The sequence below is a fragment of the Oncorhynchus kisutch genome, linkage group LG16 (assembly GCF_002021735.2).
Source record: "Oncorhynchus kisutch isolate 150728-3 linkage group LG16, Okis_V2, whole genome shotgun sequence".
Classification (NCBI taxonomy): Eukaryota; Metazoa; Chordata; class Actinopteri; order Salmoniformes; family Salmonidae; genus Oncorhynchus; species Oncorhynchus kisutch.
In genome coordinates this window covers 45324637-45396558 of record NC_034189.2, presented here as the reverse complement: position 1 = coordinate 45396558, position 71922 = coordinate 45324637, and the positions used below count along the sequence as shown (strand labels likewise).

At 44.4% G+C, this 71922-nt stretch overlaps 3 protein-coding genes and 2 pseudogenes across 5 annotated transcripts; 4 read left to right on the top strand and 1 right to left on the bottom strand.

Moving 5' to 3' along the window:
- Positions 1-688: 688 nt before the first annotated feature.
- On the top strand, positions 689-7160 carry LOC109879412 (probable ribonuclease ZC3H12C; annotated as a pseudogene).
- Positions 7161-13767: 6607 nt separating this feature from the next.
- LOC109879436 (radixin) lies at positions 13768-47874 on the bottom strand. 3 transcript variants are annotated; one of them, XM_031792539.1, is made up of 15 exons: positions 47595-47823; positions 41428-41517; positions 23785-23868; positions 22522-22617; positions 21764-21886; positions 20649-20800; positions 20438-20521; positions 20136-20282; positions 19473-19569; positions 19098-19261; positions 18574-18704; positions 18154-18171; positions 17535-17788; positions 17168-17404; positions 13768-17031 (listed from the first exon to the last, which is right to left on the bottom strand). In XM_031792539.1, the coding sequence occupies exons 2-15, from the start codon at positions 41437-41439 to the stop codon at positions 16867-16869; spliced, it is 1764 nt and encodes a 587-aa protein (XP_031648399.1). In that variant the 5' UTR covers positions 41440-41517; positions 47595-47823; the 3' UTR covers positions 13768-16866. The 3 variants fall into 3 exon arrangements, with proteins under 3 accessions (XP_031648399.1, XP_031648400.1, XP_031648401.1); XM_031792540.1 differs by lacking the exon at positions 18154-18171 and having other exon boundaries at positions 47595-47874; XM_031792541.1 differs by lacking the exons at positions 18154-18171; positions 20649-20800; positions 21764-21886; ... (1 more) ...; positions 41428-41517; positions 47595-47823 and having other exon boundaries at positions 23785-23843.
- Positions 47875-50642: 2768 nt separating this feature from the next.
- Positions 50643-51858, top strand: LOC116354003 (insulin-like growth factor-binding protein complex acid labile subunit). Its single transcript, XM_031792538.1, has one exon. The coding sequence runs from the start codon at positions 50735-50737 to the stop codon at positions 51698-51700; it is 966 nt and encodes a 321-aa protein (XP_031648398.1). The 5' UTR covers positions 50643-50734; the 3' UTR covers positions 51701-51858.
- Positions 51859-51993: 135 nt separating this feature from the next.
- Positions 51994-54213, top strand: LOC116354002 (toll-like receptor 13; annotated as a pseudogene).
- A 10060-nt stretch (positions 54214-64273) lies between these two features.
- Positions 64274-68234, top strand: LOC116354001 (toll-like receptor 13). The gene is made up of 2 exons (XM_031792537.1): positions 64274-64567; positions 64952-68234. Exon 2 carries the CDS (start codon positions 64980-64982, stop codon positions 67887-67889), a length of 2910 nt encoding a protein of 969 aa, XP_031648397.1. The 5' UTR covers positions 64274-64567; positions 64952-64979; the 3' UTR covers positions 67890-68234.
- Positions 68235-71922: the final 3688 nt, after the last annotated feature.

The window sequence follows — 71922 nt, the reverse complement described above, 5'->3', positions numbered from 1 at the left end:
CAGCTATTGTTGGAAGCCAGCCAATATGAAACAAACTATATTAAAATTACAGAAGGTTGCAGCATATGTTGTGTAAATTGTGAACTAATCCAACTCCTTGTCACTGCAATCCGTGTCACATTTGCTAGCTGACTAGCTAGCTACCTTTAAGATCGAAGTCCATCTAGAATGATAGATGCCCATCTCCTACTGTAAATAACCTGCACACTGTGTGTGTGTCTGTAGCCAGCCAGGTAGAAAAAAGGCGGACATCAGAGTATTTTTCAGGACACCAAAACGCAAAGTAAGAACCCTAGTAGCCTAATATCTCAAAGATAAGTTGATAAAATGTTCATTAGAAAGAAGTGAAAATGGAAATGTTTCACAATGCTGGTCATTAGGCAGAGCAGGCAACAGATGTCATACAGACAGCAGAGCTGGGGACAGATTGGCAGAGTAGGCAACAGAGGGCACACAGACAGCAGAGCTGGGTACAGATTGTCAGGGACAGACTGGCAGAGCAGACAACAGATGTCATACAGACAGCAGAGCTGGGGACAGATTGGCAGAGCAGGCAACAGAGGGCACACAGACAGCAGAGCTGGGTACAGATTGTCAGGGACAGACTGGCAGAGCAGGCAACAGATGTCATACAGACAGCAGAGCTGGGTACAGATTGGCAGGGACAGACTGGCAGAGCAGGCAACAGATGTCATACAGACAGCAGAGCTGGGTACAGATTGGCAGGGAGACTCTGGCAGAGCAGGCAACAGAGGGCACACAGACAGCAGAGCTGGGGACAGATTGGCAGAGCAGGCAACAGATGTCATACAGACAGCAGAGCTGGGTACAGATTGGCAGGGACAGACTGGCAGAGCAGGCAACAGATGTCATACAGACAGCAGAGCTGGGTACAGATTGGCAGGGACAGGGAGTCTCAGGTAAGTTTGTTTGGCAACATTATGAAAGGTTCTCTCATTTTTAGACTTAAATAGGGACATAATTTGAAAATGCCATGGATACCCCTACTCTCAACTTAAACTGGTGACTGAACTAAGATTTTCTTAAGGCAATGGTATTGCTGTTGTGATTAATTGTGTAGTTTTGGGTACCGGTAGGTATGGCAAACACATTATTTATTTTCTGTGAGTCAGTGAGGGTGGTGAAAGGGAAAGAGCCAATGAGAGAGACTTCAGAGGACTGTCACAGCCACGGCAGGACCAGGTGTCACCCTTGTTGCCAGCTGCACCAGTATAGAGGACAGTGGCACAGCATTGTCCAGTTACTTCAGTGATGGGACAAAACCATATCAGAACCACAAACTCTTGCCAACAGAGTGTTGACGTTTCAAGAGAGATGGTTTGGCGATTTCCCCTGGCTACATTATAATCCATCAGTAAAAGGAGTGTTGTGTTTTCACTGTAGCCAAGGGTTTTCAAGCCAGCCATCTTTTGGCCAAAGAGCAGATGCTGCCTTCATTAGTGCAGGATTTAGGAACTGGAGAAAAGCCGTTGAAAAATTCACAGCACATCAAAACTGCCAAACCCACCACCACTTTGTAACTGTCGCAGCACACCAGCTAAATCCAATCAGTGTCCAGTTATCCAGCACATGGGGTAAACAGTAGAAATGACAAAAGCTACTTTGTTTTGCTGGCAAAGCAGTGGATCACTATAGGGCATAATCTTTTAAAGTGTTGGATGGTGTGGAGGTTCAGTTTGGCGACAGACTTTCCTGGTAAAAACGAACGTCCTGCAAAAGTTGGAAAGAGCGCTTCTCACAGGGGAGTTGGATGAGTCTCTAGATCAGTACCCTGAGCTGAACATAGATTCTCTTTCAGTAGAGATCCCTCTCTTTTGCAACAAATACACCTGTAGCAGCAGTGGAGAGGCAGCAGAGGTACTCAGGAGGCTTCCAGTGGAGGTGCGGGGGTTGTTTGACCAAATGGAGGTGCTGATCAGAATTTTGTTTGTGGAGCCAATGTCTTCATGTGAGGCTGAGAGGAGTTTCAGTGCACTCCGCAGGTTAAAGACTTGGCTACGGGCTAGCATGGGCCAAGAGCGACGGAACGCCGTAGTTATCTGTAAAGTACATCAAGACAGGCTGGATAGTCTTGAGGGAAAATATCTGCCAGCAATTTGTTGGATCCATTGAAACCTGCAAACATATGTTCAGTTCTTTTGTTCAGTAGTGTGTATAGCAGTGGTTCCCAACCTTTTGAATCCTTGTGCTGAATACGTTCATTACACTTTTTTATTTCACGGACCCCTTGCGATTACACCAGGGGCAACACTAGGGAACACACACCTTGTTTATAGTATGATATTTGTTCTTTTGTTTGGTAGTTTTTAGTACAGTACAGTACACTTAATAATGATTTATTGATGTTATTTTATTTAAAATTGCATACTTTGTGTGACATACTTGTTTTTGAAGAGTTGAGACACTGACTGAACAATAAATAAGTCTTTTTGAAGGATATTTTGGTTGATTTATTTGGGTTATTCAGTGAAGTAGTTCATTCACTTTTAGAACTGTACTTATTGAGGTTTTTGTTCTTGTAAAGCTATTGTAGTACACTCAAGCCAGTGGCACAGGCCAGTGGCACATATTTAATGACTATATTAATGCATCAGAAAAAGTCAAATAAAAAGGTGAATTCAATACGGAGACCAACTTTGTGATGGCTCTCAATGGAGAGTCTTAGATGAGATCACATCATGTTTATTGTATTTATGAAAACTGCACCCATTCAGTGTACAGTACCATTGCCACCTACTGGCCTTTATTGGTTTTGCTGGTTGCAAATACAAATACCTGCATACATACTGGACTGATAAGGAACACTGCTATAACTATTATTATTAGTAGTAGTATTATAATGATTTAAACATTTTAACAAGTTGGGACAACCCTTCAGTTAACTACTGTACCTATCAATTATCCAGTAGTAGTAATTATGGTTCCTCAATATACATTTAACATATTACTGTGTTACAGCACTACTTTTGGTATCCCCCTCAGGAATTGCTCTTGAGAGAATTTAATGTAATTGTCCCCTCCAAAGTTGATATCAGATTTTCGTCCCTGCTCTGCAGACAGCCCCCTTCCCCACCAACACCAGAACCAAGGAGGGAACACCCAGACCCCCACACACCGCTGTCTTCCCAGCCCAAAGCCCTGTGTTACATATTCATTAGCCTACTGCTTCGGTGCTTTAATCAATGAATGGGACCGCCAATACTAGGAGGAGGGACTCTGGGCTGATGTTTGAAAGATGCTATCGAATTAAACGGCAGTTGAGCCTGGCGGCTGTCCAACAAGGCATAACATCATAGTCCACACAGCTTGATAGTTATGCGATCACTGATAATGAGCTACGTTATTCCAAGGTAAAGGTTGTCGGCTACACGACATACGATTTCTGTAAACAGCGTTTTGGTTTTTCTTGTCGACATTGGATTATCTGCATGTTTGAAGCAGCTCCTGGGAGCCTCTGGGGTGATGATGAGAGAGAGAGACACTGAAACCCTTTCTCCCTGCTCTCTTTGTGGCCCAAGTCTTTTTCAAATCTCTGCCGTCCGTCTCTCTCCTTATTAACAGGTAACTAGGTCATCTGGAGAACACACGTTGAAAGATGCTGAGCTAAGGCCTCGGAGCAGGGCGGACAACCTCCACCGAATGTTCTGCATCCCATCAGGAGGACTGTTGCTTCGAGAGGCTCGTCACCTACAGAACACAACCCAGTCCCCCTTCTGTGTGTGTGGCTGTGGATAGGCGGCGGGCGCTCAGAGCACCAACCCGACAATGGCTGCAGTGGAGGTGACCCAGAGTGCAACTGGCTTATGTATTGTTGGGGAACGTCAGTCAGACACACACTTCCCCAGATCTTCCTTTTGTGCACAAAATACTCAATTATTCCAGCTCTGGGTCTGTCTTGGAATATTTTTTAGGGGACATTCTTTCAACCGCTGCAGCCTAGCAACCCTGGGCCATGTTGCTAAGCAGCCCTCTTTCATATAATGCGCACACTCCCATCCTCCCACCCCACCATGACACCTTTAAAGGGATGTTACATTTTAGCAGACATGAAAACATTTAGATGAGGTTTTAGGCCTAACCTTTAAAAGGCTAGAGGCTGCAGACTCAACAGATGTATCTGCCAACGCGATGATGCCTTGTAACCACATTGTTGCACAGTTGTGACTAAATGATGATGCCGTGGGCTATACACTGACTGTTATTTCTTGTGATATTATAATATGCAGTTGTTTATAGTGCCCATCCGGGTTGGGTTCTTAAAATCCATTTCACAATACAAGAGATCTATTGAAACCCCTGTTTGAAAATGGCAGTTTATTTACCATTGTTAGCATTGAGTGTTTCTATTGATTTACTTCCTGTTCCTTTACTGTTCAAACGAGTGACTCAGGGGAGGAACCATATGCTCCTGAAGCACGGGGGGAGTCGGGCCTTAGCCCTTCACATAACAGCTATTTGTATTTAAACAGAGCAGCCTCTGTTTCCCCTGAGATTGATGTGTTGTGATGTGGGCTGGGTGGGAGGTGGCACGCTGTGGCTGGCCCCTCTTAATTAGGACGGGGCACCCCCAGGAACGCACCCCTCTTTGTCTTAGCCAATCTGTGCCCTGCTGGGGAGCTCGGCTCAGGTCAGCTAGTCACATCCAACACAACCAAATTAGGTTCAGCGTTTGAAAACATACAATACTTCCCATATGTTTCCTAAGACATTAGTCTGCCGCAGAGCATATGTCAAGTTCTGTATTTATTGCAGTACAATTTGTCCAAAAGTGTAAAATATTGGTTTATGGAGGATCATTAGTTTAGTATATTCAATTATTCTGTCTCTCTCTGCTCTCACTCTCTCTGCTCTCTCTCTGCTCTCTCGGGAGAAGCTCACAAATCCGTCTACCTGTTCTCACTAAAGCCAAGAAATGAATCTCCCAGGTGTCGATAGTCAAGCCTGTTGAAGTTTCTCATCAGTTTACGGACCCCAGAGGTGTGTATGAGATGTATGTCTCGTGAGATTCAAACTTTAACGAGACATTTTATGAGCATGGATTCCCTCCTATTGTTTTTGAACTGAAGTCAAGCCTTGTGTAATGGAACTCAACTGGTCTTTTGGCTTTACTCACTGAAATACTCTTCCAATCGTTTTGAACCTCTCTCTCACTCACTCATGACGTGGACACGGTAAGACGGGGGTAGAAGTGGTGGGAGTGGTCCTCCGGGTCAGGCCTCAGCCTGCGAGGGCAGTGGAAATTGCAGCTTGCCCACGCCTGGGGGGAAGGAGAGGGAGGAGAACGCTGGCTTCGACAGTGACCCAGAGTCAGCCTGAAACAGCACCTGTTCTAACCCGGCTGGAGGAGTGCCTGTTCCGAACACCCACCAACACAGGACTCCCTGTGTGAACCTGGGGTCCTAGGGACCTCCTGACACTCCGTCGGGGCAGCCTTCACCCGGGGAAGCCCTGAGGGAGCACCAGTTCAAGCTGGAGTTTGCCCTGAAGCTGGGCTACGCAGAGGAGCTGGTGCGGCTGGTGCTGGCCAAGCTGGGACCGTACACACTCATCAACAACATACTGGGAGAGCTGGTCAAATTGGGCCGTAAAGGCAGAGACAAACCAACAGCTGACTGGGTCCACGGCTTCACTGCCCGCCCCCTCATCCTCCTGCTCTTCCTCCTCTTCTACCTGTGGGTATGTGGAGGCGCAGCAGGGGAGGTCAGACTCCCCCTATCAGACAGACCTCCTCCTTGGGGACAAGGACAACCTGCAGCCTGTCGTCCTGGACGGTAGCAACGTGGCAATGAGGTGAGGGTCTATGAACCATAGGACGATCGTCTTGATTACAGAAAATACACAATGCCTATTTCCTCCATTGTAGCCCGTTGCTTGGTCTATGTCAAGGTAGTTGTGTAACTGTTGTCAAAGTCACCTACATATTGTTGATCTGATGCAAGAGCCTGTAAGGTAGTTAACGTCTGTCTCTGGTAGCCACGGCAATAAGGCGGTGTTCTCCTGCTACGGCATCCAGCTGGCTGTTGATTGGTTCCTGGAGCGAGGTCACCGTGACATCACTGTGTTTGTGCCGTCCTGGAAGAAAGAGCAGTCCCGCCCTGATGCCCTCATCACAGGTAAACACACACACACACGTAGGTGAACTCTCAGATGGGCCTCTGCTCACTGGATTACACAGTTCTCCAATTGTCTGTCTGTGTCTCTCTGTCTGTGTCTCTAGACCAGGATATCTTGTGTCGTCTGGAGAAGGACAAGATCTTGGTGTTCACTCCGTCTTGTCAGGTCCACCGTTTCATCGTCAAGCTGGCCTACAAATCCGACGGCATCATAGTCTCCAACGACAACTACCGCGACCTGGCCTGTGAGAAGCCAGAGTCGAAGAAGTTAATTGACGAGCGGCTGCTCATGTACTCAGTTTGTCAACGACAAGTAGGGAAGGAGTGATACGACTCCGGCGTAGCGTCCGTCTGCTTTAGTCTAGAAGTGGTATGATGTTCATTATGCTAATGCTTGGCTGTATAGGATTAAGTATGTTAATAATCTCTCTCCCTCTCCTTCCTCCTCTCCCGCTCCAAACTCCTCTCCTCTCTCACTTCCTCCCCCTCTCTCCCCTCCCAGGTTCATGCCTCCTGATGACACTCTAGGTCGTCATGGTCCCAGTCTGGAGAACTTCCTGAGGAAACGTCCCATCATGCCAGAGAACAAGAAGCAGCCCTGTCCTTACGGTGGGCCCCACCATTATTATTAACTCTTTAGTATGTTTATCACTTCACCTTGACCATGTTCATGATGAAGACTTCTCCCAGTGTTATAATGTGAATGAATCATTTCTTCATCAGCTGGATGGCTTCCAGCTACTGGTGCTGACGATGCATTGGGTTGCTACTTTCTAAGTGAACCACTGCCACATCATCACTAGCCTGTGTGCTAACCAGTACCCTATCCTTTCTCCCCCTTTCTTTAGGCAAGAGGTGCACTTACGGCCACAAGTGTAAGTACTACCACCCGGAGAAGAGTGCCCAGTGCCAAGACCTCTGCTACCTCCACTAGCGAAAGAGCTGAGCTAAACTACTGAAAGAGCTGCTTCCTGTGCTTGGCCCTCCTATGTTGAACATAATAAACGGCTCTCTATCCACCGGATGTGTACCAAACTCACTAAAAGTGGCAGTAATAAAGCCTCTCTTGAAAAAGCCAAACCTTGATCCAGAAAATATAAAAAACTATCGGCCTATATCGAATCTTCCATTCCTCTCCAAAAATTTTGAAAAGGCTGTTGCGCAGCAACTTACTGCCTTCCTGAAGACAAACAATGCATATGGAATGCTTCAGTCTGGTTTTAGACCCCATCATAGCACTGAGACGGCACTTGTAAAGGTGGTAAATGACATTTTAATGGCATCGGACCGAGGCTCTGCATCTGTCCTCGTGCTCCTAGACCTTAGTGCTGCTTTTGATACCATCGATCACCACATTCTTTTGGAGAGATTGGAAACCCAAATTGGTCTACACGGACAAGTTCTGGCCTGGTTTAGATATTATCTGTCGGAAAGATATCAGTTTGTCTCTGTGAATGGTTTGTCCTCTGACAAATCAACTGTAAATTTCGGTGTTCCTCAAGGTTCCGTTTTAGGACCACTATTGTTTTCACTATATATTTTACCTCTTGGGTATGTTATTCGAAAACATAATGTTAACTTTCACTGCTATGCGGATGACACACAGCTGTACATTTCAATGAAACATGGTGAAGCCCCAAAATTGCCCTTGCTAGAAGCATGTGTTTCAGACATAAGGAAGTGGATGGCTGCAAACTTTCTACTTTTAAACTCGGACAAAACAGAGATGCTTATTCTAGGTCCCAAGAAACAAAGAGATCTTCTGTTGAATCTGACAATTAATCTTAATGGTTGTACAGTCGTCTCAAATAAAACTGTGAAGGACCTCGGCGTTACTCTGGACCCTGATCTCTCTTTTGAAGAACATATCAAGACCATTTCAAGGACAGCTTTTTTCCATCTACGTAACATTGCAAAAATCAGAAACTTTCTGTCCAAAAATGATGCAGAAAAATGTATCCATGCTTTTGTCACTTCTAGGTTAGACTACTGCAATGCTCTACTTTCCGGCTACCCAGATAAAGCACTAAATAAACTTCAGTTGGTGCTAAATACGGGCTGCTAGAATCCTGACTAGAACCAAAAAATGTGATCATATTACTCCAGTGCTAGCCTCTCTACACTGGCTTCCTGTCAAAGCAAGGGCTGATTTCAAGGTTTTACTGCTAGCCTACAAAGCATTACATGGGCTTGCTCCTACCTATCTCTCTGATTTGGTCCTGCCGTACATACCCACACGTACGCTACGGTCACAAGACGCAGGCCTCCTAATTGTCCCTAGAATTTCTAAGCAAACAGCTGGAGGCAGGGCTTTCTCCTATAGAGCTCCATTTTTATGGAACGGTCTGCCTACCCATGTCAGAGACGCAAACTCGGTCTCAACCTTTAAGTCTTTACTGAAGACTCATCTCTTCAGTGGGTCATATGATTGAGTGTAGTCTGACCCAGGAGTGGGAAGGTGAACGGAAAGGCTCTGGAGCAACGAACCGCCCTTGCTGTCTCTGCCTGGCCGGTTCCCCTCTTTCCACTGGGATTCTCTGCCTCTAACCCTATTACAGGGGCTGAGTCACTGGCTTACTAGGGCTCTCTCATGCCGTCCCTGGAAGGGGTGCGTCACCTGAGTGGGTTGATTCACTGATGTGGTCATCCTGTCTGGGTTGGCGCCCCCTCTTGGGTTGTGCCATGGCGGAGATCTTTGTGGGCTATACTCGGCCCTGTCTCAGGATGGTAAGTTGGTGGTTGAAGATATCCCTCTAGTGGTGTGGGGGCAGTGCTTTGGCAAAGTGGGTGGGGTTATATCCTTCCTGTTTGGCCCTGTCCTGGGGTGTCCTCGGATGGGTCCACAGTGTCTCCTGACCCCTCCTGTCTCAGCCTCCAGTATTTATGCTGCAGTAGTTTATGTGTCGGGGGGCTAGGGTCAGTTTGTTATATCTGGAGTACTTCTCCTGTCCTATTCGGTGTCCTGTGTGAATCTAAGTGTGCGTTCTCTAATTCTCTCCTTCTCTCTCTCTCGGAGGACCTGAGCCCTAGGACCATGCCCCAGGATTACCTGACATGATGACTCCTTGCTGTCCCCAGTCCACCTGGCCGTGCTGCTGCTCCAGTTTCAACTGTTCTGCCTTCTTATTATTCGAACATGCTGATCATTTATGAACATTTGAACATCTCGGCCATGTTCTGTTATAATCTCCACCCGGCACAGCCAGAAGAGGACTGGCCACCCCACATATGCTCTCTCTAATTCTCTCTTTTTTTCTCTCTCTCGGAGGACCTGAGCCCTAGGACCATGCCCCAGGACTACCTGACATGATGACTCCTTGCTGTCCCCAGTCCATCTGACCGTGCTGCTGCTCCAGTTTCAACTGTTCTGCCTTATTATTATACGACCATGCTGGTCATTTATGAACATTTGAACATCTTGGCCATGTTCTGTTATAATCTCCACCCAGCACAGCCAGAAGAGGACTGGCCACCCCACATAGCCTGGTTCCTCTCTAGGTTTCTTCCTAGGTTTTGGCCTTTCTAGGGAGTTTTTCCTAGCCACCGTGCTTCTACACCTGCATTGCTTGCTGTTTGGGGTTTTAGGCTGGGTTTCTGTACAGCACTTTGAGATATCAGCTGATGTACGAAGGGCTATATAAATAAATTTGATTTGATTTGACTAGCGCCAGCCTGGCGAAGAGCCACAGCGTGCCCAACAATGTAGCGATGGGCACCAAGAGAGGTTCTGCCCCCAAAAGACAGTGTGACCCCAGCATCCGGGCACTGTCCTATGGTGAGGCAGAGGACAAGCTGAGACACGCTGAGAAATGCAACAGCCTCAGTAGTGGGAGTAGTTGTTGTAGTGGGAGTGTTACTCTTTCCCCTGTCCCTGGAGGACCCCCCCTCTGCCCTCAGCGACCCCCAGGAACAGCCACCGAGCCTGGGTAGGGACACACCCTACATGACCCCCATGCCGCCCCCCACCCCGACCCCTACTCCTCCAGCTGTGACCCTCCAGATCTGAGCTACTACTCAGTGACGCCGGCCCACTCTGGCCTAGCAGCACGGAGGAATCCCGCTTCCCACTGGACACCGACCTGCGTCTGCTGGGCTCGTCAGACTGTGGTGGCTGTGACCCGTACGGAGAGAAAGCCCCCTGTCTGTGCTGCCCAGGCCCTCTGCTGGACAAATACATCCACCATCAACAGCATCAGCACCATCAACACAACCGCCTGTACTCTCAACACCCCCCCACACACACACCTCTGCCCTCTATGGCTATCACCAGAACCTGGCACGGGGCAAAAGCTTCCCCCTCGACGAGCCCCCTGACCCCCACCTGAAGCACCTTCTGTACCCCCTCCCCTCCAGCACCAGGCTGTAGGCGCCCGCTCCAGCTGCCCTGGAGACTACCCCTCTGCGTCCCAGTCCGGCCCTTACCCTGCTGGCTCCCCTCTGGGCCGCTGCCTGGCCAACACGCGGCTGGAGATGCTGTCAGACTCGCGGCCTTATGAACGCTCCGCTCTCCTGGGATCCCTACTGCAGCCAACCCCCTCAGTCCTACTGTGAGACCTACCAGAGTCTACCAGAGACCCACGATGTAGGCTGGGGACACACATCTCCATGGGGACAGACCACACACTCTTACCACCCCTCTCACCAACCCTACTGCTCTCAGCCCCCTCACCCATCCCATGCCCCTTAGCCATCCTGCCCGTCCATGCCCCCCCGCCACATGCACCAGGAGCCCCCCGCCTTGAGCCGGTGCGGGGGAAGGTCTACCTCAACCTGTGTAACATCTTCCCCTCTGAGCTGGTGGGCCGGCTACTGAGAAGTCCCAGTCCGGCTACTGAGTCCAGCTAGACTACTGCTCTCTCTTCCTATTCATAACAACAGTTAGTTGTAGTTTTGAAAATATAAGGGTTTGAATTTGTTTGACTGTACATTTGTTTGTGGATAACTTAGATCATGTGCAGGTGAGGATGTGCATTGATTCACAAATCACTTTTCCTCCACTGTTTATCAAATCTGAAACATTTTTAAAATCACTTTGGAAATCTAATCTGAGGGATCTGATTATGCCTAATCTTACTTCTATGCTATTTCTTTTTTTACTCCATTTGTAAATATTCACCCCCAAATTGATGACCATTTATCAACAGAATATTGGTTGTTGGGGATATGCACAATGTGTATATTTGTATGTCTAATTGATTTGTTTTCTGTTTTTCAGTGCTGTGTGTTCTGTTTGTGCCTGTTGTGATAGTAGGTGGCTGAGTTAGTCTTCTCAGTTGAGAGAATGTCTGGAAGTACCTTGCAGTAGTTGTAGAGACGGGCACGTTCGTCGACCTTGTCTTGTCTTAGTTTTAGTAAGGGATGTCTCTGGCCACTCGTTTTGGCTCCAAGCCTGCAGCTGCTGCAGACACAGTAGACTCGAGCTCCAATCCCAAGTCAATTCTCTTTGGTTGTTTTCCCTGAAGACCTATTCAAAGGGCTCAGAGCCCCTAGCTTGATGTTGACAATCTGTTACAGTTACCGGTGCAATCCCTGGTAGACAGAGAAAGCCTTTCTTTGTTGATACAATTTGTATCGTTAATTTAGGATTATATACACCTGTACATATGTCTGTAGGTGTTTAAACAATTGATGAAAAGCTGCTTATATATAGCTGGTGCATTTAGAATAATACTGTATGAGATATTCCTGGCAACATTTGATTATTTTTAGACATGTTTAGGAATATTGGCTACATCTGAGGTATTCTGACTTTTTGGGGATGGAGAATAGTTTAGGCTGGGTTGAACCCAAGTGGCCAGCTAGGTGAAATGAAATGGGTAAACTGCTGCCTGAAATATGTAGTGGGTTGGTTAAAAAAACAATACAACCTTTTTATTTTGTAACGAAGAACCTTCTCTCTGGCACTGTGTCAGTGAGGGCAAAAAGTCATGCCGTTACACATGAAATACTCTGAACCATGTTCAGCAAACTGTTATGCATGTTTTGGTAACACTTTCTTTTAATAGTCTGTAATAAACTTTAAGGCATTTAAAAAGTGTGTTCATTTACTAAACATTAGTGATTTTTGCCCTAATCTAAAGTGAGCGCTATTTATACTTATTGAGTGATGTAATTTCTCCCAAAAAGATGGGCTTGACATTGGTAGACATTTCAGCAGTACTTGGTAAAAGAATAAACTGACAACAGGATATTTAAGGAAATATAGACTATGATTAATAAATGGTGTGTGTTGGAAATGCATAGTCTTGCAGTCAGACGTGATGAGTTGTCTTACACTATGACGCAAATAGTCAGTCATTGTAACTCTGTCTGGTGTTCTGGAAATTACAGAGAATTTCATGATGTACTAGAATAACATTTACTCTACTACAGACTGGAGTTTTCCTGTCATCTAATTCTGAGGGCAGAGACAAATGTGATTAGGTTTTGGGTTATAAAAAAAAATCTACCTTAATCCAACACACACCAGGCTTCAAACCTCCGGCCTCATCAAGATTAGAACCTGTGACCACCTGATCCCTGTCCCAGTGCACTGCACCACTTGTTTTTTCACATATTTCACATATTTGCACTTATAACTAATCACATTTCAAGTATGTTGGAAAAAAAGTCTAATTTGGATTTGAACTGGCAACCCTGAGTGACACACCCTTTATCCAGCCCCAAAGCCTGTTTTATTTGACCCCCTGTATTCACTGCCCACGGACTGACATGGTTTCATCCAGAGATGGACTGTAGTGCCCCAAAGCCTTTTTTATTTGACCCCCCTGTATTCACTGCCCAGGACTGACATGGTTTCATCCAGAGATGGACTGTAGTGCACAAATGTCTGTTTTAGCAGCGCCATTGAGACCTTTCACCATTTTGAAGTAGTCAGCTGGGTGGGACTTCCTATGGGTTAAGGATCACATAATTCCATCCAGGTCATCGGGAGGGGTCAACCAATGAATTATACGTGAGGAAACACTCCATAACTGCAGGTTGCAGTAAATCACCAACCTTCACTGTATGCCTGTTCAAACACACTCTAGGTGACTGTATGCCTGTTCAAACACACCCTAGGTGACTGTATGCCTGTTCAAACACACTCTAGGTGACTGTATGCACCCTTTCCATTTGTTTGCCAACTCAAGGAAAATTGACTACTTGAAAATGGAGACGGCCGCAATGGCGCTACCCGTGATCTCAGACTCTATAATGGGAAAGATACAATGTCTATGGTTTAATCCAACCATTAACTCTTCCCTCGAGATTGAGCTGTCAGAACAAGTTCGAAAAACATCAATGAGCAAAATATTTGATGTGCGACAAATCAAAGTCAATTACTGTAGTTAACTAAATGGTTCATTTGGCTTGACCTTTCCTGTTGTAATCAGATGTTTGTGGCAGTTAACCAGATATGACACTGCTTTTTGTGAGAAAATCTTTAGATCTGAAAATGTACATTTAACTGCTCATTGCATGTTCTTATCACTAAGCATCGAGATGGAATTGTCTGCCCTGCACGAATTAAACCATGAATGAACAGTGTTGTTCGAGGTTAATGTCTAAAGAAGGACTGACACATTCAAAATATATTTTACTGATGTCAGAGATAAAATATATAGTTTGTTTAAATGATTGGTAAACAAAAAACAATTTTTAACTTTTATTGTGAAACCAATGGACTGAGGTCCATCTCTGTCTATCTTACAGAAACACTAGTTTTAAATGTAAGGAAAAACTGAACTGCAAACATGACAGCTGTTTCCAAAAGAGGCATCACTGACACGGTTCTCATTGGAGGTCAAACAAGCAGGCTAACAGGCTCAGCCAATGGGAAAAGCACAACTCAACAATATGGGGGATGCTGGCATGTAGAGTAGTTCTCTTTTCACCTCCAGTGAGCTACTGATGCATGCTGGTAGATAGTTTGATCTTGGAACACATTACAAAAATAACAGTTGGAAGCACAGTATTTTTTTCACCTGCTATGGCAAATACAACCCCTATATTTGGACACTCACTGGGTTAACTAAAAAGGCAGGTTTGGGTCAAGCCCCTTCAGTGTCCTCCGGATCCAAACAAGTGCTTTATTTTATTAAAACTCTGGCTTTAAAGATCTCAACTTAAACCAGCTATCTAGTGTAGCATAACAAATAATCACGTCATCTGATTGCAAATAAAAACTGAACACTCCGGTTCATTCAAAACGCATCAGTAACATTTATCCACAAAACGAGTTAATTTGAGTTGGAACGAGTAAAAAGGTTGGGTGAGAAAAGATCAAGATCTGAAAAAAAGTAAATTGGCCTGTTCTCCATTCCCACTGAACATAACATTTAAATATGCAGAATTCTAAGATCGAGGGGGGGGGGACCCAAGAGGTTGGGTCCCTCTAATGACAGCGAAAAGATAGGGGGGCACATTCACCTCTGACATCTGCACCCGTCTGTCTCTTTACAGTCCTAAATTGGTGGCACTCTGCCATTGGGTTTCCATCCATCCTGCTGACAGCTGTGGCAGAGAGAACGGTGAGCAGATCTGTCCAGCAGCTGAGGAGAAACATGACTGTCCTATTCTGGCCCCAGTTGGTTGTCAGCAGACAGATGCAGGTCCCGAGTCCAAACAGCTCTTAACAATAACCAGTCAAACCAGCTCCACTACCAACATGTCTACACAGCCTGGGTCACTGGTGTCCTCAACCTCACTACTGCACAGTATCAGAACAGTCCACTACAGAAAATACAGACTCACATCCGCGTCCTCGGTTCTGGATTGGCTTGGATTGCTTGACCTTTGATCTTCTGGATAATTTAGGTGTAGTTCAGAGAAACTTTAGTAACACAAAACAAAAAGGTAGATGTATCAAAGAGGCCACCGTGTAAAACATTTTTTGATCAATTGTCTTCACTAGTGACATTTGAATGAGTCACTGCTTGAAAGTACATCTGGCATAAAAAATAGCATTCTTATTTTGGTTGAAATGTTAACCAATAAAGCAACATCGCCACCTAGTCTGAACTAGCCAAGCCACAGTCAAAAGTCAGAATCTGTGGGAGGGGATTGAGACCGAGTGTTTGATTGGGTCAGTCACTGTGGTTACAGTATTGAGGTAGAGATCTCTTCTCCGACAAGGACTGACGTTTTCATGTGCTCTCCAGCCAGAAAGACCATGATATACCTCTTCAAAAGTTACTACGATGCAGAGACAGAGATATACTGGCACTCTCACGGCACTTAAGCATCTCTGTCCATCTTTCCTGGGCCTTTGTGACCTGGTAGACAGTAAAAAACATCTATGGTGACTGGACATGAAACACTAGGAGTCAGCTCACAGGAGCTAAACTAACAGCTTTCACTCTCTTCCTACCCACACGCCTAACCAATTAGCTTATCTTCATCATACTATCAGTTTATCTCCGACCAAATGTGCTTTACTACATTATGTATCCTTGAGCACCAAATCAAATCTCGCTATATTCTACAGTTTATTCATCAAGACTCGCACCTCTCCTCAAGGTGTAGTGGCTTTGCACTGATGCTCAGTCTAGATAGTAGGGCCGTTCCACAAAGCGACTTCCTTTTTGCATCCCTTTGATATTTTAAGACGAAACGGTGCATCGATATAGAATTTTAAAAGCCTGTCCTTTTCAATGAAGTGCCCTTTAATATAGACTCCACGGTAAATTCAATGAATCAGATTTTTTATATGAATAAAGACTTAGTGGCAAAATTCAGCATTCCTCTCCGTGCCTCCGACTTCCAGGAAGACTTTAACCCACTTAACATCAACATTTCCCCAGGCTTTCACCATCATTGTTCAGCAATAGTTATTTTGTTGCTTTGACAAAGACATTTCTGAAGACTTTATTTCATGTGATTAGTGATTCATTTTAAGGTTACAAAAAAAAAACTGCTCTCTCATTTTAAAGGTCAACCCTGTTACAACAACTGAACTCTCACTTTAATATGTTGAAAATATTCCTTTTTAAATATATTTTTCTCCAAAAGAAAAATTGAACATCTAATAGTCAAATCATAGTGTAAAAGCAGGAGCTGGTTCTACTCTTTTTGGCCATTTTGTGGTAGGAGACGGAGTGGGTGGAGCATAACACGTCAACCCTGTTACCCATAGGCTCATTTGTTTTGAATGGATCGATCCCATAACTAACACAAAGCCTCGGACCGATCCACCTTCAAAGATTACAATGAGCACAGAGAACTTAAGAAACAGGGCTTCAATAAAACGTGTCAGAATCATAGATCAGAACAAAAACGGGTTTGAAAGTACCAGAGAACATCAATACGTTCAACTGAAGACAGAGTCAGTAACACTAAAGCATTGCATACTAGCTTACTGGCAAAAACAACAAAAAAAGCTTCCGATGGCCTTGTTCGCTTAAAAATCCAATCTTCCCCATTTTGGTTTTTGTTGTGTCTCCGTATTAGATATTTGAAAGCAAAGCACAGACGTATTCTTTGCAATATAAGGAGAATAGCATGTTCAGAGCGTTGCTTGCGCCCGATTGGGCGATTTCTGATGGAGATGCGGGCAGAGCTTTGGCAAAGTTTGAGGCGGTGGCGGCCGTGCCCTCTGGAACCTTTGTGGGTATGGGTACGGGGAAAAGGGGGGAGTGTAGGAGGGACAGCTCCTGTTGCTCTGGTGAAAAGGGGAGTGTAGGAGGGACAGCGCTTGTTGCTCTGGTGAAAAGCGAGTCGCCAATGGACAGATGGGGGAACCCAGAACAGATCACATGGACTCAAACTCGTCGATGCGCTGCTTGGTGTTGCCCAGGCGGATCTGACGTAGGGTCTTGTACTTGTCTCTCCCGGCCTTCACGTTCTCCGCGTGAAGCATGTCATTCTGGGTCTTCATGGTATCGTCTATGGCTTCAGCCAGCTCCGAGCTCAACACCTGGGGGAAGAGAGAGTAGAGAGAGATGATTGAAACCTCAATGCCAGTTAAAGCCATCCAGCAACTAAACAAAGCCCTTTAAGGGGAGGTCATCGGGTCTTGTGGTGTTAAAGGTTAGAGATCAGAGGGGGCTGACCTGCAGCTGTTTCTTGAGGCGCTCGTTCTTCTGGGCCTCAGTGACGCGCTCCTCCTCGCTGCGCAGGTCCAGGGCGCTCACGCCCTCCAGGGAGAGCTCGGCGGCGTCCTCTGCGTGGTTCTCGTCCTGCTCCTCGTGCTCGCTCTCAGTGGAGCCGCCCGCTGGCGTCGACGAGATCGTCATCACCGTCTTCAGCTCCTCCTTGGTCTTCTCCAGGTCGTCCTGGGCTGAGATGGCCTGGGGAGAAGGTGAGACAGGGAGGAGAAGAGGGGAGTCATGGGACTTATTCAGGAAGGTGCAATGATTTCAGTACAACATATTGTGTACAACAGACTGATTCTATATTGTAACCAGGACACAGAATTACCTTCTGCTGCCATTCAGTGGCCTCCTCATCCTTTTTTCTCTTGGCTTCCTCCAGCAGGGCTATTTTGGCAGTGAACTCGCCCAGCTCAGCGGCCAGTTGTTCCTGGTTCTTCATCTGGTCAGCGGCCTGCCTGGCCAGCTCCGCCTTGGCCTCCTCCGCTGCCTGTCTCTCCCTCTCCAGTCTCTCCGCCTCCTCCCTGGCTCTCTTCCTCTCCTGCTCCAGCTCCAGGGCCCTGCGTGTCTGCTCCTCCAACTCTGTGACCATGAACAAAATACACAAAGTCCGTTAGACCTCAAAAAAAAAAAAACTATTTTCTTCTTCCTCAAACCATGTCCAGGAGCACCCACAATTTTTACAATGTGACCAATGAGAGGCTCAGTCCGCCATGATCTCAGAAATGTGATCGACTTTAAGAACAACAAAGGAAAAATTATATAATAAGACAGGAAATGCCTATAAAAAGTGAGAGAGGACCCACACAACAGTAAAAACAGTACGGAACAAAAAGAACACAACATGGATGTCTCTTTCAGCACACCACCCAAGTCTATAAGGTCATGTGGAAGGGTCGGGAGGGAGAGGGTTTAAAGAAGTGTTTCTGAGTGGACTTAATGTTTACCTGGTGCTGAGAACAGTCCTATAAGAAGTAAGAGATGAGAGTTTAGTACCGTGGTGCAGTGAGGACCAGTCTAGAAGGTTAGGGTCAGGTCCCATTGGCATACTGACTGACATTGACCAACCAACAGCCCCATGTAGAGCCCACATCATATCAACACCACAAAAACACTTTAGGTGAAGACAGGTTTACGTAGCATTTGCAACAGTGCAACATTTGCACCTGATATTGCCCTGGGACAATAAAGATTTGAAACAAAGTAAATATCTAATTCCCCTATGGCAAATAAGAGGAGCAGAAGGCTCTTATTTGCATGAAGGCTGAATTAATCTGGCCTTATAACGTGTCTTCACTGGTACAGAGATAGGAGGAACTTTAGTGGGTTGAAGATCAGGGGCACTGTTGGAAGAGGCAGACTGATACCTTTCTGGGCCCTCATCGTCTGGTCCTCGATCAGCCTCAGTCTCTCCATTAGCTCGTCCTTCTCTCGCTCTATTCTCTCCTTCTCTTTCTCTGCGTGCTCTCGTTTCTTCTTCTCGTTCTCCAGCTGGGCTCTGTCAGGAATTGATGAAGGGATATATCATCTAACTGCTAGGAAATTAACTCTTGCAACAAAGCACTATATAGGTGTGTTTTTCATCGGCACATCAATGGTGATTTTGTATCTTATTAAAGTGTACTGTAATATCCAAAGTATCAAACTGACATGGCAATGTATCGTACATGATGTCCTGCTAACGTCTGCATGTAATATCAACATTCTGGATGATTCATATTGACTTTATAAAATATTCTGAAAAGGTGATATGGTTGTTTGTTGGAAAGGTACAACTATACAACGCAAATGTATCTTTACATAGGCTTTCATCTCTGTCAACATATAGCCATGACTATGAAAGTAAAGTGTGTGTGCTTGTGTAAGATGTGTGTGTGTGCTCCTCCTGTACCTCTCCTGCTGTTTGTGGTGTTTCTCCTCTCTGGCCTGGGCCTTCATCTGTTGCACCTCGATGGTGTCAGGCTTCCTCCTTCTCATGTACAGCTCGTGGTTCCCCATACACAGAGCCAGGATCCGCTTGTTGATCCGCAACCGTGGCGCGTAGAACACAAAGTCCTACAGGGACACAGGAGACCGGGTTCAGGGGAAAACCATTACGATGACTAGATAGACCATGAGATTACTATGTTTGACAACAGAGAATATGATGAACTCTTTAGAGTATAATTCACTATTACTTATTATGGTGTTCTGGAAAAAGGATCTGTGCCTCCACATCTTGTTGTTTTGGGATCGTAAAGGAAAAATCAGACAAAGGGAGACTTACTGGAGCTTTCTTGTCGATGGGTTTGATGACAAACTTCTTGTCGTTGAAGGAGATGTTTCGGATCTCGCTCCAAGGGAAGCCAATCTTAGGTGTCAGTCTGGGGGAGGGGGATGTTGATATTTGGTCATTGATGCACACAGACAGTTTTCAATACTCAAAATTAAGTTTTATTTTGGGGTGTAAAATATTGTGCTATAAAAGATGCCAGCAGATGGCGATGATATGCTAGAGACGTCCAAATCCATGTCGATTGCTGTATATTATAATGATTTGTGATCAAATTCCAGTCCTGCCAATGCAAGTCTCTACTCAAGAGATGGGCACTGAATTATTGTCTACCAGCTGATCTGCGGTCAGTGTTGGGAAAGAAAGGGAATGGGTCTGAGTGGCAGGACAGGAAACCATTTCAAAGCTGTGTCAGTCATGTCCCACCCACGAATGAGAGGAAGACAGGAAGAGTAACAGACCCCACTTACTCTCTCCATCCCCCACCCCTCTCCTCTACTGCTAAAAATAACATTTACTCATCCTTCCCTTTCTTTCCTTCTTGGACATCTTTCAGTCACCCCGATTAAACATCTGCTTATCATTACAGTACGTAGTTTAACAGTAGATTTCCAATAGGCCAGCCATGGTTGTAAGAGCTGTAGGAGTGAGACTGACTTGTCTTCGTGTTCGTAGATGTTGAGTCCCAGGGCGTCCACTCCCAGCCACAGCTCTGTCCCCTTCTTGTTCTTGATCTCAAAGTAGTTGACTCCGTACATCTCCAGGTCCTGAGCTATCTTCAGGTACTCCATCATTGTGTCCTCTCTGGGGGAAACACACGTCAGCGTTACGTTTCTCACATTGAACTGTCTCGTTGTGGGGGAACCATTGAGAAAAATGCATCCTCTACGAGACAAAAACACCTCTCCCAATAACTCTCATAAACTAACACAGAGAAAGAGAAGGAAATCCACACAGACCTGAGCATGCCTCGGTGCTCCTCATGCCAGGTCTGTATCCGGTCCTCCCACTGCTCCTTGGTGAGCTTGTGCTGCTCCAGGACTCTACACAACATAGAACATTCCAGAGGAAATTTTAATAAAAATTTAAAAAACATTCCAGGATTCCTTGTTAGTATGTGGATGGTGCATGACTCCGGGACATCCCTGCTTCTGGCCAGTGGCCACTCACCGCTGTGGCAGCAGTCTGTCATTGGTGAGGTAGCCAGGCTTGTGGCTGTCTTTGTTGTAGTCGGCGTACTTGGCCTGGACAGAGTAGGATGCCAGCAGCACGGCAGTCTCCGGGGGACAGTAGTTCTCATCGTTCAAAATGGCCTCCTTCACCTGGTCAGAGAAGCCAAAAGGACAATGGAAAACAGAAAGAGAAAAATAAAGTAGAGGTCATGTGACCTCACCCACTGAGTATTGAACTTAGGAAGCATTAAGACACTACGAGTAAACATAGTACGAGTATGTCCGTTCTTGACCGTCAAGACTTAGAATACTGATGACTTAGAACTCATCGGTGTGTTTTGACAGAAGCTGTGTTCGAATACCCATAGTATTAGATCATTTTAGCACACTGTAAACACAGTATCCTTTCAGTTGAGGGTACTAGTGCTTCACCGGTCCACCGGACGTTGATGCTGTAAACACACAGTATCCTTTCAGTTGAGTGTACTAGTGCTTCACCGGTCCACCGGAAGTTGATGCTGTTGCTTTGCAACTTCTTGCTTGATTGTTATTAATTACTAGCTAGACTTAATGTCCAATGAAAATGCACAACAACTATACACTTAGCATACCGTGAATAATCAAGTCAATAAACATTGGGTAGTTAGTTCAAATCCTGGCAAGTTCCATGTATTAGTAGCCAATTAACGTTAGGTAGATAGCTAACATACCAGTACATACAAGCAACTGCTTTAATGATATGCTATAAGGCTAGCGTACCTAACAAATTGTCAGTAACTTATTTGAAAAATGAATTACTTCATTACATTTGTCATAATTAGTTAAAGCAATGAATTTGTATCTCGCCAGACTTCGGCTGCATATTTCACGCCAAATTTGAAAATGATGTGAAGCCGCCCATTTTCTGAAGAATTGCATTATGGGCCCTAAAAGCGCAGAAATAGTGTCCACTGTTTGTATACTTCGTATTTTGGCTAATGTACTACAACATCCCGGGAACTTTGGACATACTAAATATATCCATACTATGACCAATAAGCATACTACATTCTCAATTTACCTCACAAATAGTATGGTTAATATGAGTATTAGAACACAGCTGGTGTCAGTTACCTGCAGGAAGAAGAGTCTCTGTGTGATCTCCTGGATCAGCTCCTCAGACACGTCCTCAGGGAAGAACTTGGCCCGGAACTTAAACTGCAGAGGGTTCTCCTTCTTTACATCCTGGGCTGTCACCTGGAGAGGACAAGGACAACACCTTTAAAGCCCTGTACAGACAACAAGACCACTAGGAGGTAGACAAGTCTCAGTAGTCTGAAGTACCTTCTATCGCCTTGTCTCCTCTCCTTTATCTGCACTGATAAACAAAAACGTGGCTGGCTAATAAGTAAGCATCCATCTTTGATCCAGAAGCTTTACAATCTAATCTTTATAATCTGGGCTATAAAGGTAAATCATACAAGTTGGTTATGAAGCCATAAAGGTATGAACAAACTTCTGTTATCTAATCTTGTCCTAATTAGTGATAGGATTGGACCCTCTTTACAGCCGCTTACGTCCCAGACTCCGGGGCCTAGAATCAGAACACTTTCCACTGGAGACAGCTGTTAAAATAAATCCTGTTGTAGATCACCCTGACAGAACCACACTGCTCTACGACTACTGAACTAGTTCCAACAACACACACACTGACACACTCTCTCTCGCGCTGTCTTTTACGGCACTTCAAAGCAGTTTTTTGGGGGTCGGAGGGTCTTCACAGGAAGCCTGTGAAAGTACACATCTGAGGCCCCCTGACGACAGCCTAATAACCAGCTCAAACTGACTGCTGGCAGCCGCTCTGGAAACAGAGAGAGAGAGAGAGAACTCACCTTTTTATTAAGCTTCAGCCACGTGCTGTAACCCTTGCTGTCCACGTACTGCAGTCCGAAGAACCAGACCTCTCGAAGCCCCACCGTCTTCACCACCTGTTAACATCAGACAATACTCCACCATTAAACAGCTGGGAAGGTGGGATTACTGAGAAAGTCATACATTTCTCATGTGAAAAGTCATAGAACGTAACATGCTAGCAACCATTTGTTTCATGACAAAAGTTATCAGATTGTGTGCGACTAGGATGGAAGTTAGGCTCGCATGCTACTGTGTAAATAAATACTGCAATGCGGGTTTAATAGAGATTGAGAGGGGTGTTTTAGCCTCCGCTTGACTGGAGGCTCCTCGGCAGCGATGAGCCCACTGTGGCATAGCTTCTCCATAATGGGCCTCGGGCTCACCGTTAAAAACTCTGGGAGGGTGACTAATAAGTCAGCCAGTTGACACGCAGCAACAAGCTACTTAGATTCACTCCGCCTGTTACTGCAGAGGAGGGCAATGAGGCGGACGTCCATAACCCCTGATGAATCCCTGGAAATGGACTGTGTGTGTGTGTGTGTGTAGTGGGAATACAAAACACACTGAAGTGTGAGAAGACAGCTGGACACAGTCCAGAACAGTCGCCACCTGCCTGCACATGTCAATGGCCTCATTCATTACAGTTCTTCAGCCCTCCTACGTACTCTCCAGCTTCTGTTTGTGAGAAAATACTCTGGTACTGTTTGTGGTCAAGGCGATATTGCTAACATGTGTTACAGAGTAGCTGTACAGGCACATAGGAACCTTAACAGGGATAGAAATGAGGATGGGACATTACATCATCCTCCTCCAGTGTCAGGCTGAGAAGTTGCAGAAAAGATCTAGCCAACAATAAAGATCCCGAAAACAGTCTGTCTTTCAATGACCTCCAATACACCCTCAAAGCTGTGAAACTACAGTGTGTGTGTGTGTGTGTGTGTGTGTGTGTGTGTGTGTGGGGGGGGGGGGGGGGGTAATGCTGTCACAGTAATGCTGCTCCATCATGACAGGAGAACAGTACTGGTACTATGACAACAGTAACTGACTACACGTCAATCAGGACTGTGTATATCAAAAGACTGATCTTCCATGATAATACCAACAAAAGGGAGAAATGAACCTCACCCAGGAACACCGTAGAGCACCCACTTGATCTTACATGAGATGTTTCATACTATAGTTCTATTAGGTTTTAAGTTATGTGAATTCTCAGTTTGTATCGAGTCCTGGTCCTTGCTTACCTGGTCAAAGAGCTGTTTGCCAGTGGTGTTGGGCTGGATGGCAAACTCCAGCTCTGCATCCATGGTGGTCACCCGTACATTAATCTACAAAACAAGTTTGCATGTTATTTGCCAGTTTGCATGTTATTTGCCAGTTTGCATGTTATTTGCCAGTTTGCATGTTATTTGCCAGTTTGCATGTTATTTGCCAGTTTGCATGTACATTTCCATTCACTGTGTCGCTGTACTGCAGGCTGTCAACTTTTCACGCGAAACCGTCACCACTGTGTGCCGTGGTCAGCGTTTCAGGAAGTGTCAGACGCAGCTTTAACACATTTAAAATGGCAGTGAGTCAGCCATTTTGGTGGAAATGAACAAACTAAATTTCAGTTTTAGTGCATTAGACTGAACCCTCTTCAAGGGAGCAACAAAAGGCCTTCCAGCAAGACAGAACTGAAGGAGCGTTGTCTGTGTCTGTGTGTGTGTGTGCGCGCGCGCGCATGGGCTAATGCAGTGCCTGTGTATGCACAAGTGTGTGTGTGTCTTTTTGCCCTCTCAGCACTGAGTGACTGCTCCCCTTCCTACGGCTGCCTCCTCCTCCCTGTGAGGGGGAGCAGAGGAGCGAGGCCAGCCATTGGCTGTTGCTGTTTGAGCTGCACTAGGCTGGCCTGGCACCAGACCTGACACACAGCTGATAGAACAGGCCTGACCGCGAGGGCATCCTCAGTGACTGACACACACCTCACTGGAGAGAGAGGGGAAAATAAAATAGATACAGAGAGAGAGATGCAGCACGCTGGCAAGAGAGAAAGGTGATGCAGAGTGGCGGCCAGATGCACTCCAATCCGGATAGTGTTACTACATTACTGTGTAGTTACAGTACCTTAGTCGCCCACTGAGAAAAGCAGCTTCCCTTGCTCTCCCCTCTTCTTATCATGAATTACCCATGAAACCTCAGGACAGGCATACTACACGTACATTCTCTATCCCGGTTTACCCTAACACACAGTGCTGCACACACGTCATTAATTATCCAGAAAACGTTAATATCCAGCACAGTACTGTGACTCACATAAATCACACTGTAGAGATTGTGCATCTGCCTCTGTCTCGCTAACATTAATTAGCCATGAAACCTCCTGTACGCTCGCTCTGCCCCACTAACTATTCAGCATTCTCCTATGAAAGCACACGCGGCCCCTCTCCACCTGCATCCTAGTACAGCACGGGAAAAGGCAAGTAGACTAGAGCTAGAACTATGAGAAACGTCTTCCTATCTACCAAACATGCTAACAAATGTATATTGGGCAGACAAACAAGTCAAATTGTATTTGTTACATGCGGCAAATACAACTGGTATGCTTTACCTTGAAATGGTTGCTTATACAAGCCCTTCAATGCTGCAGAGTTTAAAAAGAATACCACAAAAAAAAGTAACAAGGATAAAATACACAAGAATGGAGCTCTATATCCAGAGAGAACCAGCTCAATGTGGAGCTATATATCCAGAGAGAACCAGCTCAATGTGGAGCTATATATCCAGAGAGAACCAGCTCAATGAGGAGCTACATATCCAGAGAGAACCAGCTCAATGTGGAGCTATATATCCAGAGAGAACCAGCTCAATGAGGAGCTACATATCCAGAGAGAACCAGCTCAATGTGGAGCTATATATCCAGAGAGAACCAGCTCAATGTGGAGCTACATATCCAGAGAGAACCAGCTCAATGAGGAGCTACATATCCAGAGAGAACCAGCTCAATGTGGAGCTACATATCCAGAGAGAACCAGCTCAATGTGGAGCTACATATCCAGAGAGAACCAGCTCAATGAGGAGCTACATATCCAGAGAGAACCAGCTCAATGTGGAGCTACATATCCAGAGAGAACCAGCTCAATGTGGAGCTATATATCCAGAGAGAACCAGCTCAATGAGGAGCTACATATCCAGAGAGAACCAGCTCAATGTGGAGCTACATATCCAGAGAGAACCAGCTCAATGTGGAGCTATACATATATATATCTCCAGAGAACCAGCTCAATGTGGAGCTACATATCCAGAGAACCAGCTCAATGTGGAGCTATATATCCAGAGAGAACCAGCTCAATGAGGAGCTATATATCCAGAGAGAACCAGCTCAATGAGGAGCTATATATCCAGAGAGAACCAGCTCAATGAGGAGCTACATATCCAGAGAGAACCAGCTCAATGTGGAGCTACATATCCAGAGAGAACCAGCTCAATGTGGAGCTATATATATATATCCAGAGAGAACCAGCTCAATGTGGAGCTACATATATATCCAGAGAACCAGCTCAATGTGGAGCTACATATATATCCAGAGAACCAGCTCAATGTGGAGCTATATATCCAGAGAGAACCAGCTCAATGTGGAGCTATATATCCAGAGAGAACCAGCTCAATGTGGAGCTATATATCCAGAGAGAACCAGCTCAATGTGGAGCTATATATCCAGAAAGAACCAGCTCAATGTGGAGCTATATACAGAGAGTACCAGATCAATGTGGAGCTATATACAGAGAGTACCAGATCAATGTGGAGCTACAGTGGGGCAAAAAATCTTTAGTCAGCCACCAATTGTGCAAGTTCTCACACTTAAAAAGATGAGGCCTGTAATTTTCATCATAGGTATGTTTGGCATTCAGGCCGAAGAGTTCAATCTTTGGCCTGAATCATCAGACCAGAGAATCTTGTTTCTCATGGTCTGAGAGTCTTTAGGTGCCTTTTAGCAAACTCAAAGCGGGCTGTCATGTGCCTTTTACTGAAGAGTGGCTTCCGTCTATGGTAGAGTGGCCAAAGGCCTGATTGGTGAAGTGCTACAGGGATGGTTGTGCTTCTGGAAGGTTCTCCCATCTCCACATAGGAACCCTAGAGCGCTGTCAGAGTGACCATCAGGTTCTTGGTCACTACCCTGACCAAGGCCCTTCTACCCCGATTGCTCAGTTTGGCCAGGCAGTCAGCTCTAGGAAGAGTCTTGGTGGTTCCAAACTTCTTCCATTTAAGAATGATGAGGCCACTTCGACCTCTTGGCTTGGTTCTTGCTCTGACATGCACTGTCAATTGTGGGACCTTATATAAACAGGTGTGTGCCTTTCCAAATCATGTAAATCAATTGAATTTACCACAGGTGGACTCCAATCAAGTTGTAGAATCATCTCAAGGATTATCAATGGAAACAGGATGCACCTGAGCTCAATTTCAAGTCTCATAGCAAAGGGTTTTAATTTTTTTTCTTTCTATTTTATACATTTGCAAAAATGTCAAAAACCTGTTTTCACTGTCATTGTGGGGTATTGTGTGTAGATTGCTAAATATTGTTTTACATTTTATTTTAGAATAAGGCTGTAACAAAATGTGGGAAAATTAATACTTTCCGAAGTCACTGTACATGCTTGATTTTCATATCAACATACTTCACTATGTGTTCGTGTCGGTATCTGTGTGCGGTGTACACTCAGTTTAGGCAGACAGGCATCCAGTTACAGTTCGATTGAACATTAGAATGGGCAAAATGTGACCTAAGTGACTTTGAGCGTGGTATGATCAGTACCAGGCGCTCCAGAGCCAGTATCTCAGAAACGGCTGCCCTCCTGGGCTTTTCATGCACAACAGTGTCTAGGGTTTACCGAGAATGGTGCAAAAAAAAAATTGTATCCAGTAAGTGGCATTCCTGTGGGCGAAAACAGCTTATTGATGAGGTTGAAGGAGAATGGCAAGAATCATGCACGCTAACAGGCAGGCCCACAAACAGGCAAATAACGGTGCAGTACAACAGTGGTGTGCAGAACGGTATCTCGGAACGCACAACTCATTGATCCTTGTCACAGATGAGCTATTGCAGCAGATGACCACACCAGGCTCCACTACCATCTGCTAAGAAAAAAAAAAAAGTGGCTCAAGTGGGAATGCGCTCACCAACCCGCCAGGAAGTCCAGGATCCAGTTGCAGAGGGAGGTGTTCAGTCCCCGTGTCCCTAGCTTGGTGTTGAGCTTGGAGGGGACTATGGTGTTGAACGCTGAGATGTAGTCTATAAAACAGCATTCTCACATAGTTGCTACAGGGCAATAATCATTTAGGCAGGTTACATTGGAGATCTTAGGAACAGGGACAATGGTGATCAGCTCAAATCAAAATCAAATCAAATTTATTTGTCACATACACATGGTTAGCAGATGTTATTGCGAGTGTAGCGAAATGCTTGTGCTTCTAGTTCCGACAATGCAGTAATAACAAACAAGTAATCTAACTAACAATTCCCCAAAAAAACTACTGTCTTATACAGAGTGTAAGGGGATAAAGAATATGTACATAAGGATATATGAATGAGTGATGGTACAGAGCAGCATAGGCAAGATACAGTAGATGATATCGAGTACAGTATATACATATGAGATGAGTATGTAAACCAAGTGGCATAGTTAAAGTGGCTAGTGATACATGTATTACATAAGGATGCAGTCGATGATATAGAGTACAGTATCTACGTATGCATATGAGATGAATAATGTAGGGTAAGTAACATTATATAAGGTAGCATTGTTTAAAGTGGCTAGTGATATATTTACATCATTTCCCGTCAATTCCCATGATTAAAGTGGCTGGAGTAGAGTCAGTGGCATTGACAGTGTGTTGGCAGTAGCCACTCAATGTTAGTGGTGGCTGTTTAACAGTCTGATGGCCTTGAGATAGAAGCTGTTTTTCAGTCTCTCGGTCCCAGCTTTGATGCACCTGTACTGACCTCGCCTTCTGGATGACAGCGGGGTGAACAGGCAGTGGCTCGGGTGGTTGATGTCCTTGATGATCTTTATGGCCTTCCTGTAGCATCGGGTGGTGTAGGTGTCCTGGAGGGCAGGTAGTTTGCCCCCGGTGATGCGTTGTGCAGACCTCACTACCCTCTGGAGAGCCTTACGGTTGAGGGCGGTGCAGTTGCCATACCAGGCGGTGATACAGCCCGCCAGGATGCTCTCGATTGTGCATCTGTAGAAGTTTGTGAGTGCTTTTGGTGACAAGCCGAATTTCTTCAGCCTCCTGAGGTTGAAGAGGCGCTGCTGCGCCTTCTTCACGATGCTGTCTGTGTGAGTGGACCAATTCAGTTTGTCTGTGATGTGTATGCCGAGGAACTTAAAACTTGCTACCCTCTCCACTACTGTTCCATCGATGTGGATGGGGGGGGGGGTGTTCCCTCTGCTGTTTCCTGAAGTCCACAATCATCTCCTTAGTTTTGTTGACGTTGAGTGTGAGGTTATTTTCCTGACACCACACTCCGAGGGCCCTCACCTCCTCCCTGTAGGCAGTCTCGTCGTTGTTGGTAATCAAGCCTACCACTGTTGTGTCGTCCGCAAACTTGATGATTGAGTTGGAGGCGTGCGTGGCCACGCAGTCGTGGGTGAACAGGGAGTACAGGAGAGGGCTCAGAACGCACCCTTGTGGGGCCCCAGTGTTGAGGATCAGCGGGGAGGAGATGTTGTTGCCTACCCTCACCACCTGGGGGCGGCCCGTCAGGAAGTCCAGTACCCAGTTGCACAGGGCGGGGTCGAGACCCAGGGTCTCGAGCTTGATGACGAGCTTGGAGGGTACTATGGTGTTGAATGCCGAGCTGTAGTCGATGAACAGCATTCTCACATAGGTATTCCTCTTGTCCAGATGGGTTAGGGCAGTGTGCAGAGTGGTTGAGATTGCATCGTCTGTGGACCTATTTGGGCGGTAAGCAAATTGGAGTGGGTCAAGGGTGTCAGGTAGGGTGGAGGTGATATGGTCCTTGACTAGTCTCTCAAAGCACTTCATGATGACGGGTAGTCGTTTAGCTCGGTTACCTTAGCTTTCTTGGGAACAGGAACAATGGTGGCCCTCTTGAAGCATGTGGGAACAGCAGACTGGTATAGGGATTGGTTGAATATGTCCGTAAACACACCGGCCAGCTGGTCTGCGCATGCTCTGAGGGCGCGGCTGGGGATGCCGTCTGGGCCTGCAGCCTTGCGAGGGTTAACACGTTTAAATGTCTTACTCACTTCGGCTGCAGTGAAGGAGAGACCGCATGTTTTCGTTGCAGGCCGTGTCAGTGGCACTGTATTGTCCTCAAAGCGGGCAAAAAAGTTGTTTAGTCTGCCTGGGAGCAAGACATCCTGGTCCGTGACTGGGCTGGGTTTCTTCCTGTAGTCCGTGATTGACTGTAGACCCTGCCACATGCCTCTTGTGTCTGAGCCGTTGAATTGAGATTCTACTTTGTCTCTGTACTGGCGCTTAGCTTGTTTGATAGCCTTGCGGAGGGAATAGCTGCGCTGTTTGTATTCAGTCATGTTACCAGACACCTTGCCCTGATTAAAAGCAGTGGTTCGCGCCTTCAGTTCCACACGAATGCTGCCATCAATCCACGGTTTCTGGTTGGGGAATGTTTTAATCGTTGCTATGGGAACGACATCTTCAACGCACGTTCTAATGAACTCGCACACCGAATCAGCGTATTCGTCAATGTTGTTGGCTGACGCAATACGAAACATCTCCCAGTCCACGTGATGGAAGCAGTCTTGGAGTGTGGAGTCAGCTTGGTCGGACCAGCGTTGGACAGACCTCAGCGTGGGAGCTTCTTGTTTTAGTTTCTGTCTGTAGGCAGGGATCAACAAAATGGAGTCGTGGTCAGCTTTTCCGAAAGGGGGGCGGGGCAGGGCCTTATATGCGTCGCGGAAGTTAGAGTAACAATGATCCAGGGTCTTTCCACCCCTGGTTGCGCAATCGATATGCTGATAAAATTTAGGGAGTCTTGTTTTCAGATTAGCCTTGTTAAAATCCCCAGCTACAATGAATGCAGCCTCCGGATAAATCGTTTCCAGTTTGCAGAGAGTTAAATAAAGTTCGTTCAGAGCCATCGATGTGTCTGCTTGGGGGGGGATATATACGGCTGTGATTATAATCGAAGAGAATTCTCTTGGTAGATAATGCGGTCTACATTTGATTGTGAGGAATTCTAAATCAGGTGAACAGAAGGATTTGAGTTCCTGTATGTTTCTTTCATCACACCATGTCACGTTGGCCATAAGGCATACGCCCCCGCCCCTCTTCTTACCAGAAAGATGTTCGTTTCTGTCCGCGCGATGCGTGGAGAAACCCGCTGGCTGCACCGCTTCGGATTGCGTCTCTCCAGTGAGCCACGTTTCCGTGAAACAGAGAACGTTACAGTCTCTGATGTCCCTCTGGAATGCTACCCTTGCTCGGATTTCATCAACCTTGTTGTCAAGAGACTGGACATTGGCAAGAAGAATGCTAGGGAGTGGTGCACGATGTGCCCGTCTCCGGAGTCTGACCAGAAGACCGCTTCGTTTCCCTCTTTTTCTGAGTCGTTTTTTTGGGTCGCTGCATGGGAACCATCCCGTGGCGCTGGTTGTAAGGCAGAACACAGGATCCGCATCGCGAAAAACATATTCTTGGTCGTACTGGTGGTGAGTTGACGCTGATCTTATATTCAGTAGTTCTTCTCGGCTGTATGTGATGAAACCTAAGATGACCTGGGGTACTAGTGTAAGAAATAACACGTAAAAAAACAAAAAACTGCATAGTTTCCTAGGAACGCGAAGCGAGGCGGCCATCTCTGTCGGCGCCGGAAGTTATGGACTATTGGGACTATGTTGGGACAAGGAGAGATTGAAAATGTCCATATAAACACTTGCCAGCTGGTCTGCGCATGCTTTGAGAACATGCCCTGGTATTATTGTCTGACTGTTAACCTGTTGAAACGATTTGCTCACATCGGCCTCAGAGTGAGATCACACAGTCATCCGGAAAAACAGGGGCATTCATGCAAGACAGTGTTATATTCATCGAAGCGAGCATAAAAAGGCATTTAGACTTCCAAATCCCTGCTTTAATGCCTGTCCTAAGCAACCTATAAAAGTACTAGCAAGTTCAACTTCCTCTCATGGTGGGTGACCTCCTGGGTTAAGGTTACTTGAGGCGTTTCCTCTAAGGAACTCCAGTCAGTTAGCTGTCAGTCAGGGGATGTGATTAGAAGGGATTATGTACACCAATAAACCAAACAACCACCACAAGGCCTCCGTTAAGTAACAAGTCTTTCCTAACCTTTTCACACAAGTTCCAAATATCAAATCAAAGTTTATTTCTCACGTGCGTCGAACAGAACATGTGTAGACCTTCCAGTGAAATGCTTACTTACAGGCTCTAACCAATGAAAAATAACAGTAGTGAGGCTATAAAAGTAGCGAGGCTACATACAGACACCGGTTAGTCAGGCTGATTGAGGTAGTATGTAAATGTAAATATGGTTAAAGTGACTATGCATATATGATGAACAGAGAGTAGCAGGAGCGTAAAAGAGGTTGGCAGGTGGTGGGTGGGACACAATGCAGATAGCCCGGTTAGCCAATGTGTGGGAGCACTGGTTGGTCGGGCCAATTGAGGTAGTATGTACATGAATGTATAGTTAAAGTGACTATGCATATATGATAAAGAGAGAGTGGCAGCATCGTAAAAGAGGGGTTGGGGGGGGAACAACGCAAATAGTCCAGGTAGCCATTTGATTACCTGTTCAGGAGTCTTATGGCTTGGGGGTAAAAACTGTTGAGAAGCCTTTTTGTCCTAGACTTGGCACTCCGGTACCGCTTGCCATGCGGTAGAAGTGAGAACAGTCTATCAAATCAAATTTCAAATCAAATCTATGACTTGGGTGGCAGGGGTCTTTAACACTTTTTAGGGCCTTCCTCTGACACCACCTGGTGTAGAGGTCCTGGATGGCTGGCAGCCTAGCCCCAGTGATGTATTGGGCAGTACGCACTACCCTCTGTCGTGCCTTGAGGTCGGGGGCCAAGCAATTGCCGTACTTTTGAGGATCTCAGGACCCATGCCAAATCTTTTTAGCTTCCTGAGGGGGAATAGGCTTTGCCGTGCCCTCTTCACAACTGTCTTGGTGTGTTTGTACCATTCTAGTTTGTTGTTGATGTGGACACCAAGGAACTTGAAGCTCTCAACCTGCTCCACTACAGCCCCATCGTTGAGAATAGGGGCATGCTCGGCCCTCCTTTTCCTGTAGTCCACAATCATCTGCTTGGTCTTGGTTACGTTGAGGGATAGGACGTTATTCTGGCACCACCCGGCCAGGTCTCTGACCTCCTCCCTATAGGCTGTCTCGTCGTTGTCGGTGATCAGGCCTACCACTGTTGTGTCATCTGCAAACTTAATGATGGTGTTGGAGTCGTGCCTGGCCATGCAGTCGTGGGTGAACCGGGAGTACAGGAGGGGACTGAGCACGCACCCCTGGGGAGCTCCAGTGATGAGGATCAGCGTGGCAGATGTGTTGCTACCCATCCCACCACCTGGGGGCGGCCCCGTCAAGAAGTCCAGGATTCAGTTGCAGAGGGAGGTGTTTAGTCCCAGGATCCTTAGCTTAGTGATGAGCTGAGGGTACTATGGTGTTGAACGCGGAGCTGTTGTCAATGAATAGCATTCTCACATAAGTGTTCCTTTTGTAAAGGTGGAAAAGGGCAGTGTGGAGTGCAATAGAGATTGCATCACATGTGGATCTGTTTGGGTGGTATGCAAATTGGAGTGGGTCTAGGGCTTCTGGGATAATGGTGTTGATGTGAGCCCGTTACCAGCCTTCAAAGCACTTCATGGCTACGGATGTGAGTGCTACGCGTCTGTAGTCATTTAGGCAGGTTGCCTTTGTGTTCTTGGGCACAGGGACTATGGTGGTCTGCTTGAAACATGTTGGTATTACAGACTCGGACATGTTTAAAATGTCAGTGAAGACACCTGCCAGTTGGTCAGCACATGTCCGGAGCACATGTCCTGGTAATCCGTCTGGCCCCGCAGCCTTGTGTATGTTGACCTGTTTAAAGGTCTTACTCACGCCGGCTATGGAGAGCATGATTACACAGTCATCAGAACATCTGATGCTCTCATGCATGCCTCAGTGTTGATTGCCTCGAAGCGAGCATAGAAGTGATTTAGCTCGTCTGGTAGGCTCTTGTCATTAGGCAGCTTGCGGCTGTGCTTCCCTTTGTAGTCTGTAATAGTTTGCAAGCCCTGCCACATAAGATGAGTATTGGAGCCGGTGTAGTATGATTCAATCTTAGCCCTGTATTGACGCTTTGCCTGTTTGATGGTTCATCGCAGGATTTCTTGTAAGCTTCCGGGTTAGAGTCCAGCACCTTGAAAGCGGCAGCTCTACCCTTTAGCTCAGTGCGAATGTTGCCTGTAATCCATGGCTTCTGGTTGGGGTATGTAAGTACAGTCACTGTGGAGACGACATCCTCAATGCACTTACTGATAAAGCCAGTGACTGATGTGGTGTACTCCTCAATGCCATCGGAAGATTCCCGGAACATTTTCCAGTCTGTGATAGCAAAACAGTCCTGTAGTTTAGCATCGGCTTCATCTGACCACTTTTTTATAGACCAAGTCACCGGTGCTTCCTGCTTTTATTTTTGCTTGTAAGCTGGAATCAGGAGGATATAGTTGTTTTCGGATGTACCAAATTGAGGGCAAGGGAGAGCTTTGTACGCGTCTCTGTGTGTGGAGTACAGGTGATCTAGAATTGTTTTACCGCTGGTTGCACATTTAACATGTTGATAGAAATTTGGTAGAACTGATTTAAAGTTTCCCTGCATTGGCCACTAGGAGCGCCGCCTCAGTGTGTGGTTTCCTGTTTCCTTATTTCATTATACAGCTGACTGAGTGCAGTCATTGTGTCAGCATCTGTCTGTGGTGGTAAATAAACAGCCACGAAAAGTATAGCTTAAAACTCTAGGCAAGTAGTGTGGCCTGCAATTTATCACAATATACTCTACTTCAGGCGAGCAAAATTTAGAGGTGGAGGAAAATCTCAAACCGTCGCCCCTTCACGTGCGTGATGTCAGAATGCTCTCACTGTTCCAAAATGGATTGTTGTGATTGTTACACAACAGGACAGTTACACGCGCTGCCCTCAAACCAAGGCAAGCTGCCTGCTAATTACTTTTAAGATGTTTCAGCTTCTTAATTTCAAATTATCCACCTCCTCGTTAATTCACATAAGTAGCAGCCCATTTCGCTGTTGCGGACAATTTATGTTTGAGGCTTTACTGAGTCGAACAAACTTCTCTCTTCAACGAGAGCCCAAGCACTTCCCCAGATCAAGTATGAAGACATCGCACATCTAGTCCCAACAGGTTTGCACAACGTTTTCCCCCAGCACCCGCATTGCTTTCATGGTTGTTTTCCTTACAAATTCAACTTTAGACATGTGTGCATTCCTATCAAAGTAAGTTTCTATTTTCTGTATAGCGTGTTGTCCTTTCTGCTGTAGCACACTGTATGTATGTATGTATGTATGGATCCTAATGTATTTACTGTTGTATTCAAGTACTGGTGGCAAATCCTGCTTTCTGAATTATTGCAGAGATTGTAATGGACATGTGTGTAAAATACTTTGAATGTTGCACTGATTATGATGAGCTAATGCTAAGCTATTTGCCGGCTATTTGTGGCGCCATGTTTCTTGACGTCATACAATGCATTCTGGTTGTCATGTAAGCATCTGTCACACCAAAGACGTTATAACAAGGGATAGTTCACTCGACTGATTTATGGGGCTTTCAAGACAACTGAACTCTGACAAATACTAGATAAAATCATGACGTCAATGATCTTCAGGTCAGAAAGTCAGAGCTCTAGAAAGAGGAACGAGTTCCCGAGTTGAAATTCCGAGTTGGATGACAGTGCAAAACAATTTCCCCCAGTCAGAGCTCCTCCCCAGAGTTCCCATTTGTCTTGAACGTACCTAAGTCAGATTTCTCAGTTGTTTTGAACACTCCGATGGTAACTTTGGTACCGGCAGGGTAGCCTAGTGGTTAGCGCGTTGGACTAGTAACCGGAAGGTTGTGAGTTCAAACCCCCCAGCTGACAAGGTACAAATCTGTCGTTCTGCCCCTGAACAGGTAGTTAACCCACTGTTCCCAGGCCGTCATTGAAAATAAGAATGTGTTCTTAACTGACTTGCCAGCTGGGTTGCCAGCTCAGACCCACCTTTTCCAGGGGTTTTATTCTGTGTATAAACTTCTGTGTTTGCCCCCCCATTTATTGATGAATCCCCCATCATAGTATTATTTCCTGCATCATATCCCCCCATGGGCTTGAAAACCCCCCACATAAACCCCCCTAAAAATGTGTAATCCCAGTTTAGCTTTCGTGCTACGGTTAGTCTTGGCACTAGGCTTGTAATTTGGTGTGATGATCTGTGAGGTGAAAACATTTTACTTGCTTTGCGATTTGTCAAAAACTGTAAACGACTTGTCAAGTCATGTGCTCTGGTTCTTGTATACACTAACAAGTACATCAACAATTTGTAATATGCTGAAAAGTGGCTAAACTAACAGAAGCTAAATTCTTTGATGGTGGCCATGTTTTTGTTTCTTTGATGCGCCGAAAACTCCCCAATCCCAGAATGCTGTTCACTATAAGATGCAAATAAACAAAGTCAAAGATGGCTGTGCTTATTGCCTAAAAAATATGAACTTGGTTTAGCTGACACGCGTCTCTTCTCTAAACAATATTACATTTATCCCTTGTGGTACACTGTAAAAATGTCTAGCTGTTAACTTTTGTTTCGTTTTTTTGTCATGGTTTATGGAATGAGTTTAGCTGTGGATGTGTTCCGTGCTGTTTGGATGATGGAAGTTCGCATTTATCTTTTACAATAAAAGGTGAAATTTGTTGCTACTGTTTCAAACACGTGTGATCATACGCTGCAGGCACCACTCAACAATGATCACAAATACATGATCGTACTTGTTAAAGGGTTAAAAGTAACAAGTCTTTCCTAAAGAACTAATCAACAGTGATAAACTGACTCGGACAGACCATGCCTTTGTCTCGTTACATAATGAAGTAGCAACATGCAGTGTCGGCAGGACAAACGGACGCCTTGTTGGGTATCAGAGTGACAAAGCTGTTATGGGGAGTCAAGTGCTTAACTTGTGTTTCCGACAGAAGTCTTGTATGTCCCTTTCCTGGTGTTTGTGTGGGGGCTGCCTGCCAACAGCATTCAGCTGTGAAAGTGCTGACCTTTGTTAGACTTCACCCTGTGTGTGTGCGCGTCTGCCTGTCTGTATCTCTGTATGTGTGTGTGTGCGCGAGCGCTTGCGTGTGTGTATGCCTACATATATGTATCTGAGCCAAAAACACAACTAGCCCACGGAGTGTGAAGGAGAAGAGAGTAGTCTAGCTATAGCCAGGCAGACAGACGGCTCTCCATAATCCCTGGCTGTCCCGTGTGTGGACAGAAGGAAGGGGGAGGAGAGAAGTGCTACAGCACCCACACAGCTAATCATGTCCTCTGAAAACACCACTGAACCAAGCCCCAGTTACTCATGACACCCCAAAATACAGTACATAAAGCATCAATGTGATACAACTGGTGGATTTCAACCTATAAAAAAAAAGAAGTACAGCAGCACTTTCTCTGGAGATAGCACCGGTTCTGATTCTGGCCTAGAAGAAAACGGCACCAGAATCTAAGGAGGACTCATATAAGTCGATTGGGAGTGTGATCAGGTGTGTGTGTGTGAGGGACATGGTCAAAGGGATCTGTCTTTTGCCTCTAGCGGTCATGTTTCCCACCATCCATGTGACTGAGTCAGTAGGGCAGAGCTAAATGTGGACAGCCAAATGCCACAGAGGCCATGCATGAATAGAGTGGTGATAAAGGGAAGGCCTATTGGACCACACAGTTTGTGTGTGTGTATGAGAAAGAGTTCTAGAGAAGTTAGTTGAGACACTTTTCAGTCAGAATCTTTATCCTGTTGCTCGTCATGGTATCTCTACATGTTGTTTAGAGGATGAGTCTTCTCTCAGACAACCCCCTCAGTAAATGTGCAGCTGTTTGTCCATAAGCTGTTTACAAAGGCTTTGCTGAGAGGAGAGGCGGCCTCGCACAAGCGTACACACAGGGCTGCTCTCCTTTAGTCAGAGAGGAGTTGCTAATCTGGCCCGCTGGGCACTGAGCAGCTGTCTGTCCGGCTGATTAACCCCCCTACTGGGGAGAGAGGGGAGGAATCCCCACCTACACACGTACTCAGGATCAGGAGGCACTCCACTCAGACTCATAGAACAGGGGTGTGTTCAGTTCGCTTGAACATTTTCTACGTTGCGGAACGGTTTGTAATGAACAACACATTTTTCCAAAACGTTCTGGTATGTACTTGGACAGATACGTTTGCACCGTTCGGTGGGTTTGAAGCAATGAGTGATATTTAAAAAGGGCAGCGGTGCATTTTGAACACACAATCCAACCCCTCCCGGTTTTTCAACTGGTTGTTCAGTACAGCACCGTTTCAGTTCAATTAAACATGACATTTTTGTACTGAACACAGCCCTGGACTGTGCAGTGCTGGGCAGGCTAAAACGTTAACTAGGGTCCAGTCAGTTTGTTTGGACTTCAACAGGCAGGAGTGAGGATAATGGATGCTTCTCCAACTTTGTGTTGTTGGTTTATCTATGTGATATGGCAGAGCTCACTATGGCCTTGCAGAGCTTTCACTAGCAGACAGAAATAGAGCGGAAAACAAAGCTAGCCATCCCCCACTTACAGCCCCTCACCCTACTTCGACCCTTACCCTTCTCCCACAGGATGTTGACACAGCCCATTTATATGGGCCCAATTCACACCCAACCCCATCTGCAGCAAACAAGTTATTATTATTATTTTTTAAAACAGGCACGTCCCTGCAGGGACCCCTTCCTGTGGGGTCTTTCGGGTCAAACAACCCCCCCCCCCACCTCCCTCGCAGAGCTCAAGGGAAGGGGGGGGTCAGAGTGTGGCAGTTCTTATTTCCAATGAATAATGCAGGTTATTCAGTATAGGCTACCCCAACCCCCCTGACCTCACACTGTTACCACTACCCCAGAGGTAGGCTACCAGCACAACAAAACACAGGCCTCGCCTGGGGTACAAAACAAGCACGTGGCCTCTCAGCTCTACCTAGGAGTTATGAGCCATTTGACTTCCCAAAGCCATTTTCAACATATTAAAAATTTTCCATCCTCAGAGCAATTTTAAAAACAGGTTAACTGACCCCATCATGAATTGAAGCTGGGTTAACCCAGAGTCTAAGACCCTTCTAAGCTGGGGGAGGGGTTCTAAGCTAACATATGGAATTGTTTTAAGATGGTCAAACCAATAATTATTTAGATATTTGATTAGAAATTTTAAGACCCCTTAAGGTATCCCAAAAAAATACAAGCTCTGTCAGGTTGGAATGGGAGCGTAGCTGCAAAGCTATTTTCAAGTCCGGGCTCTGCCTGGGCCACTCAAGGACATTCATAGACTTGAATGGAAAAAACTCCTGCATTGTCTTGGCTGTGTGCTTAGGGTTGTTGTACTGTTGGAAGGTGAACCTTCACCCCAGTCTGAAGGTTCACCCCCACCTTCACCCCACCCCTGCTCTGGAGCAGGTTTTCATCAAGGAGCTCTGTACTTTGCTCCATTCATCTTTCCCCGCGATCCTGACTAGTCTCCCAGTCCCTGCCCCTGAAAAACATCCCCACAGCATGCCACCACGTTTCATCATAGGAATGGTGCCAGGTTTCCTCCAGATGTGACACTTGGCATTCAGGCCAAAGATTTCAATCTTGGTTTCATCAGACCAGAGAATCTTGTTTCTCATGATCAGGGTCCTTTAGGTGCCTTTTGGCAAACTCCAAACGGACTGTCATGTGCCTTTTACTGAGGAGTGGCTTCTGTCTGGCCACTACCATAAAAGGCCTGATTAGTGGAGTGCTGCAGAGCTGATTGACCTTCTGGAAGGTTCTCCCATCTCCACAGAGGACCTCTGGAGCTCTGTCAGAGTGACCATCGGGGTCTTGGTCACCTCCCTGACCAAGGCCCTTCTCCCCCAATTGCTCAGTTTGGCAGGGGGGCCAGCTCTAGAAAGACTTGGTGGTTCCAAACTTCTTCCATTTAACAATGAGGCCTTGGGGACCTTCAATGCTGCAGAAATGTTTTGGTACCCGTCCCCAGATCTGTGCCTCGACACAATCCTGTCTCAGAGCTTTACGAACAATTCCTTCGACCTAACGGCTTGGTTTTTGCTGACATGCACCGCCAACTGTGGGACCTTATATAGAGAGGTGTATGCCTTTCCAAATCATGTCCAATCAATTGAATTTTCCACAGGTGGACTCCAATCAAGTTGTAGAAACATCTGAAGGATCAATTGAAACAGGATTAACTTTATTTCAATTTCAAATCATAGCAAAGAATCTGAATAATTATGTAAATTACTTTTGTTTTTATTTTAATAAATTTGATAACATTTCGAGAAACCTGTATTCACTGTCATTATGGGGCATTATGTGTAGAATGATGACAATGTTTTTTAGAATAATGCTATAATGTAAGAAAATGTCAAAAAGGTCAAGGAGGCTGAATACTTTCCAAATGCACTGTATGTTAATTAGATTGCCGTGGGGGCGTGGGAATTGTAGGCTAAGGATTAACGGATAAATTAAACCTATGGATATTCCAGATCAGAATTCAGCCACCCTGAATTCCCCTTGGTAGTTTTAAAGAGCCTTTGAGTGGCCCCTGGGTGGCTGACAAACTCTGGGGGACATACTATATTCTAGTGCTTTTGACAGTGACATTGTCCTTATAGAAAAGGATGCCTGGCCTGTTCCTGCTATGCGCTGTGGTGGGACGGTGCACAGTGCTCTGTGCTGGGACGGTGCGCTGTGTTGGGACGGTGCGCTGATGACTCAGGAGACAGAGTCAGAGGATGACGACATCATCAGTGCATGTCTGCGCCTCTCTCCACTGCCATTCCCCCACCACCCCAGATTCCCAATATATCCACAAGGAGAGAGGAGTGTGTATAGCCAACTGCCATCTTAATCATTTGACAAGAGCCAAAACCAGCCCTCCTTAACTTCAGTCTCAGACAAGAACAGTTCCTTTACCAGGGCTTCCAAAACGCTCTCCCCCCTACAGAGTTTTCCTCCAGAGACCGTAAACCAAACCCCTTCTAACTAAGCATTAAATCAAAGCAGGAGTTGTGCAACAGAACCACATGACTCATCCTCTAACCCCATGTCCCGACTTGCTTCTTAAGACATGAACAGAGGAACTAGGAGAAACAGTGAGAATGTTCAGTGGATATCTGACACCATGCACTGCATTGAACGGTTTGTTTTGGCGTTTCTTGTACAGCAGAGGGCCCTGGTATTCTTGCTGTCCAATTAGCTGGAAACAATAGCAGCAGTGTTGCAGAGCCTCTGGCCCTGTGTCTGTGCCTGAGATGGGCTGAGAGCCTGGGAGACAGACATGCACACAGGCCTACACTACATCACACCATGGGTCTTGGAAGGGAACCATCAAGGGTGACGCAGGGTGGGAGGTACAAGCACATACACACTTCCCGTACACTCAAGACACTAGTCTTACCCAGAGTATCTTAGACAGTCAATAGTCAGGTCAGTGCATGTGGCCCAAGTAGGAAGTCAAACCACATCCCTTGTGTTACCAGCAGTACAAACTAAGCTCCCATCGACTGGACAGGAAGCAGTCTGACCAATGAAGACCACAGATGGTTTAGAATGGGTTATCTCGTCCTTTCCACTGCATTACTATTCAGTTCATAGTTCCGTTTCTGAGTTCTTACCGGTTTCGGCATGTTTGTCTCCTCTCCTCCCTTCACGCGGCAGCTGAGAAGACAACTCACAGGACGTATAGCTTCCCTGTTTCACAGGACCTGGGAGACAGAAGATCAGTTCAGTTATGGGGACAATGTAGCAGATCTAATGCAGGTAGAACAGCTGATGCAACACATGGATGAGAGAGAGAAACCAGGGCAAAGGGGAAGAGATGAAAGAGAGGAACGGGAGTTTAGGACAGTGGGTAGAGAGGGTGACAATGATATGGTCACTGTGCTGTCAGGGTCACCAAAGGACAGAAATAAGTAAATTACCATTTCTGATGCATTTGAGTTTTCTGCACATGCTCAATAATTTGTCAAATATGAAATCCATATTTTTATTTCATGCACAAATAATTTTGGGATTCCCTCCGGATATCATACATGATATGGCCGGATATTGAGTCATTAGATATCCCGAGATAGAGAAAATAAGATGTCCACATAGGCCTATATTTTCTCACCATTGTTCCTGTTCCCAAGAAAGCTAAGGTAACTGAGCTAAACGACTACCGCCCCGTAGCACTCACTTCCGTCATCATGAAGTGCTTTGAGAGACTAGTCAAGGACCATATCACCTCCACCCTACCGGACACCCTAGACCCACTCCAATTTGCTTACCGCCCAAATAGGTCCACAGATGATGCAATCTCAACCACACTGCCCTAACCCATCTGGACAAGAGGAATACCTCTGAGAATGCTGTTCATCGACTACAACTCGGCATTTAACACCATAGTACCCTCCAAACTCGTCATCAAGCTCGAGACCCTGGGTCTCGACCCCGCTCTGTGCAACTGGGTACTGGACTTACTGACGGGCCGCCCCCAAGTGGTGAGGGTAGGCAACAACATCTCCACCCCGCTGATCCTCAACACTGGGGCCCCACAAGGGTGCGTTCTGAGCCCTCTCTTGTACTCCCTGTTCACCCACGACTGCGTGGCCACGCACGCCTCCAACTCAATCATTAAGTTTGCGGACGACACAACAGTGGTAGGCTTGATTACCAACAACGATGAGACGGCCTACAGGGAGGAGGTGAGGGCCATCGGAGTGTGGTGTCAGGAAAATAACCTCACACTCAACGTCAACAAAACTAAGGAGATGATTGTGGACTTCAGGAAACAGCAGAGGGAACACCCCCCTATCCACATCAATGGAACAGTAGTGGAGAGGGTAGTAAGTTTTAAGTTCCTCGGCGTACACATCACAGACAAACTGAATTGGTCCACCCACACAGACAGCATCGTGAAGAAGGCGCAGCAGCGCCTCTTCAACCTCAGGAGGCTGAAGAAATTCGGCTTGTCACCAAAAGCACTCACAAACTTCTACAGATGTACAATCGAGAGCATCCTGTCGGGCTGTATCACCGCCTGGTACGGCAACTGCTCTGCCCACAACCGTAAGGCTCTCCAGAGGGTAGTGAGGTCTGCACAACGCATTACCGGGGGCAAACTACCTGCCCTCCAGGACACCTAAACCACCCGATGTCACAGGAAGGCCATAAAGATCATCAAGGACAGCAACCACCCGAGCCACTGCCTGTTCACCCCGCTATCATCCAGAAGGCGAGGTCAGTACAGGTGCATCAAAGCTGGGACCGAGAGACTGAAAAACAGCTTCTATCTCAAGGCCATCAGACTGTTAAACAGACACCACTAACATTGAGTGGCTGCTGCCAACACACTGACTCAACTCCAGCCACTTTAATAATGGGAATTGATGTTAAATATATCACTAGCCACTTTAAACAATGCTACCTAATATAATGTTTACATACCCTACATTATTCATCTCATATGTATACGTATATACTGTACTCTATATCATCTACTGCATCCTTATGTAATACATGTATCACTAGCCACTTTAACTATGCCACTTTGTTTACATACTCATCTCATATGTATATACTGCACTCAATACCATCTACTCTATCTTGCCTATGCCGCTCTGTACCATCACTCATTCATATATCTTTATGTACATATTCTTTATCCCCTTACACTTGTGTCTATAAGGTAGTTGTTTTGGAATTGTTAGCTAGATTACTTGTTGGTTATTACTGCATTGTCGGAACTAGAAGCACAAGCATTTCGCTACACTCGCATTAACATCTGCTAACCATGTGTATGTGACAAATAAAATTTGATTTGATATGATGACAAATACTGACAGTAGGACTGCATAGTGTATTTTCTTGGCACCAGCAATGCATATGCTGGTTCATAATCAGAATCCTGATATGCTTTTTGATATGCTAAATAAGGACAATTTCTGATGCTTATTTGAAGTTTGAGGACATGTTCAATAATTTTACAAATATTAAATCCATATAATTCTTTGACACGTGGTGAACTTTTTGTATTCCATCTACGTTAAAGGCACACGCAAAACCGCAAGCTAAAAGCACTTTAACTGGTAGCCTAGCAACAAGAAGGTTAGCTAATTAGGGGGGGAGCGTAAAAGCTAACTGGTAGCCTAGCTAGCTAACAAATAACATTTTTCTCTTCAGGGAATATATTTGCATGTGTTTTGTATTACTGGTTAATATAAGATAGCTAACCAGCAACTTGGCTAGTTAGTTTGTACCAGTTTGTTTTCTTATCATGAATGAAGCAGGTACATAGCTACCTTGTTGGATGATTATGCGAAATGACAATATTTTCTTGCAATATCGACACAATTTTGATGAATGATTTATGCATTGACAGTTTAGAGTGGATCACAGACCAACACTATCACCGTAGGGTCTGGACTGCCAGGGACCGCCGCTGACGACCCAATCTGCACCCATCGCATCCATCGTCCTTAACAAACAGGGCTGGCAGGGGGATTGAGGGTGTTCAACTTATTTTCTGTTAAATAAATCAAATACATTTTTAGCAAAGATTGGCCTACGTTTGTATCTGTACAGAAAACAGGTCTTCTGATTGGAGCTCTGGATTTGCTATGCTGCATTTTTTAAAAACAGAAGTAAAATATTTCTTTGGATTTGGATTAAATCTGACAACATTTGCTTTTCCATACCTTGTAGCCTACTACTGAATATGGTGCTGTATGCTCAGATATGTCCCCTTCATGTGAAGAAGCACAATGATGTTTGGTGCTTGAATAGGTCAAATCATTTGGATGCTGGACATTGATCATGAGTCCGATTTAGGATATCTATTGAAATGAATTATTTGGGGATAAGTACGGATCCATAAATGATCAGGTAATGACTACAGATATGATACACTTCTGAAAGTATGTGGATTCGTTCATGACTAAGCATAAAGGCTAAGATATGTCAGCATGTTGACACATACCATTTCCTGAGTTAAAATGTTCTACAAATATGTAAGCGGGTGCACGCTCATCAGGGGCATGTCTTGAAGGGATCTCACCCCAGATATCTCCCTGGACTCATACAGTAGTAGGGAGAATTCTGAGGTCCGGATTGGACGCCTGTAGAAACTGTCCCATTAGGGAGAATATCCTATCTCAATATATTAAATGAAGGACATACGTTTCTGGAGCATGTCTACTCCTTATATCTAATGAAATGTCAGATATCCAGATATATACTGTCATGACGTTGCCCTCTTTGGGTACAACAAGCTCCATCCCCCTTTCCCTGTCTCCTACACACAGGCTGCTGTGGTCAAAGAGAGATCGTAAATTCCTGGAGGAGATTATCTCCTCATGGCCACAGTATAGAGACAGAGTGAATTTTCATAGAGAACAAAGGAATTTCTTCCACCTCACAGAACTTGAATGAACATGAACATCACAACATGTATGTTCTGGAGAAGGTATAAAAGATCGGTGGAGAATCCAGCTACGAACTGGTCCGTTTGGTACAATTGTGTGGAACTCATGGGAGACAATATGGATACATTACCATAACGCTGTTTATATAATAGCCTCAGATATGAGGTTTACATCTAATTGTTGTATAAGATGAATGAGTGAGGATGATACTGTTTGTAAAATTGTGTAATGTGATTTTGGACTGTTTAGTTAGTTAATAAATAAGTGGATTTAAGACAATTGATGTATGGATGACTCATAGTGAAGACTGGGTTTGTGCAGATAACCAACAATTTACAACGTTTGGAATGAGACTAATGTGAGGTCAAATAAATAATTCATTAATTCAGAAGACTATTGATCAGATATGAAAATGTCTGAAAAGTTGTATTAGGAAAATTTGAACTTTTTAATCTGAATAATTTTCCTTGGTGCCCTGACTTCCTAGTTCATTACAGTTACATGATTAATCAGTTTAATTGAGTAATACTAATTACAGAGAATCTTTGATAAAAACTAAAAAGTCTTCATTTAATGATAGTAAAGACACGACAATACTGATAAAGACACCCCCTGATATTGACCCTTTTTGCCCAGTGCTGCTTTTCGACTAACACCAGTGTTAGGGCTTCTGCATGCATTCCATCCAAAACAGTTCTTGCATATATTATGACAACATTTTGTGACTTTTTGTTAGTTTTTTTTTGGGGGGGGGGGGGGGTTGTTCATGCACAAACATTTTTCGAAACAAGCCGAAGTCGAGGCCCCGTCGTAGGTGATTGGTCAACAGTAGGGATTATTCAATTAAGTGTATTTCCATTCAACAAGACGCGACTTGTTTTCATGCAAATGTTTTTACTTGAGAAATACTGCACCAAACATCCTTGGAAAAAAAGTCAAAACGAATTACAGATTAATTGAGTAATTTTAGATTAATTCTAACTATTTTGAGGAATCGTATATTGGCTACGGCATCTCAAGATGCACAAACAGTACTATTGACGCTTTTTTCTAGTTTTTGTAGAAAAGGTCTTGTAAGGGGCTATGCGAGCACACTCGTTCGGTTCAACCAGCGGAGTTCGGGTAGGCGCCAGTCGAACTGAAGCATGAAGTGATAACGCCTTTACACTTAGTGTATACTGATGTTATTCAACTGGGAAATTGAGTTCTCATAGCTAGGGCTGACAATGGGGACTTGTGAAGAGCAGAATCAACAACCTCTGCATAATCTATACAGTTGCTTTGTGGAAATGTGTTAAAGTTCACAGTTAGCCATTGTGATGTAAGCAACAGCTTTGGCCCCATGTGAGAGCAGGTCAGCTGGAGCTATGGCTCACTGAGACAGGGGCCCTGGCCGTGTAGATGTAAACAGAAAAGCCTGAGCCTTTTGGGTAATGGAGGGATAAAATGGAGATAAGTTAAATCTGCTTTATGTTTGGTTTGCTTGCCAATGACACTAACAATAACGAATATCACGATACTGGCATCCTCCCAGCCCTATCAGACTGTCAGTGATAAGTTGTAACATTGTTTGCACCTCTGATGCAATGCATTGAGTCATGGGCAAACACTCCCAATATTTGGTTCATTTCAAGTGCATATTCATTACCATTAATGACCCTCAACATGTTTCAAGTAGATGGTAAATTGAGTTAAGTTTAGTAAGAGAGGGTTCAAGCACTTATGTACAGTACAAAAATATGGTCATGCATAAAAAACGTTGGGTAGGACCGGTGTTTATGGCACTGGGGTAACGTTACTAAAGTATTGGCGCCTGTAGAAAGTAACGGAATGATTTGTTCTAGACTGTAATTTATAGACCGTGATCGCGTCGAGCAAAATTGTTACAATCATTGCAACACTGGTAACACTAGTCACCCGCCCGCCTCCCATTGCAATAGATGACAACCGTCAAAACGCGCCAATGCTACATTGTAACAGGTTAACCCAACGAATGAAACGAAATTATACTTGGGGCTACGTTGCAGTTCTAAAAACACGAAGCAGTGCATGTCACACTAACAAAAACAAAACGTTTTTGCAAGCAAGATAAGTTAAGTCAAGTTTTGAAATCTTCGCGAGACAGATGTGACCGCGTGTCCCATAGCCTAATGTTGTGCTTTCATCTAAGTGCAAACTGTTACTGCGCAAATAATAAAAAGTAGCTTATCTTCCAAAAAACGGTTTTCAGATAAAGAAATTGTATTTCTCTCACACATGTATCAGTATTAAGTTTGAAATGAAGGCCTGCCTTAGCCAACTTGTACAACACGCGGAGTACACAAAAATCGCCCCTTTTCCATCATCTTGCAGAAGCTCTTCAAAGGAGACAAACTCACCTCTGGTGAAGGACTACAGCTTCAAATACCGACACAATTCGGAGTATTCAATGCTTTCAGGTTATCCACGCTGTAAACTAAACGAATATATTTAATGTACTCTTGTCACCTCCAATTTGCTCGTGAAGCCTGTTAGAACGGACATGAGTGAGAAAACCGTGCAATTGAGATCCACCGTAAGGCGATTTGTGAAGACATTCAATATGGCCGTCGGACTAGTCGAGGCCAGGCGTGGTTGATTTAATATGTGGGGGTACGCGCTCTGCTCTGCTCAGCAGCAGCGATGAGAACTCCCCCAACTTTAAAATAGAGTATTCTAACAGTGGCAGTGGGTGTACACTATACAGTCATAGTTGTGTATACACTCATTGGTGTGTACACACAATATATCATACTAAATGGAGGGAGAAAATCAACATACCAAATCCTACGAATTGTTCTGAAGCCAGGTTGAACACACGCACCTTAATATGAGTAAGACATGTACTTCTATCTCCCTTTATTCAATTGTCTTTCCTTTCACCTGTGGATCAAATATAGTCTATGAAGTAGGAATGATAAATAGAATAATAACAAGGGGAAAGTCAGTGCACAAAGGGAAACAGTATCTATATTAGTTATATTACATCATAAAGAACATCAGTTTTGTCTCACAAATAAAGACTATGTCTGCTATGATGTTTGTGAATATTTCTCTTATATCTGCTTTGTAAAACACGGAACCATTTAACATGAAGTTCTTGTTTTCGCAGAGTATCACACTAATAGTGGTGGGGAGTCCGCATGGATGACCAGGGATTTATTGGTTTATACGTGCGTGAATTGGACCATTTTCCTGTCCTGCTTAGCATTCAAAATGTAACGAGTACTTTTGGGTGTCAAGGAAAATGTATGGAGTAAAAAGTACAATATTTTCTTAAGGAATGTAGTGAAGTAAATGTAGTCAAAGATATAAATAGTAAAGTACAGATACTCCAAAAATCTACTTAAGTAGTACTTTAAAGTATTTTGTAACTTAAGTACTTTACACCACTACACACAAATAACTCTCCCTCACTCAATAATCGTCCAAGGCCATGCAATGAATTCAAACACGAGAGTTACAAAATATGTACCAATTTATAATACTTATAATGTTCAGCTCTCTGAAGCTCTTTGTTTAAATTTCATCAGTTGGTTTTGTTAAGCTATATTTGCTGTGAGCCTAAATAGCCAGCCTCTTGAAAAGTTACTAATTCCATGTTGCATTCCCTGCCATCCTGAGCCTTCTTAACTAACACATAACTTTGCATAGTCCGTCATCTAGTGGACATAAACTGTTATTACACTAAGGAGACACGAAGAAGTGTGTCTTCTAAAACACGGGTTTAGACATTTCCTTGACCAAGCAATAAGACATAACTTGATGTTTCAGAGATTTACTGGTTTGGATGAGCAGCAATCAAAGCATTTTGTATTTCATCAACAGCGGAAGATTAGAAAGTGCTAGAACCAGTTAGAATTTTCTATCAGAATGTGCTTTATATCTTAGTTCTCAGAAATGATTTCTTAATTCTAAGTTTACTTCATTATTGGGGTCAGCAACAGCATTTTCTTCTGACGTCCAATTTTGGGATGTTTTCTCATTGACTTTCTTCTCACTTCCTCCTCACTTATGGTAAATCGTCTGTTCCTCAACCAAAAAGGAGAATGACACATTTCCTCTCTCACTCTCCAAATCAAATCAAATCAAATGTATTTGTCACATACACATGTTTAGCAGATGCTAATGCGAGTGTAGGGAAATGCTTGTGCTTCTAGTTCCGACAATGCAGTAATAACCAACGAGTAATCTAACTAACAATTCCAAAACTACTACCTTATACACACACAAGTGTAAAGGGATAAAGAATATGTACATAAAGATACATGAATGAGTGATGGTACAGAACGGCATAGGCAAGATGCAGTAGATGGTATCGAGTACAGTATATACATATGAGATGAGAAATGTAGGGTATGTAGACAAAGTGACATAGTTTAACGTGGCTAGTGATACATGTATTACATAAAGATGCAGTAGATGATATAGGGTACAGTATATACATATACATATGAGATGAGTAATGTAGGGTATGTAAACATTATATTAAGTAGCATTGTTTAAAGTGGCTAGTGATATATTTTCCATCAATTTCCATCAATTCCCATTATTAAAGTGGCTGCAGTTGAGTCAGTATGTTGGCAGCAGCCACTCAATGTTAGTGGTGTCTGTTTAACAGTCTGATGGCCTTGAGATAGAAGCTGTTTTTCAGTCTCTCGGTCCCTGCTTTGATGAACCTGTACTGACCTCGCCTTCTGGATGATAGCGGGGTGAACAGGCAGTGGCTCGGGTGGTTGTTTAAGTCCCTTTAACTTAATCAACGCGGTGTGTCTCGTCTACCCAGTCACTTTGTGCTGTATCTGTGCTTACAAGTCAAAAAGTTATCGAAGACTGAGACTATTTTTTAAACAAAGGGTTAATATAGTGAAGTTTAAAGGCAGGGAAGTGCTCTTTGGAGCAGGGTGGTAGAACCAGGGCTCAGGTGATCACAGTCCTGCTGCACTAGCGTTCACTGTGACTGTCCTCTGACAATTGTGAGTAAAACTGATTACCACGTATTTTGGCTATGTTTTTCATTGTCTTTTTCTTGTCTAGCTACTAAAAAATATGATGCAATATGTTTTGTGATTTCTCTTATTCAGACAATGTTTTTACCCTTTTCTACACATTTCTAATTTGATAGTGGTCTTCTCCTTTTATTCTCTATTATACTTTGTCTTTATCATTAAAGCAAACTTTTGTGATGTTGATATATTGGAATACCTATCAATAATAATCTGTCAGTTATTTTGAGGACCAGAATACCAACAGCTGTCAATGTTATTGCAATTTAATTAGATTGTCTAATTATGTAATATTTCCAGCACCAAAATCGTGTAACAGTCAGTCACTATATTTTTCTTTGTTATTTACTGTAGAACTGAAGAAGACGTCAATCCACTGGGCACAGACGTCAATTCAACGTCTATTCCACATTGGTTCAACATCATTTCATTGAAATTAGGTGGAAATAACGTTGATTCAACCAGTGTGTACCCAGTGGGAAGCCTCTGACACAATGGCACTCAAGATAACCATGCCAGGAAAACAAAGTGGGTCTACATTCTCTCAGCTGAGACTCTTTCTTTGTTTCCTGATGTATTGCTGGGGTCTAGCTGATCCAGCATGTGGGTACTTCCTGAAAAACTGCACAATCCGGGGTAATCTCAGTGACCCCTCTAACATGAAAGTACTCTGTGAAAAGAGGAACCTAGAAGTCATACCAAAAGACATTCCACGGAAAGTAAGCGTTTTTGATGTGGCCATGAATAACATTTCCAAAATTGGAAAGTTGGATTTTAAAGGCCTATCAAACCTCAAAATTCTAAACATGTCAAGAAACCAGATCTCTCAATTGGACAATGGGTCTCTCAGACACCTAGAGGCTTTTCAGGAGCTGGGTCTGGCTCATAACAGACTCACAACCTTGTCAGACCATTTGTTTCAAGGTCTAGTCAACCTCTCCCTGCTACATCTGGACAACAACTTCATTGCAACCATCAGCTCCTCATCATTTCAGCCTCTCTCCAGTTTGAAGACAGTGAATTTAACCAAGAACATCCTTTATATTATGAAGGAAGTTCAGCCCATCATACAATTACCACACTTACAGGAGTTGTACATTGGGAGCAACAGGTTCACCTCTTTCCAGTCACAGGAAATATCAAACACTTCTATAGAGCTGAGGCTGTTGGATTTATCCCGGAATCCATTGGGAATCTTCAGGATCACGGCAGATGTTCTTCCTTACCTTGAGGTGTTAGACATCGCCTACTGTGGCCAACTGGGACACATGGAATGGGATGTGCTGAACAGGTATTTTCTGAGCAACGTCAATCGTCTCAACTTGAGTGGCATTGAGATATCTTTCGAGAGGATGGGTATGGTGCTGCAGACTGTCAACTCCTCATTAGTCCATCTGAGATTGAATGACCTCGTCAACGGATCAAGGCTCAAGATCAAGGGTCTCACTGATATTGCCTGACATATACCTAAACTCAGCGTACTCCGACTGGAATATAACAACATAGGTAATCTCTCTGAGGAATTTCTCCAGTCATGTAAACACATGACAGAAGTGGACATATCAAATACTGGTCTTACTCAGCTGTCTGAATTTTCATTCAGATCAATGGAGCAAATAAGTGCTTTGAAACTGGGCCACAACAGGCTTTCTCACGTACCAAAGGCCACAAGAAATCTACCTACACTGAAGATCCTGGATCTCAGCTTCAATATCATCAATAAACTGGGCTGCTCAGATTTCTCCAATCTTACAGGACTCACACAACTCTTTCTTTTCCACAATCAAATCCCCAACATGTGTTTTCCAGGATTTGAAAGAATTATGGATTCTTAAACTGGGATCAAACAAAATCCTGACCTTGAATGAAGCCTTCATGAATGGTTTGCACAAACTTGAGACTCTGAATTTGGCAGGCAATAAACTGAGCTCTATCAGAAAAGGTGAGTTTAAAAGTTTAACATCACTCAAGAATGTACTTTTATTTGACAATCAGATTGCCAGTATGGAAGATGGAGCCTTTGAGGGATTGGTCAACCTTACAGAACTTCAACTGGACTCAAATAAGATCACTCAAACAGACATAAGAAATACTGTGCTCACGGGACTTCCACTCTTAAGAACTCTTGATATATCCTGTAATTACATCACATATGTAAATGATGATAAATTAGACCCTCCACCCTTCTCTCATCTGACATCTCTGGAGAACCTCAGGATATTTAGTCAGCGTCACAAGAGACTGTCTCATTTACCTATCAACTTTCTTGAAGGACTGAAATCTTTATTGTCATTCCAGGCAGGGAGTCTTAATATTAAGGACCTGCACCCAAACACATTTATTCACACACCCCGGTTGTGGTTCCTTGATATCAGTAAGAATGAGTTCACAGCCCTCACTCCAAAGCTGTTTCACCCAACCCCAAGGCTCAACAGCCTGTACCTGTCCAAAGCACGACTTCAGTCCTTAGATTTCCTCATAGGAGCAAACCTCAGTAGAGTCACTTTCTTGCAGGTGAGCAAGAACGACATAACAGTAGTCAATGAGACAGTGTTGCAATCTCTCCCTGCCTTGACATACCTGGACATGCAAGATAATCCTTTCACCTGTGGCTGCAGTGATGCTTGGTTTGTCCAGTGGATGGAGAGCGACAACCAAACACAAGTTGTTGGTGCAGGAGAATTTACCTGCAACTATCCTGCCGATCTAAAGGACACCAAGCTGTTGGATGTTGAGCTTCAGTTCTGTACAGTGGACTTAGGACTTTACTGCTACATCTCTACCACTTGTCTGGTCCTCCTCACCCTGGTAGCATCTTTTGCCTACCACTTCCTGAAATGGCAGGTAATTTACGGCTATTACCTCTTCCTGGCTTTCCTCTATGACACCAAGCAAAGGAATAAGCTCACGCCTCATGGCTGTCAGTACGATGCCTTCATCTCCTACAACGCCCACGATGAGCCCTGGGTCCTGAGGGAGCTTCTGCCAGAGCTGGAGGGAGAGCAGGGCTGGAAGCTGTGTCTCCACCACCGGGACTTCCAGCCAGGCAAACCAATCATAGACAACATTATGGACGGCATCTACGGAAGCCGCAAGACCATCTGTGTCATCAGCCACCGCTACCTGGAGAGTGAGTGGTGCTCCCGGGAGATCCAGGTGGCCAGCTTCCGGCTCTTTGATGAGCAGAAGGACGTCCTGATTCTGGTGTTCCTGGAGGAGATCCCTACCCACCAGCTGTCACCCTACCACCGGATGAGGAAGCTAGTGAAGAGACGCACATACCTGAGCTGGCCCAGATCTGGGGAGTAAACCGGGGTCTTCTGGCAGCAACTACGGCTGGCTTTAGAGACCAAGGACGGCTCTGCTGAGGAAAATCCCATCCTCTCTGGGGTGCAGGCTCTGTGATAGTGAAACCTTGATTTGAAACAACCACCACACTCTGAACCTTTTCTGTATATTTACATGAGAATATTGAAGATGCACTCTCACACTTTTGTCTAATTTCAGCCAGTTGTTTTGAAAGTGGTGCTCACGAGACAGAAGTGGTCCCCGTTTTCTGTGTATCACGTCTTCTAAAGTGTTTTTTGCCTATTAGTATTATATGTTATGAATTTCATACTATACAGTATGTTATGATTTTATTGTGCTTATCATCCTGGAGTGTATCTTTAAGAAGTTCCTAAGAGTATTATTATCAAATCCCCATCAAAGTCAGTTTAAGCTATCAGGTTTTTTGCATGGGCTGGTTCTCAATCCACTGCTTCCAACAAACTGGTCTCAGAGCAATTCATATTATTCTGTACATCTGTATATCTTCAAGGCCAAATTTCGTATGATATGTTTAGTATGGTATGTATTAATACAAAACTTACAATATGTAACAAATTTGCAAAACATAATATATGTTATGAAATCTAGCTAGGTGGCTAGGTGGTTAATGTTAGCTAACTCACTAATGTTAGCTAGGCTAGGGGTTAGGGGTTAAGGTTAAGTTTAGTAGTTAGGTTAAAGGGTTTCGGGTTAGGGGAAGGGTTAGCTAATAAGCTAAGTAGTTACTAATTAGCAAAAATGTAGTAAGTAGTTGAACAGTTTTTTTTTTTTAAATGCTAAAGTTGCCCGTGATAAGATTTGATCTCACAACCTTTGGGTTGGTAGATGTTTAAGTTATTTGCCCACCCATCTGTCATATGCAGCCATGACAAACCTAACAAACCATACTAAATGGAGTGTTTCGGATTCACAACCTACACTATATACAGTGCATTCAGAAAGTATTCAGATCCCTTGACCTTTCCCACAATTTGTTACGTTACAGCCTTAGTAGAATTTTTTTTTTAATTCTCATCAATCTACACCCAATACTCCATAATGACAAAGCAACATTAGGTTTTTTGAAGGGTTGAGCTAATATAATAATTTTAAAAAACAGAAATAACTTTTACATAAAGACTCAGACCCTTTGCTATGAGACTCGAAACTGAGCTCAGGTGCATCCTGTTTCAATTGACCATTCTTGAGATGTTTCTACAACTTGACTGGAGTCCACATGTGGTAAATTCAATTGATTGGACATGATTTGGAAAGGCACACACCTGTCTATATAGGTCCAACAGTTGACAGTGCAAAAACCAAGCCTAGAGGTGAATGAATTGTCCGTAGAGCTCCGAGACAGGATTGTTTTGAGGCACAGATCTGGGGAAGGGTACCAAAACATTTCTGCAGAATTGAATGTCCCCAAGAATACAGTGGCCTCCATCATTCTTAAATGGAAGAAGTTTGGAATCACCAAGACTTCCTAGAGCTGGCCGCCCAGTCGAACTGAGCAATCAGGGGAAAAGGGTCTTGCTCAGGGAGGTGACCGAAAACCCATTGGTCACTCTGACAGAGCTCTAGAAGTCCTGTGTGGAGATAGGAGAACCTTCCAGAAGGACAACCATCTCCTCAGCGGGCACATAAATGACTCTCAGACCATGAGAAACAAGATTATCTGGTCTGATGAAACCAAGATTGACTTTTTGGCCTGAATGCCAAGCGTCACGTTTGGAGGAAAACCTGCACCATCCCTACGGTGAAGCATGGTTGTGGCAGCGGCAAGGACTGGGAGACTAGTCAGGCTGAGGCAAAGATGAACGGATCAAAGTATAGAGAGATCCTCAATGAAAACCTGCTTCAGAGCGCTCAGGATCTCAGACTGGGGCTAAGGTTCACCTTCCAACAAGACAACGACCCTTAGCACACAGCCAAGACAACGAAGGAGTGGCTTCGGGGACAATGTCCTTGACTGGCCCAGCCAGAGCCCGGACTTGAACCCGATCGAATATCTCTGGAGAGACCTGAAAATAGCTGTGCAGTGACACTCCCGATCCAACCTGACAGAGAGGATCTGCAGAGAAGAATGGGAGAAACTCCCCAAATACAGATGTGCCAAGAAGAAGACTTGAGGCTTTAATCGCTGACAAAGTTGCCTCAACAAAGTATTGAGTAATGGGTCTCAATACTTATGTACACCCGATATTTCAGTTTAAATTTCTTATAATATATTTCCAAACATTTCAAAAAAGCTGTTTTTGCTTTGTCATTATGGGGCAATGTGTGTAGATTGATGAGGGTGAAAAAAGCTGTTTAATCCATTTTAAAATTAGGCTGTAACGTAACAAAATGTGGAAAAAGTCAAGGTGTCTGAATAATTTCCAAATGCACTGTACGTACAGAATAATACGAAATGCTCTGAGACCAGGTTGGCCTTCCGCATTTGCAGTGGAAGGTGGCTGAGCTACAGCAGTGTTAGTCAGACCATGAAATATCCCGAAATGGTTTGTCCTAAAAAATATTATGACCAGCACCGATTCCACTCTATGGTGAGGGGAAACTCCCCCAAACAAGATGATGTTGTCTGTTTTGTCACAGGTCTCATCCGAAGGTAACCCATACAAACAAATTGAAGTATGGAAGTAGTTTTGTGCCAACAAAAATAAGGGGTTCAATATGTGTCCAAAAAACAAAAAGATTTATTCAGCGTTATTATTATTTCTCCAAGATATCGGAGAGACCAGTGCTTCATTTGTAAATCGGGAGGTGAGCATGATGTGAGCATGAGTCAGGTGACCTGGGAAGTTCTAAGGTACTGGAACGAATGAAAAAAAATGAATTACCTTAAAAATAAAGCATTGCATACATATCATCACATTTGCATAGTGGCATAGAGCAGTAGAATTGAGTCACTTATGGAAGGGAACATTTTTAGTAGCCTGGGGTCCAGGAAAATGTTGGCATTTTATAAATGCATTTCATTTACCTGACTGGAGACTTTGCCAGAATCATTTTTAACACCACACAAATTATCGAAATAACAGGCTACTTTGACACTGACAAACGGAGAATCTGAGATCAATTAAAAACTACCTTGTCTAGAATCCATCAATAGTCTAGGCCTAGTTGTGTGAAGACACATATTGTAGGCTACAATATGCAGAAGAAAATATAGTCCTAAAAATGCTTTCCAGTTTGATTGACTCACCCAATGATGCGCAGCTGACTCACTGGTGATGGTCTCTCTCTTTTGTAAGAATAAGCCCCACCTTCTTTTTTAACTAGGCAGGTCAGTTAGGAATACATTCTTATTTTCAATGACAGCCTAGGAACAGGGGCAGAACGACAGATTTGCAACCTTTCGGTTACTAGCCCAACACTCTAACTACTAGACTACTCTGCCCTGCATTCCTTGATGCTGGAGATGGGCAGTGGGGCCTCTCTGGCTACTGCCCTAGAGGTGGCAGACAGGTCCTTATCACAGGCGGCTTGTGACACCTTGATTGAGGAGGATGGGCTCATTGTAATGGCTGGAATGGAATAAATGGAATGGTACACTCTTAGATTTTTTTTCTTCAAAAGGGTTCTTCAGCTGTCCCCATAGGAAAAACCTTTTTGGTTCCAGGTAGAATTCTTTTGGTTCCATGTAGAACCCTCTGTGGAAATGGTTTTACCTGGAACCAAAAGGGTTTTACCTGGAACTAAAACTAGTTCCTCAAAGGCTCCTACTATGGGGACAGCCGAAGAACCCTTTTAGGTTCTAGAAAGCACCTTTTTTCTAAGAGTGTATCAAACACGTTGTTTCCACCTTTACTCCCACTCCCTGTTTCGCTTCTGCTACACACACACACACACACACACACACACATACATACACATACATACGCACGTGAGCGAGCGCGTGCGTGCGCGCACACACACACACACACACACACACACACACACACACACACACACACACACACACACACACACACACAGCATTGTATAACCAACTTTGTTGGGACACACGATTCAGTCCCATTCAAAATCCTAATTTCCTCTAACCCTTGCCCTAACCCCAAAACCAAAACTTTACCTAAACCCTAACCATAAACCTAACCCTGGTTCCTAACCCTAACCTTAAAACTAACCCTAGCTCCTAACCATAACCCTAAACCTAATTCTAACACAAATTCTAACCTTAACCCTCCGCACACACACACACACACACACACACACACACACACACACACACCTTGATATGAGAGAGACGTCATTCTCCCTTTCATTGCATTTTATTTCCTGTCACCTGTGGATGAAATAAAGTCTATGAAGTATGAATGAGAAATAGAACAATAACAAGGGGAAAGTCAGTGCACAAAGGGAAACAGTATCTATATTAGTTATATTACATCATAAAGAACATACAAGCAAGGTAGATCTACTATTGTATCACAATGTGGTATCAGTTCTGGCTCACAAGCAAGGTAGATCTACTGTTGTATCACAATGTGGTATCAGTTCTGGCTCACAAGCAAGGTAGATCTACTGTTGTATCACAATGTGGTATCAGTTCTGGCTCACAAGCAAGGTAGATCTACTGTTGTATCACAATGTGGTATCAGTTCTGGCTCACAAGCAAGGTAGATCTACTGTTGTATCACAATGTGGTATCAGTTCTGGCTCACAAGCAAGGTAGATCTACTGTTGTATCACAATGTGGTATCAGTTCTGGCTCACAAGCAAGGTAGATCTACTGTTGTATCACAATGTGGTATCAGTTCTGGCTCACAAGTAAGGACTGTGTCTGCTATGATGTTTTTTTTATTTTTTTTAGCAGACAACAAAGAGTTACACATGGAGTAAACAATTAACAAGTCAATAACACAGTAGAAACCAAAGGGGGAGTCTATATACAATGTGTGCAAAAGGCATGAGGAGGTAGGCAAATAATTACAATTTTGCAGATTAACACTGGAGTGATGAATGATCAGATGGTCATGTACAGGTAGAGATATTGGTGTGCAAAAGAGCAGAAAAGTAAATAAATAAAAACAGTATGGGGATGAGGTAGGTGAAAAAGGGTGGGCTATTTACCAATAGACTATGTACAGCTGCAGCGATCGGTTAGCTGCTCAGATAGCTGATGTTTGAAGTTGGTGAGGGAGATAAAAGTCTCCATCTTCAGCGATTTTTGCAATTCGTTCCAGTCACAGGCAGCAGAGTACTGGAACGAAAGGCGGCCAAATGAGGTGTTGGCTTTAGGGATGATCAGTGAGATACACCTGCTGGAGCGCGTGCTACGGATGGGTGTTGCCATCGTGACCAGTGAGCTGAGATAAGGCGGAGCTTTACCTAGCATGGACTTGTAGATGACCTGGAGCCAGTGGGTCTGGCGACGAATATGTAGCGAGGGCCAGCCGACTAGAGCATACAAGTCGCAGTGGTGGGTGGTATAAGGTGCTTTAGTGACGAAACGGATGGCACTGTGATAGACTGCATCCAGTTTGCTGAGTAGAGTTTTGGAAGCCATTTTGTAGATGACATCGCCGAAGTCGAGGATCGGTAGGATAGTCAGTTTTACTAGGGTAAGCTTGGCGGCGTGAGTGAAGGAGGCTTTGTTGCGGAATGGAAAGCCGACTCTTGATTTGATTTTCGATTGGAGATGTTTGATATGAGTCTGGAAGGAGAGTTTGCAGTCTAGCCAGACACCTAGGTACTTATAGACGTCCACATATTCTAGGTCGGAACCATCCAGGGTGGTGATGCTAGTCGGGCATGCGGGTGCAGGCAGCGACCGGTTGAAAAGCATGCATTTGGTTTTACTAGCGTTTAAGAGCAGTTGGAGGCCACGGAAGGAGTGTTGTATGGCATTGAAGCTTGTTTGGAGGTTAGATAGCACAGTGTCCAAAGACGGGCCGAAGGTATATAGAATGGTGTCGTCTGCGTAGAGGTGGATCAGGGAATCGCCCGCAGCAAGAGCAACATCATTGATATACACAGAGAAAAGAGTCGGCCCGAGAATTTAACCCTGTGGCACCCCCATAGAGACTGCCAGAGGACCAGACAGCATGCCCTCCGATTTGACGCACTGAACTCTGTCTGCAAAGTAATTGGTGAACCAGGCAAGGCAGTCATCCGAAAAACCGAGGCTCCTGAGTCTGCCGATAAGAATATGGTGATTGACAGAGTCGAAAGCCTTGGCAAGGTCGATGGAGACGGCTGCACAGTACTGTCTTTTATCGATGGCGGTTATGATATCGTTGAGTACCTTGAGTGTGGCTGAGGTGCACCCATGACCGGCTCGGAAACCAGATTGCACAGCGGAGAAGGTGCGGTGGGATTCGAGATGGTCAGTGACCTGTTTGTTGACTTGGCTTTCGAAGACCTTAGATAGGCAGGGCAGGATGGATATAGGTCTGTAACAGTTTGGGTCCAGGGTGTCTCCCCCTTTGAAGAGGGGGATGACTGCGGCAGCATTCCAATCCTTGGGGATCTCAGACGATATGAAAGAGAGGTTGAACAGGCTGGTAATAGGGGTTGCGACAATGGTGGCAGATAGTTTCAGAAATAGAGGGTCCAGATTGTCAAGCCCAGCTGATTTGTACGGGTCCAGGTTTTGCAGCTCTTTCAGAACATGGTTAAAGGAGAACCTGGAGAGGCTTGGGCGAGGAGCTGCGGGGGGGGCGGAGCTGTTGGCCGAGGTTGAAGTAGCCAGGCGGAAGGCATGGCCAGCCGTTGAGAAATGCTTATTGAAGTTTTCGATAATCATGGATTTATCAGTGGTGACCGTGTTACCTAGCCTCAGTGCAGTGGGCAGCTGGGAGGAGGTGCTCTTGTTCTCCATGGACTTCACGGTGTCCCAGAACTTTTTGGAGTTGGAGCTACAGGATGCAAACTTCTGCCTGAAGAAGCTGGCCTTAGCTTTCCTGACTGACTGCGTGTATTGGTTCCGGACTTCCCTGAACAGTTGCATATCACGGGGACTATTCGATGCTATTGCAGTCCGCCACAGGATGTTTTTGTGCTGGTCGAGGGCAGTCAGGTCTGGGGTGAACCAAGGGCTGTATCTGTTCTTAGTTCTGCATTTTTTGAACGGAGCATGCTTATCTAAAATGGTGAGGAAGTTACTTTTAAAGAATGACCAGGCATCCTCAACTGACGGGATGAGGTCAATGTCCTTCCAGGATACCCGGGCCAGGTCGATTAGAAAGGCCTGCTCACAGAAGTGTTTTAGGGAGCGTTTGACAGTGATGAGGGGTGGTCGTTTGACTGCGGCTCCGTAGCGGATACAGGCAATGAGGCAGTGATCGCTGAGATCCTGGTTGAAGACAGCGGAGGTGTATTTGGAGGGCCAGTTGGTCAGGATGACGTCTATGAGGGTGCCCTTGTTTACAGAGTTAGGGTTGTACCTGGTGGGTTCCTTGATGATTTGTGTGAGATTGAGGGCATCTAGCTTAGATTGTAGGACTGGCGAGGTGTTAAGCATATCCCAGTTTAGGTCACCTAACAGAACAAACTCTGAAGCTAGATGGGGGGCGATCAATTCACAAATGGTGTCCAGGGCACAGCTGGGAGCTGAGGGGGGTCGGTAGCAGGCGGCAACCGTGAGAGACTTATTTCTGGAGAGAGTAATTTTCTAAATTAGTAGTTCGAACTGTTTGGGTATGGACCTGGAAAGTATGACATTACTTTGCAGGCTATCTCTGCAGTAAACTGCAACTCCGCCCCCTTTGGCAGTTCTATCTTGACGGAAGATGTTATAGTTGGGTATGGAAATCTCTGAATTTTTGGTGGCCTTCCTGAGCCAGGATTCAGACACAGCAAGGACATCAGGGTTAGCAGAGTGTGCTAAAGCAGTGAGTAAAACAAACTTAGGGAGGAGGCTTCTGATGTTGACATGCATGAAACCAAGGCTTTTTCGATCACAGAAGTCAACAAATGAGGGTGCCTGGGGACATGCAGGGCCTGGGTTTACCTCCACATCACCCGCGGAACAGAGAAGGAGTAGTATGAGGGTGCGGCTAAAGGCTATCAAAACTGGTCGCCTAGAGCGTTGGGGACAGAGAATAAGAGGAGCAGGTTTCTGGGCATGGTAGAATATATTCAGGGCATAATGCGCAGACAGGGGTATGGTGGGGTGCGGGTACAGCGGAGGTAAGCCCAGGCACTGGGTGATGATGAGGGAGGTTGTATCTCTGGACATGCTGGTAGTAATGGGTGAGGTCACCGCATGTGTGGGAGGTGGGACAAAGGAGTTATCAGGGGCGTGGAGAGTGGAACTAGGGGCTCCATTGTGAACTAAAACAATGATAACTAACCTGAACAACAGTATACAAGGCATATTGACATTTGAGAGAGACATACAGCGAGGCATACAGTAATCACAGGTGTTGAATTGGGAAAGCTAGCTAAAACAGTAGGTGAGACAACAGCTAATCAGCTAGCACAACAACAGCAGGTAAAATGGCGTAGACTAGGCAACGGGGCCAACAGATAGAACAAACAAGCAGAATGGAGTACCGTGATTAATGGACAGTCCAGCGTGCATCAGCTATGTAGCCAAGAGATCAGTGTCCAGGGGGCAGCGGTGGATGGGGCAGGGAAGCTGGCCTGGCGAGTGTTATCCAGGTAAAAAAAAAACTAACAATGACTAAATAGCTTGTAGCTAGTTAGCTGGTTAGCTTCTGGAGGTTCTTGAGTGTGTTCTAAAAATAAATTAAAAAAATAATAGCGATTCCGTATCACATTGGGTGAGGCAGGTTTCCGGAAGGTATAAACAAATTAAAAGTCAAAAGAGATAGAAAGTAAATATGGGTCCGGTGAGCGTTTGAGACGCGGCGATTCAGGCGGTTAGCAGGCCTGTGCTAACAAGCTAACAGTTTGTAGGCCCGGGCTAGACTAGGTAGCAGTTAGCGGGCCAGAGCTGGACAAGCTAGCAGTTAGCAGGCCGAATTAGCAAGCAGGGAGATAGCGAGGGCTAGAGAGTTAGCCTTTGGGGGACGTCGCGATGGGGTGAGTCTGTTTATTCCTCTTCATGCGATGACATCGGTAGACCGGTCGTGGGCCCGGGTATTGTAGCTCAGGAGTATGCTACGGTGGTAGCGCAGGTGCTACGGCCGGGCTAGCTTCAAGCTAAGTGGGTGGAAACGCTAGCCAGGAGTAATCCGAGGTTGCGGTTTAGCTAGATAGCTAGTTGCTGAAAAATCCAGCTGAAAGATGTTCCGTTTGCGGTGGGAATCCGGGGATGAAAAATAAATAGGTCCGTTGTGCTCTGGTTAAAGTCGCGTTGTACGAACAGGCGAGAGCTTTCCGAACTACAGGTTAGCTGATGACCGGTTAGCTGGAGACCGCTAGCATACCCGCTGGTTAGCTGGCTAGCTTCAGTTGAGGGGTCCCGAAGTAAATATAAATACTTTAGGAAAAATAGCTACATTGGGTGAGTCGGGTTGCAGGAGAGTATTTGGAAGCTTAGGGTTTAGCAAAATGTTTTCAAAGAGATATGTGGAGAAAATATGTAAAAAACGAAAAATAAACGATATATACAGGGACACGACAGGACAGGACGACCTACTGCTACGCCATCTTAGACTGTCTGTGAAAACTTCATTCATACCTGCTTTGTAAATCACTGAACACTTTCCCATGAAGCTCTTGTCTTCACAGATGATCTAACCATGCATGCCATTGTTGTTATTATGTACATAGTGCTATTTCTATTGTTTTATCACCCTTTCCATTATTTTATTTTACTAGCTCTGCATGTTGGAGGTTGAAGCTGAAGATTTTCACTCTACCCTGCGATCACACCTGCAACCCTGTTCATGTGACTATTAAACAATCTGATCTGAATCTGAATGAAATAACTCTCTCCCTGACTCAATAATCTTCCATGAAAATGCACTGAATTCTAACCTGAGTCTTACACATTATGGACAGTCGTATAATTGTCATCTCTATGGGACTGGGTTTCAATTTCATCAGTTGGTTTTGTTAAGTGATTCATTGGGAGCCTAAACACGTATCCTCTTGAAAGTTCTATGCTGCATTAGAATTGCATTCTGAGATTTCTTTACGAACACATTCCTTTGTATACTTTGTCATCTACTGGACACAAACTGTTATTACACAAAGTAGACAGAAGTGTCTCTGAGAATTCTGGTTCAGTCATCTTCCTTGACCAAGGAATTGAGAGAGACATTCAGCAGTGGGGAACCGCGAGGGCTTTCTATGCCTTCAGAAAACGCCTAAAGATTTATAATTGTATTGATATATTTTAAACCAAATTCTGTTAGAATTTCTATTTAATATTTACAATAATTTGTATGACCTTCTGAATTCATCTCTTCAGTTTGTGTTGGAAAGAGAAAGGTTACTACTGAAGTAACACACACACACACACACACACACACACACACACACACACACACACACACACACACACACACACACACACACACACACACCTTCATATGAGACAGATTATACATTTTATTGCATTGTCTTTCTTGTCACCTGTGGATGAAATAAAGTTTATGAAGTAAGAATGAGAAATAGAGGTTGGAGGCGGCTTCTGGTAAAGAAATGAACATTAAATTCTCTGGAATGTAAAAAGTGTCAGTGTCAGTACCAGTTTGATGTTTGGATCAGAATGTTCTTAGTTCTAGGAAATATCTCAGGTCTCGGGAAGTTCCCGTATATGGTCAGCATCAGTATTTTATTCGGTCCAACTGTGAGAGAGAGCAAACAAGCCTGACTCCCCCCCGACTCTCTCTCTCTCGCTTCTTCTTTTCTGCCCCTTGTTTTCTGCCACTTAGTCAACTGTGTGTCAGGTCAACCCAGTCTGTTTTCACATTGTTTTGTAGCTGTTTGTGAGAAATCAATCTAGACAAATACCAATATATATTTTGAATAAAGTTTAGTGAAGTAAAATGCCAGGGAAGTGCTCTTTGGAACAGGGTGGTAGAACCAGGACTCAGGTGATCACAGTCCTATGCTGCACTAGTGCTCACTGTGACTGTATTCTTCCGACAATTGTGAGTAAAAATGATTACTATGTAGTCTGGCTGTTTTTAGTTGTCTTTTGCTGGTCTATCTCTTCAAAAATATCATACAAATGTGTGTTTTATTCTTATCCAGACAATGTTATTACCCTTATATACTAATTTCTAATTTGATAGTGGTCTTTACCTTTTTTCCTTTCAACTCCAGTTTGTCTTTATCAGTAAAGCAAACTTTTTGTGAGTTATGTTGATAATTTGGATGACCTATAAATAATAATCTGTCAGTTATTCTGAGGACCACAATACCAACAGCTACCAGTGTTATTGCAACTTCATTAAATTGTTTAATTATGTTACATTTCCAGCCCCCTAAGGATGTAAGTTAGTTAATGGATTTGTCTTTGTCATTCTCTCTAGATCTGAAGTAGATGTCAAGCCCCTCACAATGACACTCAAGATAACCATGCCAGGAAAACAACGTGGGTCTACATTCTCTCAGCTGAGACTCTTTCTTAGTTTCCTGATGTATTGTTGGGTTCTTGCTGATCCAGTATGTGGGTACTTCCTGAAAAACTGCACAATCCGGGGTAATCTCAGTGACCCCTCTAACATGAAAGTACTCTGTGAAAAAAGGAACCTAGAAGTCATACCAAAAGACATTCCACGGAAAGTAAGCGTTTTAGATGTGGCCATGAATAACATTTCCAAAATTGGAAAGTTGGATTTTAAAGGCCTATCAAACCTCAAAATTCTAAACATGTCAAGAAACCAGATCTCTCAATTGGACAATGGGTCTCTCAGACACCTAGAGGCTCTTCAGGAGCTGGGTCTGGCTCATAACAGACTCACAACCCTGTCAGACCATTTGTTTCAGGGCCTGGTAAACCTCTCCCTGCTACATCTGGACAACAACCTCATCACAACCATCGCGTCCTCATCCTTTCAACTTCTCTCCAGTTTGAAGACAGTGAATTTAACCAAGAACAACCTTTATAATATGAAGGAAGTTCAGCCCATCGTACAATTACCACACTTACAGGAGTTGTACATTGGGAGCAACAAATACACCTCTTTCCAGTCACAGGAAATATCAAACACTTCTATAGAGCTGAGGCTGTTGGATTTATCCCGGAATCCATTGGGAATCTTCAGGATCACGGCAGATGTTCTTCCTTACCTTGAGGTGTTAGACATCGCCTACTGTGGCAAACTTGGACACATGGAATGGGATGTGCTGAACAGGTCTTTTCTGAGAAACGTCAAACGTCTGAACCTGAGCGGGATAGAGATGTCTTTGGAGAGGATGGGTATGGTGCTGCAGACGGTCAACTCCTCATTAGTCCATCTGAGACTGTATGACATTAGTGAAGAGAGGGTCAAGGCTCTCACTGATATTGCCTGCCATATACCCACACTTAGCTTGCTACGACTGCATCATAACAACATAAGTGTTCTCTCTAAGGAATTTCTGCAGTCATGTAAACAGTTGACCGAAATGGACGTATGTGATAATAATATCAATCAGCTGTCTGAGCTTTTATTCAGATCAATGGAGCAATTAAGTACTTTGAAACTGGGCCACAACAGGCTTTCTTCCGTACCAAAGGCCACAAGAAATATATCCACACTAATGCTCCTGGATCTCAGCTTCAATATCATCAATAAACTGGGCTGCTCAGATTTCTCCAATCTTACAGGACTCACACAACTCTTTCTTTTCCACAATCAAATCTCCAACCTTCCAGGATGTGTTTTCCAGGATTTGAAAGACTTAAGGATCCTTAAACTGGGATCAAACAAAATCCTGGCCTTGAATGATGACTTCATGAGTGGTTTGCACAAACTAGAATATTTGTCAATGTCATACAATAAGCTGAGCTCAATCTCTAAAGGAGACTTTAAAGGCTTAGCATCACTCAAGACCCTGCTTTTATTTGACAATCAGATTGCTAGTCTTGAAGATGGAGCCTTTGAGGGATTGGTGAATCTTACAGAACTTAGACTCCAGTCAAATAAGATCACTCAAATAGACATCAGAAACACTGTGCTCACGGGACTTCCACACTTAAGAACTCTTGATATATCCTGTAATTACATCACATATGTAAATGATGGTAAATTAGACCCTCCACCCTTCTCTCACCTGACATCTCTGGAGAACCTGCAGATCCATAGTCAGCGTCACAAGGGACTGTGTCATCTACCTATCAACTTCCTTGAAGGTTTGAAATCTTTATTGGCATTCAAGGCAGGGAATCTCAATATTAAGGACCTGCACCCAAACACATTTATTCACACACCACGGTTGTGGTACCTTGATGTCAGTAAGAATGAGTTCACAGCCCTCACGCCAAAGCTGTTTCGCCCAACCCCAAGGCTCAACAGAATGTACCTGTCCAAAGCACGTCTTCAGTCCTTAGATTTCCTCGTAGGAGCAAACCTCAGTAGAGTCACTTTCTTGCAGGTGAGCAAGAACGACATAACAGTAGTCAATGAGACAGTGTTCCGTTCTCTCCCTGCCTTGACATACCTGGACATGCAAGATAATCCTTTCACCTGTGGCTGCAGTGATGCTTGGTTTGTCCAGTGGATGGAGAGCGACAACCAAACACAAGTTGTTGGTGCAGGAGAATTTACCTGCAACTATCCTGCCGATCTAAAGGACACCAAGCTGTTGGATGTTGAGCTTCAGTTCTGTATAGTACACTTAGGACTTTACTACTACATTTCTACCACTTGTCTGGTCCTCCTCACCCTGATAGCATCCTTTGCCTACCACTTCCTGAAATGGCAGGTCATTTACGGCTATTACCTCTTCCTGGCTTTCCTCTATGACACCAAGCAAAGGAATAAGCTCACGCCTCATGGCTGTCAGTACGATGCCTTCATCTCCTACAACGCCCACGATGAGCCCTGGGTCCTGAGGGAGCTTCTGCCAGAGCTGGAGGGAGAGCAGGGCTGGAAGCTGTGTCTCCACCACCGGGACTTCCAGCCAGGCAAACCCATCATAGACAACATTATGGACGGCATCTACGGAAGCCGCAAGACCATCTGTGTCATCAGCCACCGCTACCTGGAGAGTGAGTGGTGCTCCCGGGAGATCCAGGTGGCCAGCTTCCGGCTCTTTGATGAGCAGAAGGACGTCCTGATTCTGGTGTTCCTGGAGGAGATCCCTACCCACCAGCTGTCACCCTACCACCGGATGAGGAAGCTAGTGAAGAGACGCTCATACCTGAGCTGGCCCAGAGCTGGGGAGCAAACCGGGGTCTTCTGGCAGCAACTACGGTTGGCTTTAGAGAGCAAGGATGGCTCTGCTGAGGAAAATCCCATCCTCTCTGGGGTGGAGGCTCTGTGATAGTGAAACCTTGATTTGAAACAACCATCACACTCTGAACCTTTTCTGTATATTTACATGAGAATATTGAAGATGCACTCTCACACTTTTGTCTAATTTCAGCCAGTAGTTTTGAAAGTGGTGCTTACGAGCCAGAAGTGGTCCTCGTTTTCTGTGTATCACATCATCTAAAGTGTTTTAAACTAATTTGTATGATATGACATGTTACGAATCTAATTCATCATAATAGTATGTTATGATTTTGCTGTGCTCTGCATCCTGGAGTGCATCTTAAGAAATCGTTAATAGTACTGACGCACCAATGCGTCAATCTAAGTAACATAATAAAAAAATCCTGGTCTCAGAGCATTTCGTATTATTCTGTACATTTATCTGAAAGACCACATTTAGTATGATATGTTATGTTTTGTATGGTGTATATTAATGTATTAATGTAAAACGTACAATATGTTACAAATTTGCAAAACATAATATACGTTATGAAATCTAGCTAGGTGGCTAGGTGGTTACCATTAGCTAGGCTAGGGGTTAAGGTTAAGTTTAGGAGTTAGTTTAAAGGGTTAAGGTAAGGGTTAGGGGAAGGGTTAGCTAACATTCTAAGTAGTTACAAAGTAGCTAAAAGGTAGTAAGCAGTTGAAAAGTTGCTAACTAGCTAACATTGTCCATGATGAGATTTCAACTTGCAACCTTTGGGTTGTTAGACATTTGTGTTATACACCTACCCATCTGTCTTATGTAATCATGAGAAACCTAACATACCATATTAGATGGAGTGTCTCGGATTTAAGTACAGAATAATACGAAACGCTCTAAGACCAGGTTTGCAACCTGTTATGGCCTTGCGCATCTGCAGTGGAAGGTGACCGAGCTACAGCAGTGTTTGTCATATCATGAGATATCCTGAAAATCTTCTCACGTAACGGTTTGGCCTACAAACTATTATGACCCCTCTTTGGAAAGACACTCGGACTCATCTCATCTACCGGTTCTACTCTATGGAAAGGGGAGACTTTCCCTAACATGATGGTGTTCTCCGTTTTACTCTACGATCCCCACAAGTGTCATGGGACTCGTCTGAAGGTAACCCATAGAAACGAATGGAAGTACGGAGGTAGTTTTTACCAACAAAAATAAGGGGTTAAATATGCGTCCAAAAAACCCGAAACATTTCCTGAGCTTTCTTAGATCTTCTACATATATGACAGACACTTCAAAACCTTATTCCTTATGATTTTTGTTGGATTGTCTTTTTTGTCATTTTTGAGTATGTTATTCAATGCGTTTCTATGGGCTACAGTAGTAAAGGGCAAATTCAATATTTTATCAAATCATTTTTTAATATATTTTTTGAAACTTAAAGGGGTCATAAAATTCCAAATCTAATACCCGAATGATCTATGTTATAACCATTTAAAACAATTCCTTATGCTAGCTTAGTTAAGAGATGCTTATATTTGTAACATGTGCTTAAATGTGTAATGGGAAATTGAATTTTCATTGTCATAGATTTTCTTGATTGTTATACTTGATCTCATTTATCTCATAAATTAATGCAATAAAATCTAACTATTACAGTTTATTGGCATATTTCAATTATAATATGTCATACAAAATGTTCAGCATAAAATATGATAATAAAGTACACTATATATGCAAAGTATGTGGACACCCCTTCAAATGAGTGGATTCTGCTATTTCAGCCACACCCATGACTGACAGGTGTATAAAATCGAGCACACAGCTATGCAATCTATGCAATCTCCACAGACAAAGACTGGCAGTGGAATAGCCTTACTGAATAGATCAATGTGGCACCGTCATAGGATGCCACCTTTCCAACAAGGAATTGTGACAAATTTCTGCCCTGCTAGAGCTGCCCCGGTCAACTGCAAGTGCTGTTATTGTGAAGATGAAATATATATAGGAGCAACAAAGGCTCGGCTACGAAATGATAGGCCTCTCAAGCTCACAAAACGGGACCGGAAGCACGTAGCGCGTTAAAATGGTCTGTCCTCGGTTGCAACATTCACTACGGAGTTCCAAACTGCCTCTGGAAGCAGCGTCAGCACAATAACTGTTCGTCAGAAGCTTCATGAAATGGGTTTCCATGGCCGAGCAGCCGCACACAAGCCTGAGATCACCATGCGCAATGCCAAGTGTTGACTGGAGTGGTGTAAAGCTTGCCGCCATTGGACTCTGGCGCAGTGGAAACGCGTTCCCTGGAGTGATAAATTAAGCATCACCATCTGGCAGTCCGACAGACGATTCTGGGTTTGGCGGATGTCAGGAGAATGCTACCTGCCCGAATGAATGGTCCGGGGCTGCTTTTCATGCTTTTGGCTAAGCCCCTCAGTTCCAGTGAAGGGAAACCTTCATGCTACAGCATACAATGACATTCTAGACGATACTGTACTACCAACTATATGGTAAAAGTTTGGGCAAGGCCCTGTCCTGTTTCAGCATGACAATGCCCCTGTGCACAAAGTGAGGTCCATACAGAAATGGTTTGTTGATATCGGTGTGGAAGAACTTGACCGGCCTGCCCAGAGCCCTGACCTCAACCCCATCGAACTCCTTTCGGAGGAATTGGAACGCCGACTGCGAGCCAGGCCTAATCGCCCAACATCAGTGCCCGACCTCACTAATGCTCGTGGCTGAATGGAAGCAAATCCCCGCAGCAATGTTCCAACATCTAGTGGAAAGTCTTCCCAGAAGAATGGAGGCGGTTATGGTTTCACTTCTCTTGCTTCATTGCCCGAACAACCATATCCACTGGACATGGATAAAAATGTAAACGAATATCTTACAGATGCTACAATTTGGCTGCTGGCTCGATGCAAACTAATTTGCCAGAATTGTACATAATTATGACATACATTTGAAGGAACTGTTCCGTATTTCACTGAAAGATAAAGTTTGTTTTTGAAATGATAGTTTCCGGATTGACCCTATTAATGACTGAAGGCTCGTATTTCTGTGTGTTTATTATATTATAATTAAGTCTATGATTTGATATTTGATAGAGCAGTCGACTGAGCGGGTGGTAGGCAGTAGCAGCCTCGTAAGTATTCATTCAAATGGCACTTTCCTGCGTTGCCAGCAGCTCTTCGCAATGCTTGAAGCACAGCGCTGTTAATGACTTCAAGCCTATCACTCCTGAGATTAGGCTGGCAATACTATAGTGCCTATAAGAACATCCAATAGTCAAAGGTATATGAAATACAAATGGTAGAGAGAGAAATAGTCGTTGGTCATAATTTCTATAATAACTTGCGGCTGAACTTGAAAGGGGTTTCCTTCGTTATTTACCGTTCATGTCTTCCATAGAGAATGTCTTGAATCTACTTCAAATAAGGTCTGTTTCGTGCTTAAACCTCAGCGTTTTTGATACTCGTGTAAATCTCACTAGGATAGGTAACGTTGTCAAAATATTTCATAAAGCCACTCTACAATTTAAAAAAAATCAGATTTTACTGGAAGGTGTAATGGGGTATTATGACTCAACACTTTGGGTAGTCAATTTGTACCATGGCCATTATTAAATAGAGGATTTCCTGCATATAGAAATCACAGTTTTGTTCTCAACATTCATCACAGGTAACTTAAACTCTATTTTCCTTATTCAAACAGTTGAGAGTTTGACAAGGATACTGAGAGTTAAGCAGACTCTTCAGTACCTTGTCACTGTGTATGTGTGTGTGTGTGTGTGTGTGTATGTGTGTGTATGTGTGTGCATGTGTGCAACAATTATATACATTTTACAGATGGCAGAGCACGAGTGTGGGACTATTACATGGAATTGGCACCAGGAAATCAAGGTGTCATATTTGTGATAAAGATGTAAGCATGGGGTCAGCAACAGCTACATAAAAAAAATACCACTAACCTGTGGAATCACCATTAGAACATCATCCAAAAGCCATAAGGAAGCAATGATGAAAAAAGCAAACGCAAATTCTTCACAAGGAAAGGTGATACAGACAGTTCACAGACATCGCAGGCTACAATCATACAACTTTTTAATAAACAAGCA

What these genes read in the sequence shown, in the direction of transcription:
- LOC116354001 (XM_031792537.1), top strand. Translation starts at nt 64,980, where the DNA reads ATGACACTCAAGATAACCATGCCAGGAAAACAACGTGGGTCTACATTC.
- LOC116354003 (XM_031792538.1), top strand. Translation starts at nt 50,735, where the DNA reads ATGGCACTCAAGATAACCATGCCAGGAAAACAAAGTGGGTCTACATTC.
- LOC109879436 (XM_031792539.1), bottom strand. An exon ending in CCATCGACAAGAAAGCTCCA is followed by an intron (nt 19,262 to 19,472) that starts GTAAGTCTCCCT and finishes GTGTCCCTGTAG; the next exon opens with GACTTTGTGTTCTACGCGCC. An exon ending in GCCTCAAGAAACAGCTGCAG is followed by an intron (nt 17,032 to 17,167) that starts GTCAGCCCCCTC and finishes CTCTTCCCCCAG; the next exon opens with GTGTTGAGCTCGGAGCTGGC.